Consider the following 72,089-nt stretch of genomic DNA (forward strand, 5'->3'; position numbering starts at 1 on the left):
GAAATGAAGGAGAGATATTTCTAGAGATGTGCCCTCAAGATCTCTCCAGATCACTCCTAAAACTCCCTCTGTTGATGTTCAACCTAGCAAGAGCCCTTTGACCATTACTCATTTCAAAGAAACTTTAAAGGCTAAATCGGAAATTGGATCTGTAAAATGTTTAGAACAGACAGTAAAGAAGCTAGCCTGATTAAACTCTCTCTTGACACTAAATCCACTGATACATGTTCTGATACACCAAATTCTAAGCCTGGTAAAGCTGTTGACAGCAATCACGCAGTTTATAAAGAACCCTGCTCAATCCCTTATTTTGAAACTAGCAGCATAACTTGAAAGACTCCAAAAAAAGGGGCAAGAGATCCAAACAGTCCGGGACAGATTTCTGACCCTGATGGGGTTATCACAGCAAAAGCACCCTCAGCAGTTGGGAGGCAAGAAGGAGGAGCATGAGTCTCCAAAAAGAAAAAAGCCTGAAGAATCCAAATAACCAACATCTTGATGTTGAGGATTGCAAAACAGAACATTAGAGGCCTAGATGAGCTCTTAAAAAAAAAGAAGTAAAGAGTCTTATCGAGGTCCATTCCTTATATGGTCTCGTTAATAATAATAATCTGGATAGCTTAGTGCATATATATAAATATATATTAATTTATATTTATATATATGCACAAAGCTATCAAGATTATTATTATTATTATTATTATTATTATTAACACACGGGAGGTTTTCAGGAATGAGTTTCTTGTTCCTTGCAGGCTGTACTTGCATCATTTTATAGTGTGCCTTTTAAGATGATCCAGGGAAAAATGTGCTTTATGAAATTGACAATAGCTGTTTATACAAACTATTTCACTTGCAGGCTAAGTTTCCATCATTTGTTTACTTGATCATACCTTCAAATTAAATGATTTTTTTCCCTGCTAAGTTCTACGAGAATTTATAATAGACTTGGCTAATTGACTTAATTAACCACGTATGATCTTATAGTAGTGATTACGGTTACCGCAATCTGGATAAGGAAGTCCATGGTGAAATTTTAATCTTTGAAACCAAACATGACACTCGCTTGTCTTGGATTGGTGAGGCGGGGTTCAGTAACATTCATGACCCAACATCTATGAGAAGCAACTCTTCCATCGGGAAAAGGAGAGATGGAGGAGGAGCCACTATGGCAATCTTAATTGGAAGTTTAAGAGTTCTTTTTGATTCACGTTTATATCTGAATATCTGTTATTTGAACAGAATCGACATATACTTTGTTAGACTCATGAGCATTTGATTTCAATATACTGCAGGTCTACACAATTTGAATAACATACTTAGAAAAAATTAAGAAAAAATGAAATAAGCATGATTTAAACTAAGTGCACATGAAGACTTGGGTAAATTAAGCGAGGGTATTTATTTGATAAGTAGATGAACGAGGGAAATTCAAGCAAGCAAGAGGTGGGAATGAACTGATCAGCCAGGATCAAATTAGTAATAATAAAATACACAGAGACATATCAGGAATGAATTAAGCTGACTAGGGCTTACAACTCGAAATTAATCATACAGACATACACCTGAAATTGAGGTAGGGCTTATATAAAACTCGATACAAGAGGAATTACCAACGTATCAGCGAGCGAGAAGATGGGAGTGGGCAGAGCCCCTTGTTGAAAGCAAGCAGTAATTAAAGCCAGTAGGGGATGGAGAATTAGATGAGATCGAAGTTAAAAATGAATCGCTAATAATGAATTCCTTAAAAATAAAAAATGTTTTAACAATGTTCAAAATAATGACTACTGGACAGTAATTTTTTTCATATTTTATTTTACTTCCCTATTAATTATTTTCTAAATTTTGTACGGGACCTAAGAGACATCAATTTCTTTTCCCTTAAACTAACTTCAATCTTTTCAAATAATCAATTATTATTTTTGCTCCACTTTTTTTTTTCCGCTTTTACAATTCCTTTTTGCTTTGATTCAGTTGAATTACTTTGGAAGTCTTTGAATTGGGCACAGTTCAAATAGGAGGGAATTTCAGTTGCTTTGAATGGTAAAAAAAAATTAATATAACAGTCATATACTATAAATATATACTAATTATACTTAATTAAATAGAAAAATCTTTATATATTTTATTGAGTAGCAAATATTTAAATATTGACATGTTCTATTTGTTATCCCTATCTTTAACACAAAGAGAGCCGATGATCCATCACTTTACCATACTGTTTCTTTTGATGAAGTTAAGATTTTAATTTTCGCATTTCTGGCATTTCGTATTTTGTGTTTATTCCTTTATTATCCTCTCTCTTTCTCTCTGCTTTTGTTCCACCATTTTCTCTATAAATTCTAACGCCATTTTTATTTTGCTGATATGAGTGTTTCAATTTTCTTTTGTTAAAGGTTAATCGTTTTTTTTTTTTTAAATTACTGAGAAAATTGGAATAATGAAGTGTAGAGAATAAAATGTTGATCATGAGGATAACTAAAAGATTAGGATATGCCTCCATTAATTTGGATTGTTAAAGGATTGGGATCATGACTGCCTCCATTATTTTGTCCCTCCATGTGTCAACTAATATATTACTCATTAGTCATTACTATAATTAATTTGGTTCCTTGGGAGCAGTCAGGTTATGGGATGACCGTCTATATGACTTATAGGATGGACAGCTTGCTTGGCTAACCAGGTAAGGAAACCACCTATATGGCTTATAGGATGAACAACTTGGCTAACCAGGTAAAGACTCTGAACTTTAAAGAAGATGAGACATACGAGAATGATAAATTGAAACAAACTTCAAAGAAAATAGTGTACAATGGTAGCAATAAGAACAATATTGTTGCTATGGAAAAAGGACATCTTGGGTTTGTTAAGGTTAACATGGATGGATTGTCAATAGAGAGGAAAGTGGATCTAAATGCTTCTTCTATATATGCAACTTTAGCCCAAGCACAGGAGGACATGTTCGCTAATCCAACCACGGGCATCACTTCCATTCGTGAGTATAATCTTTCTTTTTTATATTTTTTATCAGTAATGTATAATTTACTTATTTTCTATAAATTCAATCTTAAATATTTTGATGTGAAACTATTGTTAAATCATTGTTACACCTCAATCTAATGACTAAATTTTAGAACCAAGTGGTTTAAGATGACATAAACATTTTGATAATCAAGGTCAAATTAGTAGGACTAGGACAGTAATGAGTTGCATAGATAATTCCTTTCTAATTTTAAAATGTAATTATGTTTGTATAACTAGGTTCGAGTGGAGAGAGTGAGCAATCAAGAAAGGTCACCAAGCTTTTAAATGGATCATCCGAATTTGTGCTCACTTATGAAGATAAGGAGGGGGACTTGATGTTCATACGAGATGTTCCTTGAGAGTATGCACCTTTCATTTCGTTTTAAATGATTATACTAGTGCAATATATTTATACTTTATGTATATATATATTATTGTGAATGAGTCTTTGTGTGTATATATGCACATATTTATTACTGATGTTTGTATATGCACTACTAAGCCCTAAATGGCATCCCATCAAATGACAAGACAAGCCTTGTGGAAGAGTAGTTGGTCTATTTCGAGCAACATTTTAAGGTGTAGGAGCAGTAGCTCCACTACTAGTAACGTAATATTAAACATTTTGGACCATGCTTTTAAGGCCTGTTTCATTCAAGTTCCTAGGTACTTTGGACAGGCGGAGGCCTATGTCGTTGGAAAAGACAATATTGTATTTGAAAATTTAGATGGTAAATGTTTGTTGGTTTGTGTATAGGATGTTTCTCAACACAGTGAAGAGACTTAGAATCATGAAGACATCGGAAGCTAATGGACTTGGTACCTAAGATTATTAATTATGAAGACATCAAAGTTTGGAAATGCCTAGATGATACGAAATTATATTTTAACTAATTTACTTAACACAGATATAAAAATCAAGAAAATATCAAACAAATAGAGGAAAACACTTTAATACCTATAAACAAAAATAAAGAATATATTTACAATTGTACTAATTACTCTGCAATTACGTTTATGACTCATGGAATGGAACTGCGGTAAAAACTAGCATTAAGGTTAGAAGCTAAGGTTTCAAAAAATCAATTTAGTTTTATACTTAGGAGCTCTATTACAAAAGTAATATATCTTCTAAGAAGATTGAGCATATAAAAATTCAATTCACCAGTTTCGTACACATTCAACCTATCAAAATACTAAAAAATTTTCGACAAAGTCCTCTTAAAAAATTAAGCATATCCATCCATGCACCTGTGCAAAGAAAATATTCTTCAAATACAATTGATACCAATATGTTCACAATGTTACATTCACAAGTTTCATATACATTCAACCTATCAAAATACCATAATAATTTCGGCAGAGTCCTGTTTACAGATTGAGCATATCCATCCACGCACCCGTGCAAAGAAAACATTCTTTAAATACAATTAATACCAGTATGTTCACAACGTTACATTCACAAGTTTTGTATACATTCAACCTATCAAAATACTATAATAATTTCGACAGAATCCTGTTTACAAATTGAGCATATCCATCCACACACCTGTGCAAAGAAAACATTCTTTAAATACAATTGATACTAGTATGTCCACAACGTTACATTCACAAGTTTCGTATACATTCAACCTATCAAAATACTATAATAATTTCGGTAGAGTCCTGTTTACAAATTGAGCATATCCATCCACGCACCTGTGCAAAGAAAACATTCTTCAAATGAACAAATTAACATGCTTGGCACTTTACATATGAGTCCTCTATACTTTTAGAATCAAGAACAAATACATTATGTACAAATGAAGTAATGAACAAATACATGATGTACAAATGAAGTAATGAATAAATACATTATGTACAAATGAAGTAATAAACAAATACATTATGTACAAATGAAGTTCTGAACATATATATGATGTACAAATGAACATATACATGATATACAAATCAAAGAATGAACATATACATGCTGTAGAAGTGAAATAATACGACGATCATCGCCTACTTGGTGCCGCAGGGAGGTTGTCTCTAGTGTCGGGGTGGCTGTCGTCTGCGTCTGCCATTACCTGGCTGCTCGTCCGCATTTGGCGTCCGGTCACGTCGATACGCTACATGTCCGTCGTCTCCGCCCATAGGTACTAGATAATCTATCTCCACGTGAAGCAGATAGGGAGCTATGTCATATGTAGTCTTTGGACGAGTCTGAGGTGGCAACGTGGGTGCGTCCACCTCCTCCGCTTCAAGAGGGTCGTCTAGTAGGTACGACATCGACGGGGTTGCGGCAGAGTCAGTTCGATAATCCATCGGTTTACTAGAGGGGCCCGCAATATCAGCGGTTGTCGATCGGGCATACGGTGCAGACGACCCGAATACGTACTCCACATGTACAACAAGCGGCGAGAAGGTCGGACTCGACAGACGACTGGAGGTAGCTGCTCGACCTCCTCGTGGTGTCGGGGCCCGGTGTGGGGTAGGGATCCGTCGCCCATCCTCGTAGACTATGTCCAAACCTGCTCTCGCTAAATCGCTCATAGCGGGGTCTAATGATAGTACGTCGACCTGGTATAATACATTAGCCTGCAGCATACGAAAAGTAGTGGTTACGACATTGAGCTGTTAATGTAAATGGTAACAAATTAGGTATGCGTTCGAGTATTCGTACGAGGCTCATGTAAACCTCCACAGTCCTATTTACGAAGCGACGTATGATCGACCTGTACCACGTGTAATACGGATACTCCAGACTCATCGGGTTGTCCGCCTCCACTCCCTGTACAATGTAGTCCCGCCTATGTCCCCACATACTCACATACATCGCGTGCTTGGCAACCCAATCCGTGTTCCCCCAACCACGACCATCAATCTCGTGTAGGTCGTCCCCACGTACATCGACCCCCGAAGTAAATAAGCGATCTGGGATGCCCTGTCGAAAGCCAAACTGACGCATCACTCGGTCTAGGAGATGCCACTCGATAATATGAAAACATATGAGTGACACTCATGCAACCCAGAGGTCGAACCCAACTACATAATCAGTCGGTAGGTCGGCTAAAATGTCATCCGTGTATGGCACCTATACAAAATGCGCATAAACATATGGTAAATGTAAGAGGTGGGTAGGGATATCTGTAAAGTATGCAAAATATGGTCAATACACATGATCGAGACTACCTCATGCTCCCAGTGCATGTCCAGCTCGAATCTGTACCAGGGCAACGTATGTTGCGGTACATTAGGCTCCAACAATTGATCCCTCGACCTGTACAAAATAAAACATAAGTAAAAAAGGTGTAACGTCTAGTATGTACTACGACTCAGTATTTGTAGCACTCATACAAGGAATGAATTGTAAGTGGAGTTACTAACCTCCATGCGAGTGGAGCTGGGTCAATCGGGCGTTTGTCCTAGTCCCTCTGAATAAGACGCCAGAGACCACGGCGCATAGGAGCTAACGACGTGAATCTCTCCCACACCCAAACATGTAATAAGCAGAGTGCTCCTCCGATCTGGGAGTGGGAAACGTCAGCAACGCGGCACATATCCCGGTATCGCCACGCTAATGTCGCAGAGTCCCAACTGTACTATCGTATCTCTACTCGATTCGTGAGGAGTGGAAGGAACATCAAGCGCCCGTAACTCCCCGAGAGGTCGCAGAACAGCGTCCCACATATTAATCATAGCATGTGGGCATGTGCGTGGCACGCTACTATGTGATCATTGAAAGCTGCCGGAAGCTGGCGAAACATCTTGCCCTTGAGAAACTGGATGCGAATGCGGGCACCAACAAGCTCACCATCTGAAGGCACCACTTCTAACAATCTCTCGCACATGCGGCGGAGTGCTCCCCCCTGACCGGCGCCTCCCTCCTGTACTGGTCCAGCAGTACGACCAGTAACGGGCATCCCATCAATCGGCAGCCCAAACAATACCGCCACATCCTGTAGGGTGATAGTCGCTTCCTCATGCAGTAAGTGGAACATGTGTGTCTCTGGCCTCTATCCCTCCACCAAGGCGGTCACGAGATGCCAATCCAATTGGATATGGCCAATCTGATATATCCCATAAAAGCTCGTGTCTTGTATCCAATCAACAATGTGGGGGTCCGCACCTATCCTCTCGTGTACGCTCTGAGTGCCCCCTTGGCAATATAGCACGTCAGCATTCGAATCGGTCCACGCCCGACTGGACCAGTGATGATCGGCTATAGTCAGTACACTGGGATTGAACAGCCCTGGCTCGATCCTATAAACAAAACAGCATAGTTAAAGCGTCAACATAAAAATAATCAGACTTGAGTATCTGTCACAGTTGTTTTCTAGAGTGGAACTGAACGAAAATCTCAGGTTTCATCCTAGATGTGTACAACTAAAAATATCCCACCTAGCTTTTTCTCTCAAGATGCACTATTCCCTTTTGATGAAGAGAGTGACTGAATTGTTCCAAGGCAATCGATAGCATGGAAGGAGATGTGTTCACCGAAAAAGGAAGGCAACCTGGGGATCTTAGATTTCGAATCTAGGAATAAAGCTCTCCTTACCCAAGCCCAATATCCGAAATCTTGGCCTAAATGGATGCAGCTGACTTATTTTAAAGACTCACCGTTTTGGGATGTATAGGCTAAGCATGATGCTTCCCAACTATGGAAAAAAAAAATGGTTGATCTTAAAAATCACCTTGTTTAGAAGGAGGAAGTAGTATGACAGCTGAAAACTTGTTGAAATTATGGGGCTACGAATAGACAAATTTCTTCATTCATTACATATGGAATGTGTGTGAAACAAAGAGATAGAAGTAGTATGGCACAAAGATGTTTGGAAATGTGGTAGTATCCCTTAGCATGCTTTTATCTTATGGTTGACATGTGGCAGCACCCATAATCATTGTTTCGTCCCTCTTATGGAAATTAAATGTGTAGGACACGTCATTTAACCTATAAGTCATAGGTCAGTGCGAAGGTCCAGCTGCATCCCCAGGTTGTGTCGTTCTCGGACATCTCGTGCGCTTATGTCCTTCTTGACGACATATGCTACACGTGATATTTTTCCTACCTTCCCGGGCGTCCATCTCATTGTGTATACGTGAGCTCCTAGGCCGATCTTTATGTAGAGCCTATGCAGGATTTTCCTACAAATTCGGCAACGAGGAAGCTGGCCAATATGCCTAATGCATAATTAGATGAAAATATGCAGTATATGTCGCATAGTGCTCGACGGTGCTCCAATATGGCCCAACATACTGGCTTGCATTTAGCCGTGTCTTGGCAGAGATGTCGAGAAGGTGGGAGCAGGGATAGTGTAAAGATTACCACTTCTCGCAGGAGCATTCGCACCTCTGGATGCTCAAAACTTAGACATTGTTTCCTTTATGGGGTCCCAACTGCGCGGTCGTGATGCTAAAAGTACCTCTAGGCCAATTAAACGTCGTGACTCAATGTTCAGTCGCCTTCAGCTTCCTTCTTTCCATTGCTAGCAATATATGCGGAGTCAACGTATTTCCTCCAGATATTGCGTTACGAGCAGCCTCTCGTCGGCTATTGAAATAATGTGCAACGCGATAAAATGTTAGTTGCACAAGGGCCATTATGGAAAGGCTACGACATCCTTTTAGGATGGTGTTGAAACATTCAACTAGGTTAGTGTTCATGTTCCCATACCTCTTTCCACCATCGTGGCACTAAGTCCACATATGAGGAGGGATCTGATTAAAGAATGACTTGACTGGCTCTCCACCCTCATCGAATATCCTCTCCATCCATATGTCAAATTTTCTCACTTGATGCTCCCTTCCCGCTCGCTCAGCCATTCGCTTCAGATTGACACTCTACACTGTCATATTAAAGTTGCTCACCACATGTCAAAGGCAGAATCGGTGGTTTGCACGTGGTGATTGCCAATCAGGATTGTGCTGCACTGCGGCGATAATCCCTGGATTCCGATCTGATATGAGGCAAATGTCGCCTCTGTCGGTAATGGAACGCTGACAACACAGAAACCAATTCCATGTGTTGAGGCTTTCCTCTTACACAATAGTGAATACAAGGGGAAATGTTTGCCTATTTGCATCTGGGCATGTCGCAATAAGGAGTTTGCCCTTGTACTTACTGTACAAGTGTGTCCTGTCCACACATATAACGGGAGGGCAGTGACGAAAACCCTAAATAGATGCTGCGAATGACCAAAATACAGATACAAAGGTTGCACTGTTCTCGCTACCTGGAACAGGAGTCCACCTCCACCTGACTATAGTCCCAGGATTGTACGCGCACATCGCTTCCATCCACTTTTGTAACGTTTCATAGGATTTCTCCCAATCGCCGAATATTTGGGCAATTGCCTTCTGTTTGCCCAACCAAACCTTCTTAGAAGAGATTGAATAGCCGAATCGACGATCTATGAACTCTTTCAATGTAGCGATCGACGTCGATGCATCTCCCCTTATCATATGCACTATCTCCCCAGCAATGAGGGACGACGTGGTTTGGTTATGGTCCTGTGACATAAGTTCATTCAGACATGTGTACGGACCAGCATATTGGGTGATTTTGAATAAACAGTGTGTCATCCAATACATGGCACACAATCATGGTCCTTACACCTAACAACCCATAAATCTGGGGTAGATCACACGACGTGGAAGTTATGGTGGGTGCGAGTGTGATATATTCGCATTGCGGCGATCAGCTGATCCTTCGATCCAAAGAGCATTCCCTTACTCAACTAAGAGGATTCATCCCAAGGAGTCACGCGTATAGGAAGCTCATCCACCGCAATTAAATCTGCAGCATCTAGGTCAATATGACCGTACATCGGAAGCTGGACAATGAATTGGGCGTCAAACGTTGCGTCATCCGTGTCACGGTGGGGTAAGTTCACATCATCGGGGACATCATTTAACCCTTCAGCCATTTCCTACTCGTGCATGTCTTCATCTTCAAGATGAACATCGTTCATAATGTTCATGCCCTCGTCCAATGCGTCGTTCGCAATGGCGAACAACGATGCTGGTCCCGCACTTGGGACCTCTTTGCAACCTCCTTGCGGAAACATGTCAGGAACATGTGCTTCGTACGTTGATGACTCGATTGACGATCCCAAATATTCGTTAAAATTGACAGTAGACGTACCAAGAACCTCCACACTAACATCGAGATGATATGTTTGTTCGATGTCTTGACCGGATTCATCCAAATGCTCTGCAGGCGCGTCTGACTGCCTAACCACGATTACACCCATTTGAGGAATGGTCTCAACATACAATTGCACCGTTAAATATGTCTCACCGATGCAGTGTGGTCCAACACAATGCGTAGCCCATAATCATCATATATGGGAACAGCCTCGTAGAAGGCTATATTATTTAACCCTCGCAAAAGATATCTTGCGGTCACCCGCAATCCATATTGATCTAGATCAATATGCAAATATTTATATATTTTCGTATATAATTTATTTAATTTACACCTATGGCCAATTCGAGTAGGTCAAACTGGCGGACTACTATACCTAACACCATCTAATCTGGTTATGATGTCCCCCCTATATATAATAATACTGTCACCGGAGCACTGCTTGAGCTTCCTGCAATTTAGATCAGTGATCGGGAAATAAAAAAAACCTACACAAAACAAAATTGTATGTATAAGTGATATGTATTACTTATAGCTTAATGAAATAAATACTTTATGTTTATTTCACCTTTCAAACTGATTATAACAATACTCAAATGATTAATCACCTATTCACTTTTATCGATATTATTAAAATATCCAAACCAATTTAACAATAAATGACAAGGAACATATAAACATAACAAGTCATTCACATGTTTTTGCGTGTTTGTATTCTCTTAGTTTGACACGTGGTATGCCCTTTCTAAAATAAGTTCACCACTTTGTTGATTAAGTTTTCCTGCTTCATAAGACTCTAATATGAGCTTTGTTAAGAAGAGTAACACCTAAAATAAGATTAATTTTATGTAGATGTCTTTTAAAGGAGACAACCTAGTAAATCGTTCGGCTTAACATCTTGAAATTGTGTTAAGAGATCTTTCAACCTATTATGAACTATTAAGATAAATCCCCTTTTTTTAGCTATTAACGAGTACATAATAGCTGTCGCGAAGTCCCGGGAGCGCGTGTGCCCCGGGCGGCGAAATTAAAATAATTTTTATACTTTCATGGAAAAACATGGAATGTCGGAGTCGCCACTAACCTTTAGTATGGTTAGAACACGTGATGACTACCCCGTTATGGGTAAAATAGGTCTATATTACCAGAGTTAGGCTCGGAAGTTCGGTTACGCGAGGGGAAGGTACGAGCACCCTCTACGCGCCCATTCTTACGAATGGTACCTAATTAATTTAAAAGTATCCCTAAGTTAATCTAATAATTCTTTAAATTACTCTTTTTTTATGAATTTATAAATGCATGTGAAAAATAAATAAATAAATAAAGATAATATATATATATATATATATATATATATATATATATTCCCTCAGAGCTTAGGGTACGTGATGCCTGAAGGCTCATACCCCCGCAATAAAATCATAAGGATAAAAAAAAATAAAATAAAATAAAATAAAATAAAAATAAAAAATTGAAAATATTTAATAATAGAAAAACAATATAATAATACTAAAATAATAACAATAAGTACCATAACACGTAATAATAAATACACACTGTAGTAAGTTTATACTATATATATATATTAAAATACTAAAAATTCTCAATAAGTTATACATACTAATATACTAAAGATATCATAATAAAGAGAAACTAATGAAATAGTAACATAATATAATAAAGATAAACTAATAATAAACTAAAGCAATATAACACCATAATAATAAACTAATAATACTAACAATAATAATAATAACAATAACCAGGATGATAACCTAATATTAGTACCAAAACACCATAATAAAGATAAACTAATAATGAACTAAAATAACATGGTAATAAACTAATAATTACAAACTAAGATATACATACCATCATAAGAATAATATAAACATAAAGCCAAACTTAATGAACTATACATAGAGAAACACATAATAATATGTAAACATAATAATACCTATAAATACCACAATATATATTAGATGAACATAGAAACAATATAAACATGATAACGAGTAGCATACCAAAACATCACACACTAATGAAAATATTACAATAAAAGACAACCATATTCATTATTTAACATACATCAATATAAACAATAAAAATTTAAACCTAAATTAATACTATGACAAAAACAAAACCTGCAAAATAATAAATAAAAAAAATGAAATAAATCGACGTCAAATATATATATACTTATATGAAACCTGAATTAAAATTACTGCAAAAGGTAGAAAAAAAAAATCCTGCAGAAAAATAGATTAATGTTAGTTATACACATATATAAAACACCAATTAAATGTACAATAAAAAAAAATTTTAAACTTTATATGTCAAAACCCCAAACGAATCCAAAAAAAAAATGTATACAGGCATGTGTGTGATAGTGTTAGTGCGTTGCTGTGTGTGTGTGTGCTGTATAGGATATACACACAGATGCAGCAGTAAAATAATAAAAAGAAAATAAAAAATAAAAAAAACTTAAACTTTATGGAATAAAACACAAGCTGAATCAATATATGTATATATTTGTATGTGCGTGTATGTATATACAGCAGAGGGGCAGGGAGGTACTTACAGTGGGGACTCACCGGGGAGATATTGCCGTCGAGAATCGTGGCTCACGAACAGCAACAGGGGGCTCTGGGGGGTGGCTCCGTGGGGAAGGAAGTCTGGTGTCTGTGGCCGAGGGTGGTGGTGGAGCTGGAATGGATGGAGGCTGTGGATGGTCTGGAGCAGCAGCGGGAGGGGCCACCGATGTTGGTCGGTGCAGCAGGGAGGATCTGGAGCGGGAGGAAGTCACGGCTGCAAGAAACTTCCAACTGGTATGGCAGTTCTGATAGTGCAGAGGACGGTGGCTGGAGCTCTCGTTCGTGGTGGTCGGAGACTTCTGGCTTGCTGGATGTAGGAGCTCTGGCTCGGGTATGGTGAAGAGAGGAGCAAAGGGAGGATTGAGGCGGCAGTGGCTAGGAGGCGCTGTGGGTGGCCGGAAGAAGAAGAAGAAGAAGAATACGGCAGACTTTTTTTTTTTTTTTTTCTTTGGCTTTTCTGTGTCTGCACGCCCGGCTCCCTTAGAAGAGAAGAAAATGGTCCTTTTATAAAAAAAATTAGAAACCCTAACTCTCTCTTTTCCTTTTTGGTTTATGGTATTTTAATTATATTTTTTTTCTTTTGGAAATAATATATATGAGTATAATTGCTAATATGGTAATAAGGAAATAATAAAAATGATAATAAGGTAATAATAATAAAGTGAATATAGAATAAAAATAATAAATAATAGCAAGAGTAATAAAAATTAATGATAATAGCCAAATAATAATGTTAATAAAAATACTAATAATAATAATAATATAGTGGTAAGAATAACAAATAAAAACAAAAATAAAAATAAAAATAATAGTGATTATAATAAGCCACCTATAACACTATAGGAAAATAACAATAATATAATAATAGTAATAATAATAAATTACTTATGTCAATATAGGAAAATAAATAATAATAATATAATAATAGTAATAATAATAAATTACTTATATCAATATAGGAAAATAATAATAATAAAATAATAGTAAAAAATAAAAATAAAAATAAAAATAATAATAGTGTAAATAACAACAATAGAAATCATAATAATAATAATAATAATAATAATAATAATAAATTACTTATATCAATATGGAAAAATAATTAATAATAATAATAATAGTGAAAAATAAAAATAAAAATAATAATAGTGTAAATAACAACAATAGAAATAATAATAATAATAATAATAATAATAAATTACTTATATCAATATAGGAAAATGATTAATAATGATTATAATAGTGAAAATAAAAATAATAAAAATATTGGGACTGGGTAAAAATGGGGTGTCTACAATTGCACTTCCTTTAAAGAAGTTAGACAAAGTTGAAATGTTATTGCCTTCTTTCTTTGGTATTTGAAAACTGCCACCTCCTTGGTAAAAGTAAAATTTTCACTCTATGTATTTTTAAGGTGCAAGTATTCCCATAACTATCATGAATTACATGCCTACCATATGATCAAGGTCTTCCCATAAGTATGTCACACATGATAACTTCACCATCTCTTAAGAATCAATACTCCCATGACTCCCACCATCCATGACAAGTATGCAAACTTTCGTAAACAAGCCTCTCAACTAGCTAGAAAAAATAATAATAATTATTCCGAATTCTCTTAATTTATTTTATCCATAAAGCATACCACAAGCCTATAAGTTTTATTAATTTAATACTTTTCAAAAGGTTTAATTTATTGGAATATCGATTTTATCATATTTTATTTCATGATAGAATAATAGAAACTTTTACAATATTACTTGTTCTATAATTGCAATATTTTATTTTTCAAAATACATACATTTTTATACTATTCCGCAGCCCAGTTAATACAATCTAAGTGAATTATTATGTGCAAGGTATTTTTGCAATTTTAAATATTTCACTTTTGAATACAAGGCACAAAAAGTATTATTATTATTATTATTATTATTATTAGAAAAAAGTCTATCTACATCCATTTTGATTAAGACTTTTATTGAATCGGTTAGAATTTGCAGATCAAATTTTTTTTTTTTTTAAATTAAATCAAAAATTTAACTTAACAAAAATGATCATAAACATCGTAAATAACATAAATAAATTGAAAGTATCTTCTCAAGATTTAAGGGATGACTAAGAATCTGCTGGGGGGACTGGCTATTACGTCTGAATAACTGATCGAGTCAGGCTTAACAGACAACCCTTGAGCAATCTTTGAGAATAAAACAATTGAATAATTAAAACAATTTTTCTGATGCACAAGATCAAACAGAGTCGCAAGTGCAGAGCATACTTATTTGATAATTCTATAATTCTGAACTTCTAAAAACTTGTATTAAATATTGATAAAGCTTACAAAGCAGAATGAACTTATAGAAGTTAAGAGGGATGGGAGAAGAGAAGAGTTGAGTGAAGCTCAAAGACTCAGACTTTCTCTAAGAGAAATTAAACCCTCAACTTGGTGCGAGAAACAAATGAAGCTAAGCTTCTTATTTATAGGCAGACTGGCTCGGACTTGAAATAATTTGGAGTTCGGGAAAATAAGTACGGGTGCTCTTTGGGCCCCATCGTCCACTTAGAAGACACAGATTCCTTGTAGGACATGCGAGCCGACGCAACAAAACAAAATACTTTAAATAAAGGTGACAGCATATGGACGGCTGCATTTGTGTGGGAACCCACCACCTTTAAATAAAATACTGACTCTTGAAAAAAAAAATACAACCCTGGCCCCAAGTGGTGGATAGGTGTAAAACACTTATAATTTACAATAAAGCTGGGCCAAATGGCTGACAGCTGTAAAAATCTTGATAAGATTTTGAGAAGCCGACAGGATAACCTGTCAAACTTGAGTAAGAAGGCATCTTCAAGCCTCTTTCGAGGAAATTTCCTCGAGGTCATGGATGAATTTGTACCAGGAGTCAATGTCGGATCCTAGTAAACTAAACTTTGAAGCAGTTGGTGAGTTGGGTTCGGATCCTGAATCATCCGAATTAAGTTGGGCAATCATCTTGAGTAATTTTGAGTTTGTTGAAGATCTTGACTTTCTTCACGAAACTGTAGACATGGCGTCGTCTTCTTCAGGAAAAATTTTCTTTTCTTTTTGAACAATAGCTATCTCTGGACAATGAGATTTTGAGAGCCAAGCTCGAACTTTGCCTTTTGGCATAATGAATTTATCCCGCCAACGGATTTTGAAGATTCTTCGTAAAGTTTTTGAGTGACCAAAAGAACTGTCTGCTGGAGAAACCAGAACATAATCCCAACAGAATATCCAGGTGATCATAAAAAATGAACAAAAGAAAAGGAGGCTAGCAGTCTCTTCAAGATGTCCTTTTGAATAATCAAGAGGAAGCTTAAAATTTTTTCTAAATAATTCAAAATCATTTTGAATTTCTTTTGGGAAAATACCTGCTTCTGCACCGAAGTAAGAAAACCAGGTGAGAAACCATTTTGAAAAATTTTTTATAATTTTTTGATCAAAATGAACGAACCAGGAGTAAGTAAAATTTCTTACATAAAAAACATAGTATCAGGCTTTCTAGTAATCTTGATAATCATAAGTTTGAGGAATAAAAACTCCTTTAAATTCTTTTGAAGTTCGAGGATGTTGTCCCCAAGCGGAAGGAGAAATAACTTTAATAATTTTTAATTTTGAAAAATTTATTTTCTAAGGTTCTTGAAGATCATATGTATGATCAATGATAACTGAATTTGTTTCAATAAGGATTAATTCGTAAAACCTTCTGTCTTTGATAATGTCAGGAGTGTCAAAATGACATCCTCTAAAAAAGCATTTTTTGATAACTTCGAATGGTTGAGAGGCATCCCATTCGACTTCAACAGGAAATACGTCTTCATAAGTGTTTTTAGTAAAGTAGCCTTTTGTAGAATCTTTTGATGGGGAAGGTCAAGGGGAAGACACCTTTCCTTCCATAATATCTTTGAAACAGGGGGCTTGAGGTTTTGAAGGTCTCTCAAGTGGAGAAAATCTATTTGTCAAAGGGATTCTTTCTGGGGCTTTTGAAGAAGAGGCTTTAGAGTAAAAGTTACTTGCAGTTTGTCTTCTGGCCATGACTTCCCTGTAGGAATTCTCTTGTTAAGAAATCTGGAATTGAGTTTGAAGTCCCTTGGATAAATTCAATTTAAAAATCAAAAACTGAAAGAATTGCTTGCCATTTTGCCAAAATTTGTTTTGAAACAAGGTTTTTAACATCTTTTTCAATAATATTTTTTGCACTAGCGCAATCAATTCGAAGTAAAAATTCTTTGTTAATTAAATCATCTTGAAATTTTTGAATACACAAAACGATTGAAAGCATTTCTTTTTTAATGGTGGACTAATTAACTTGAGGACCTGACTAAGCTCCTGAGTGAAATCTGACTAAAGTTTTTTTTGAGTCAATTTTTTGTTTAAGGATACCTCCGAATCCATCATTAGAGGCATCGGTTTCAACAATCATAAAGGTTTCAGGGTCAGGAAGACTAAGGCATGGTAAGGATTTAACCAAAGTTTTTACTTTGACAATAATTTGAGTACACTCTTCATCCCAAATTGGAGGATTTTTCTTAAGTCTTTTAAATAGTGGTTTGATTAAGACTCTAATATTTGGAATAAAATCTGCAATGTAATTTAGACATCCTAAGAACCTTTGTAATTGATTTTTATTAGTAATTTCATTCGGGAATTTGTCAGCAAATTCTAAGGATTTTTGGATTGGGGTGATTTTATTTTGATAAATTTTATGTCCAAGAAATCTAATGTTAGTTTGGAATAACTTAATTTTTGGTTTAGAAACAACTAAACCATTTTTCGTAACAATATTGTAAAAAATGTTAAAATGCTTAAAATGTTGACTTATTGACTCAGAGTAAACAAGGACATCGTCGATGTATACAATAGTGAAATTTGTATAATTATTAAAAATTTCATTCATAATATTTTGGAAGTCTGAAGGGGCATTTTTAAGTCCAAAAGGCATTACATTCCATTCATAATGTCCAAATGATACTGTAAATGCTGTTTTGTACTTATCCTCTTCAGCAATCTGTATTTGCCAAAATCCTGACTTCATATCAAATTTTGAATATATTGAGGCAGTATTAAATCTGTTGAGTAAATCTCTTTTGTTAGGTATTGGGTACCTAATCCATTGTAAAGCTTTATTTAAAGGTTTATAATTAATAACAAGTCTTGGGGCTCCTCTTTCTATTTCAGCTTGATTCTGAACGTAGAAAGCTGCACAGCTCCAAGGAGATTTCCTTTTTCTAATTAGTTTATTATTGAGTAATTTTTTAATTTCTTTTTTACAATACTCAAGTAATTCTTTATTCATTTGTATTGGCCTTGCTTTTGTAGGTATTTTTTCTTCATCAAAATTTTTAACATAAGGTAATCTGATAGAATGTTTCTTTCTATCCCAAAAGGCATTTGGGAGATCTGAACATACTTCCTTTTCAAGTTTTTCTTTGAATAAACTAATTTGTTCTTTGATTTCTGAGTTTTGAATTTGTTCTTCTATCTTTTTATGATAAATTTCTCTTGATAAAGATTTAATATACTTTTGTTTATTTTAAATAAGATTTATTTTACTTATTCCTAAATCCTTGAGTGTATTAATTTCTTTTTCATGCATTTTGTCAATAAATTCAATCATAATTTCTTGATTACTGATTGAAGTAAAAATTCCTCTTTCATTTACTGTGAAAGGGTATATCATCGTAAAGAAGGGTGTTCCAAGAATAATTTCTTGTTGCATATTTTTGACAAGTACAAAAGTAGTCTTGAGACAAATGTTATCTTTACAAATATGAGCATTAGAAATTTTGTATTGTATTTTGAGTGTAAAGTTTGTTGCACTAAATAATTGTACTTTTATTTTTTCGTAATTACAGGTAGGTATAAGTCCTTCTTGGATACAGTTTAAGTATGCTCTTGTATCTAACAGGGCACAACCTTTAAGAATAAAGTCTTTATTAATAACATTTTTAATTTCTGAGTACCATTTATGAATATTGACCTTTGATAAATAATGAAGAAATCCTTGATTAATTTGAAAATCATCTTCATCTTACGAATTGATTTTTTCTTTACCTTTGTGATAAACTTTGTCAATTTTTGAATTTAAATGAAGTATTTCTTGTTTGAAATCTTCACCTTGTTCCATTAACTTCTTAATTTCTTCTTTAGTTTGGTTAACTTATCTTTGTAAATCTTGTATGGTTAAATCTTCTTTTGGTAAGATTTCTTTATTTTTAAATCTATTGAATATTTCTTCAAGGTTGTAACTTTCATTAATTTTGGGAAGTTTATCTTTTTCTAAATTTCTTTTTAACTTTTGTAAATATTTGTTTTTAATTTCTGGTTTTTGAATATGTTCAATCATTTCAAGAATAATTTCATTTGTTTTTGAAATAACATTGACAGATTTTGAGCATTTATTGCAGGAACAAAATCCTAAGTCTTCTTGACAGGGTTCTTCCGAAGAAGTGTTTTGATTAGAAGATTCAGAACTTGAAATAATTTCATTAATAAATTCTTTATCAGAAGATGAGTTAGAATAAGAGGTTTCTGATTCTTCTGAATCACTATTGATAATTAAATTAAGCATTTGTCTTTTTAATTTTTTTCCAATGTTAAGTTCTTTTATTTCTTGCTTAACTCTACAGTCTCTTGTATAATGTCCCTTTTTACTACATTTAAAACATGTTTTCTGATTCTTAAATTTTTAAGGTTTTGAGGTTCCTTCAGATTTTTTCTTCTTCTTCTTGTAATATTTTTTATCATAATTTTTGTAATATTTTTTGGATGGTTTATATTTTTTATGAACTTTCTTAAGATATTTTCTTGAAGGTGCTTGAATCTTTTCATACCCATACTGGGCACAGAAATCTCCAAGTTCGCCTTTGTTTCTTTTGAACTCAGATTTCATCTAAGATTGTATCTTAAGTTCATTACATAATTTAAGACCTTCGTGATTAATTGTGCAAACAATTTGGCCATAAGTGATTGATTCATAATTTGTCCCTAAAGTTTCTTTAACATGCTCTCTCACTCTTTGAGCAAAGATTTTTGGTAATCCACTAATGAAATTTTCTTTCCAGAATCCAGATCTTCCATCTGGTCTGCTCATAACTTTGGCAATAAAAATATCTTTATACCATTGAAAGTCTAATAATTTTGGATGAGTAAGATTAAGAAGAATAACACTATTTTTTTTCATGTTGACTACTTTGTTCACCAATGAATTGCCTAAAGATTGACCAAATAAGTACTGCAACCGCATCACTTTCTTGTGTGAGGATTCCATTTTCTTCTTTTACTTTCTTTGATTCGTAAATCTGTCTTTTTTCAAAGGTAGTGAGATAATGATCCCACCATTCTTTAAGAGTTCCAGTAAATCCATGAGTAAGGAGAGAAACAATTTGTTCCTCATTGACTTTGTTTGAATGTAGCTTATAGGCAGTTGCTGCCATGGCCATTTGATGTAAAAAGGAATGGAGTTTATGCTCTATCAAACCATCAATTCTTCATTCATGAATTTCATTACCTTGAAAATTCCTTTTAGGAAGAAGATCATTTGATTCTTCTGATAATAAACTTGGAGGTGTTAGTTTCTTGTAATAAGTTCTTTGACTTTGACTTTTTCAGTCATTGATTTTGTTTAGGTCAAAACTTTCTTTCGTAAAATTTGATTCAAGGGCATTAATTGCTTCTTCTTTGGTTATTGTGTTAATCTTTAGATTTGTAGTTTGACTTACTAATTCATCAATACTTTTGGTAAGTAATTCATTTTGCTTGTCAAAGTTAAAATTCTTAAGATTATGGTCAATTATGTCAAATTTAATTGTTCTTCTAGTCTTTCTTTTGATTTACTTGATTCACCTTTTTCGTAAGTACTGTTAATTTTTATTTCAGTAAGGTTTTCAAGTTGTTCTTCAATCCTTGTCGATTGAGTGGCTATTGATCTTAACATTTGATTTGTGTAGTTATTTTGACTAATTAGTTGGTCAATTTCTGTTTTTCCTTTTGATTGTTTAAAAAGATTTTGGTTCCTTTATAATTAAACAAAGGAATATTTTCTTTTAATTGTTTCATCTTTTTAAACCATTCTGTCTTTATTTGTTCTCTTTCTTTACGATTGTATTTTTTGAGAAATAGTTTTTTATTTTTCTCGTTAAGTTCATGATAATAATCTTTTTCAATTATTTCCATATTTGGTTCAAATTCTTTATTAATAACCATAATATTTCTCCTTTGATTTTTTTCGTAAAGGTTTTCTCTTTGTTCTTCTATTAAAATTTGTGATTCTGTTGGAGAACTTGATTCAAGGATTTCTTGATAATACCCTTGAGGTATTTCAGGACCAAAATCAACTCCTTTTAACTTAAGATTTGTTTGATTTTGTTCAACACAAGTGTAGAGGCTTGAAATACTTTTTATTCCTAAGTCGATTGATTGCTTAGAAGTCTGTCATAAACTGTGACTTCTTATAAGTAAGGGTTGAAAGTTGATTTTAACATTTCCTTCTTGATCTTGAATAATTTTTGTACCAATTGTCTTTTGTACTTTAGGAATAATTTGATTATCTGTTTCATTTAAGTTTGTGAATTCTTACTCTCCCCCGGCCTGAATCTCATTCCATAGAAGTTTCTTGGGACGAGAGGCAAAGGATTTTCTGTTAAAACTGGCTTGTAACACAAGAGTTTCTCCTTTTTCACTTGTTTGAATTGAATTTAGTAATATTGTTGAAGTTGTTGCTTTATAATAAATTTGATAAATAAGTTCAAGATTTGAACTTTTTGAATCCATATCATAACCTTTGGTTTGAATGTCTAATGTTAATAGTTTAATCAATAATCCCATGACTCCCACCATCCATGACAAGAATGCACACTTTCGTAAACAAGCCTCTCAACTAGCTAGAAAAAAAAAAAATAATTATTCCGAATTCTCTTAATTTATTTTATCCATAAAGCATACCACAAGCCTATAAGTTTTATTAATTTAATACTTTTCAAAAGGTTTAATTTATTGGAATATCGATTTTATCATATTTTATTTCATGATAGAATAATAGAAACTTTTACAATATTACTTGTTCTATAATTGCAATATTTTATTTTTCAAAATACATAGATTTTTATACTATTCCGCAGCCTAGTTAATGCAATCTAAGTGAATTATTATGTGCAAGATATTTTTGCAATTTTAAATATTTCACTTTTGAATACAAGGCACAAAAAGTATTATTATTATTATTATTATTATTAGAAAAAAGTCTATCTACATCCATTTTGATTAAGACTTTTATTGAATCAGTTAGAATTTGCAGATCAAAATTTATTTTTTTTAAATTAAGTAAAAAATTTAAATTAACAAAATAGTCAATATTAAATCAAAATTAAAAACTATGCAATTGTACATGTAATAAAATAATTATAATAAAAAAAAGTAACAATTGTTGAAGGGGCCAAGCTTATTGTTGCCCAAAGAAAAGTCTAGGTGATGGACAACTTCGCCAATATATTTTCAACTCTTTTGGGCCATATTTAATTTTCCATTGTTATTATTCCGATTTTCCAATTGGATGATAATATATTAATATATTCTACCCAAACAAAGTGAAAATGAAGATGAAACCAAAATAAATACATGAATTAAAAATCTTCACCATCAAGCTGTAATGAAAATAATTGGGAAGGTATTTCGATTAAAATTGGAAAAAAACAATATAGAGTAACTCCTACAAGTTTGAAGCATAGATTAATACTAAAAACTTTTAAAAAGAAGATATGCGAATAATAAAATTTGAGATCATAGATAATGGAGGGGAGGACAATAATTGAAAAGGAGGGATACAAGGCACAAGATACTCAATAAAAGTCTTAATCAAAATGCTATGCTAATACAAGGCACAAGATACTAAATATTTCTATAGTTTAATAATCTTAACATTATGCTCAAATTCATAAAATCATTCACAAAGATATTTCAATACGCTCAATTTTTTTCAATCGCAAGATATTCAATCAATCTTAATAGCAAGTTCAATTTCCATAAGCTCAATAAACTCACCAAACCATTGAATATGCTTAACAAAACGTCATATATCCAATATGCTCAATCAAAATATGATATTGATTCTTATGCACAAGAGGCATATTCATATACCAACATGTTTATATCTAATATTTATATATTTAGTATTATTGTGTATATTATTTAACATTAGGTAAGTAATATGTATATATATGTATAGGTATGCATATTAGCATATATATATATATATATATATATATATTATATGTATGCATTTATATGTACTTATGTAAATGTTTATATATATGCATATATATTATATGTAAACAGTAATATGTATAAGTGTTTGTTATATATATATATATATACATTATCATCCTACATTTTTATTATATAAATATATATACAATATATATGATAATATTATTATTTTTTATTTTTCTTGATGATAATATTATTACTTTTATTTTTCTTGATTCATATTATGTTATAAGAGAGCATCAAAATCCAATGATTAATGAAAACATGCATTCAAAAAAATTGTTACTATATCAATATAAATACATACAAAAAAATTTCAGCACTCTAAACAAAAAAAATTTCATGTTTAGGGCAGTATCATAAAAAAGAAAATTCAAATACAAAAATACAAATACTAACCTTAAAGAAAAGCGCTTCCGAACGAAGCTTTCAACACTCTAAACTCAATCAACTTCGATTATCAGACAAGTTTTCGATCAAACAAAATTAATTTCAAAATTTATGAACAATGAAACAATGATAACGTGTCTTACCCAATCTCGAGTTTATATACGCACGCCCTCAACGGTTTGAACCCCACTCGTCGCAACGGTCACCTGCGCAAACGTCCGACATGTCCTTCAACGGTAACCTGCAACTCTGCTCCTCCCGTCTTTCTGCAAACAAGTACCACTCTCTGTTTGCACATGGAAGGAGGAAGAACGACTGAGTTTAGGCTGAAGCAAATCTTGTTGGTTCATCCAACGAGATTTGCCACGCGTCGATAGTTGGGTGGATGGGCATTTCAAATTCGAAGCAAATCTCGCTACTTCAAGTAGCGAGATTTTCCACGCGTCAAACAGCAGGTGGCCCAACATTTAAGTATCCGAAGCAAATCGACACAAGCTCCTTCTCTCAAAAGTAAATCTCGCTACTCCAAATAGCGAGATTTGTTTAAATCCTGCTACTTGGAGTAGCGAGATCACGTCAGAGTCATTTTAGAAAATATTTCCCAGAAAAGGGGTATTATTTAATATATTTTTTAAAAAAAGTTAATTCGGGAAAAAACTCAGAAGGGAGGCGTGGGTTAGTTTTGACGTCCTCCGCACGCACGCACGCGTGGAGAAGCCAAATATTAATTGTGTGGCTAAGGATTAAATTAAGGTGAGTTTGTTAAACCCCACGGAGGTGAGCTATGATTATGAATGCTGTCTTTTTCCTTTTCACATAGTTTTAGTTATTGCCTATTGGTGTATGTGGTGCAAACTGCTAAGCCCTCCCTCTTCCCCCTTCTTTAATTATTGCTTCTTCGTCTAGTTTTGTTTCATCATTCCCTATGGTTTGCTTTTCTCCTCTCTTTTTTTTCCCGGTTAGTTTCGAGATATACAATAAGATCACGTATTAATCTTGTAAAGATAAATTAAGTTTATATCATGCGAAACATTTTTCATTGATAAAATAATGATACTTAAATGGTTGACTAGTTAAGGATTATTCTGGGAATTACATTAACAAAGCCTTTTGTTTTCTTCATTTTTGAATATTGAAAATGAATCTTTTTTTGATTTCAAGTTACAAACCTTCTCATTCCTATAATTTTATCATATTCCTTTTTCTTACTATGATAATCATTTTCATTAAGAAAAAATATTTTGTTACTTGTCAAATTTTGATAGATATAATATAAGATTGTATGTGGAAGTATCGATTTCAAGTTGTAACTTTAGATTTGCTTTGATTTGAACAAATTAATAAAATTTGTATTGCATTCAACCCAAATCAACACATTTAAATTCAATGTTCAAACTCCAAAGTCTCAAACATGAATATCATCTTAAAAAAATTATAATAAAAAAATAGCAAAACCCACAAATATGCATGGCCACATTAAATTTGGTCATCTTCATGGCCACATACACTTTAATTCTTTTGCTATAATATTGGCATAGTCAATATTTAACGCTATCCCACATACAAAAACAATTGAATTTATGTAGTAATTAACTAAGTTCTAATTTTATCAGTAGCTGAATCTTATTTCACATCTTGTGAGCAGTCTTGTCACACTAGCTAAGGTGGTCTAACTTAACTAGTCACCAATGGATTCTCGCAGTTTACCACATAAACACATTCATAAAAGATAATGAAAGGTAAGTGAAAGCAATAAGCAATTCATGAAAGTAAATAGAAAGTAAGTGGTAAACATTGAAGTGACGTAATTTTTTCATCTTTATAAGTACAATTTATTAGCGAGGGAAGTAAGCAAACTAAGCATGTTTAATAAATGCTAGTGAGTTTTATAATACTAATGAACATTCATTCTCCCCTAAAGAATTTTATATGCTATTTAAGTTTTAACACTAAAAGACATCAAGTTGTTTAACTATTCATAGTTCCACTTTATATAGAGGCTTACACACTCAAAGCATAAAAATCTACACAACTATTGTAATAACCCCAGAAAGGGTTATACAAGATTAGTGGAGTGATTGCAAAAAAAAAAAATTATTATTAATTAATTAATTAATTAATCAGAGTTAAAAAAAGAAAAGAAAAAAATAATTAAAATTTATTTTTATTTTTATTAATAAAATATATTATTATTATTATTATTATTATTATTATTATTATTATTATCCTGAAGCTGAGAAGCTTCAGGATGTTTCTTCTTCTTCTTCTTCTTCTTCTTTTCTTTTCTTTTCTTCTGCTCTCTCTCTCTCTCTCTCTCTCTCTCTCTCTCTCTCTCTCTCTCTCTCTCCTCGATTTCGTGACGGATTTTCACCTAATTGAAAATTGAAAGATACCGTTGGACTCCATTCTCCGCTGCTATCATTTCTACCAGAGCGGATCGGTGGTAGGAGCGGCGTAAACATATCTCCTGGGATAAGCCAATTTCCCTTTTTTCTTTAATTTCTTATAAATTATAAGTGTCGCGACGTCCCGGACCCGGCCCAGAGAACCAATCTCTGGTTTTAAAAATGGGTTCGGCTTGCGAACTAGGAAAAATGAATGTGTATTTTGAAAATGTGAATTTTGTGGAAAACGATGTGTGGTAAAGTCGCCACTAACCTTTTGAAGTGTGGTTAGAACACTTCATTGCTACCCCGTTAGGGGTAGAATCGGTCTGCATCACCAAAGTCGGGCTCGGGAGTATGGTTACGCAAGGGGAAGGTATTAGCACCCCCTACACGCCCGTTCTTATGAACGGTACCAGATTAATAAAGAGTTTTCCCTAAATAAATGTAATAAGCCTTTAAAGATTACTCCCTTTCAAAAGTCAAAAAAAAAAAAATGAAAATACTATATAGGTATTCCCTCAGAACCGGGGCAATCTAGTACTCCGAAGAGTCAATGTTCTCGTTGGCAATCATCGGGAAGGAAAATCGAAGATAGGATGCAAAATACGCTCCCAGGGGTTTTGAAATCTATAGATTTTTTTTAGTATCAAAAGTAATATTCCGAGAGGTTTTTGAAATTTGTTCGAGATTGGAATAATTTTTGTGCCTAAAAAGATATTTTTGTGATTTTTCCTAAGTGTGAAAATGATTTTTGTGATTTTTCCCGAACTTTCCAAATAACACAAATAAAATCAGTTGAAATCAAAATGTGAAAATATTTTGGGAATTTCTGAAAATTTTGTGATTTTTGTAAATTTTTTTTGGATATAATAATAGTATATAAGCGAAATGGAGAAAACCGGGGTGAACCGGTCAAACGTTGACCAGTTTGGGCGAAAAACCAGTTTAAGGTCTTGGTCGAGACCAATGATTTTTCGGGATTTTCCAATGTCCTTCCGAATACAACAAAATTTTAGACAACAATCACGAAAATCATGGTTTTAAAGATATGCCTTTAGAATGTATTTTTGAAAATCTTGAATGTATGGAAACAAATCTAACATTTGCCAAACATGTTGGAAACTTTCTTGGATTTTTTTCAAAAAATTTTCAAATGTAAATAAGTTTCAAAGCTTTAAAAATTTTGGAATTTTCTTTGAAATTTTTTTGAATTTTTGTGTCTTTTATGAATTTTTTTTTGTTTTTGTTTTTATGGGTTAAAAGGAAGCTATTTAAAGTAAAAAAAAAAAAGTGAAATAAAGTCAAATAAACCAACAGAGGCCGATTAGGGAAAGGGGGGCGGAAATGTAACATAAAAGGAGAAAGTTCATTGGTTTTACCTATCGTCTTTTTCTCCTTCGGTCTTCCTCTCATGTCTGTGAATCCGCAAGGGTTAATCTACAGCGCCTTCCCGAGGTTCGTTCTTGAGCTCCGACTCGAGGCACTAACGAGTATCTTCTTCGAATGGAGTGACCCGGCACCGGCAGGAAATGGGATCAATCGACCGCTTGATCTTCTTTCGCTTTCCTTTGCTCCAATCTTCTTTTCTTGTTGGTGAATCTACTAGGACCGCTCTACAACGTCTTCCCGAGAGTTGTTCTTGAGCTCTGATTCGAGGCACTAAGGGGTGCCTTCCCCAAATGGTGTGACTCAGCTCCGATAGGAAACAGGATTAGTCGACCTCTTGATCTTCACTAAAAAAAAACTAACTTCACGAACTTATAATAGAAAACTTCAATATTTTAAATCCTCTCCTTACCACCACTAGGAGTTCCCTCCTTTGTGCTTGGAATGAGAGGGCTATTTATAGGCTTAGCTTGGGGCAAGCATAGGAAAGAAGACATAGGGGAATCATGATAGGGGGAACCAAGTATGGGGGGAAGAATGATGAAGGGAAATTAGCATGGGAAGAATGATAAAAGGAAGAAACATGACATGTGGTGAGTGATGATGGAGGGAACAAAGTATGGGATGAAGAATTATGAAGGGAAATTAGCATGGGAAGAATGATAAAAGGAATAAACATGACATGTGGTGAGTGATGATGGAGGGAACAAAGTATGGGATGAAGAGTTATGAAGGGAACATAGTATGGGAAGAATGATAAAGGGAAGAAACATGACATATGGTGGGTGATGATGGAGGGAACAAAGTATGAGATGAAGAATTATGAAGGGAATATAGTATGAGAAGAATGATAAAGGGAAGAAACATGACATGTGGTGAGTGATGATGGAGGGAACAAAGTATGGGATGAAAAATTATGAATGAAATATAGTATGGGAAGAATGATAAAGAGAAGAAACATGACATATGGTGGGTGATGATGGAGGGAATAAAGTATGGGATGAAGAATTATGACGGGAATATAGTTTGGGAAGAATGATAAAGGGAAGAAACATGACATATGGTGGGTGATGATGGAGGGAACAAAGTATGGGATGAAGAATTATAAATGGAATATAGTGTGGGAAGAATGATAAAGGGAAGAAACATTGCATATGGTGAGTGATGATGGAGGGAACAAAGTATGGGATGAAGAATTATGAAGGGAATATAGTATGGGAAGAATGATAAAGGGAAGAAACATGACATATGGTGAGTGATGATGGAGGGAACAAAGTATGCATACATTTGACTAATTAAAATAAATAATAATAATAATAATAATAATAATAATAATAATAATAATAATAATAATAATAATAGGGTTCTAGAAGCTGTGCGGAGCCCATCGGAGATGTGTGGGGCCCACGCACCATGTGGGGTCCACAAGCCGTTTGAGGGTTACAGGAACCCGAGCTAGCAAGGCACCGGATATGTGGATCCGAGTTAGCACATCAGAGGGGGTAACGTGCACCGGATGTAGGAATCCGAGCTAGCGTACCAGGAAAAGTGGGGCCCACAAACTGTGTGGGGCCCAATTGAGATATGTGGGGCCCACAAGCAATGTGGGGTCCACGAGCCATTTAAGGGTTATAGGAACCCAAGGCAATAGGCGTAAGCATGCCAAAGGAGGTAACGTGCATCGGATGTAGGAATCCGAGCTAGCGTACTAGGGAAGTAACGTGCATCGGATGTAGGAATCTGAGCTAGCGTACCAGAGGGAGTAACGTGCACCGGATGTAGGAATCCGAGCTAGCGTACCAGAGGGTAACGTGCATCGGATGTAGGAATTCGAGCTAGTGTACCAGGATATGTGGGGCCCACAAACCATATGTGGCCCAATTGAGATATGTGGGGCCCACAAGCAATGTGGGGTCCACGAGCCATTTAAGGGTTATAGGAACCCAAGCCAACAGACGCAAGCATGCCAAAGGAGGTAACGTGCATCGGATGTAGGAATCCGAGCTAGCGTACCAGGGGGGTAACGTGCATCGGATGTAGGAATCCGAGCTAGCGTACCAGGGGGGGTAACGTGCATCGGATGTAAGAATCCGAGCTAGCGTACCAGAGGGGGTAACGTGCATCGGATGTAAGAATCCGAGTTAACGTACCAGAGGGTAACGTGCATCGGATGTAGGAATCCGAGCTAGCGTACCAAGAGAGGTGGGGCCCACCAAACATGTGGGGCCCAATGAATATATGTGGGGCCCACAAGCCACGTGGGGTCCACGAGCCATTTAAGGGTTATAGGAACCCGAGCCAGCAGGCACAGGCATGTCAAAAGAGGTAACATGCATTGGATGTAGGAATCCGAGCTAGCGTACTTGAGGGGGTAACGTGCATCGGATGTAGGAATCCGAGCTAGCGTACCAGAGGGGGTGACGTGCATCGGATGTAAGAATCCGAGCTAGCGTACCAGAGGGGGTAACGTGCATCGGATGTAAGAATCCGAGCTAGCGTACCAGAGGGTAACGTGCATCGGATGTAGGAATCCGAGCTAGCGTACCAAGAGAGGTGGGGCCCACCAAACATGTGGGGCCCAATGAAGATATGTGGGGCCCACAAGCCATGTGGGGTTACAAAGATGTGTGGGGTCCACAAGCAGTGTGAGACCTACAAGAATGTGTGGGGTCCACAACCAGCGTGGGACCTACAAGGATGTGTGGGGTCCACAACCAATGTGGGACCCACAAGAATGTGTGGGGTCCACAGCAGTATGGGACCTACGAGGATGTGTGGGGTCCACAACCAATGTGGGACCTACAAAAATGTGTGGGGTCCATAGGCAGTGTGGGACCTACAAGGGTGTGTGGGGCCCACAGCCAGTGTGGGAAGGTTTTGACATCAGGTCTCCTCGGAAAAGCCTGGTTAAAATTGGGGTGTCGACAGCTGCCCCTCTTTATAGGTCTTGTTGCTTTGGGGTAACAGTAGGAACTCTCCTACGTTATTTATAGCAACAGGCCTATAAAGATGAAAGACACCTATTTTAGCCAGGCCATACAACTAATCACGTGTCGTCTTTCGAGTAAGGTTATGTGCCGATCAGAACGAAGGAAGATGGAGGGTGACCCGGATTGAAAACGTGGCATGATCTGGTCCGTTCAAGGAAAACATAGATTGTGCGGTTAAGGAGAGGTGCCACGTGTCAGAGATTGGGTGGCTGGTGTATGTGAGTGTGGATTGATGACGTGGCTCAATCCAAGTGGTCCTTGGAAAACACAGATCGTGCGGTTGAGGAGGGGTGTCACGTGTCAGTGACTGAGTGGCTGGGGTACGTGGATGTGGATCAATGACGTGGCTCAATCCAAAGCCGTCCTTGGAAAACACAGATCGTGTGGTTTAGGAGGGGTGTCACGTGTCAGTGACTGAGTGGCTGGTGTATGTGGACGTGGATCGATGACGTGGCTCGATCCAAGCCATCCTTGGAAAACACAAATTGTGCGGTGATCAGGGCGGCCACGCGTCAGTGACTGAGTGGCTGGGGTACGTGGATGTGGATCAATGACGTGGCTCAATCCAAGACGTCCTTGGAAAACACAGATCGTGTGGTTGAGGAGGGGTGTCACGTGTCAGTGACTGAGTGGCTGGTGTATGTGGACGTGGATCGATGATGTGGCTCGATCCAAGCCATCCATGGAAAACACAAATTGTGCGGTGATCAGGGTGGCCACGCAGACTTTTTTCTTGTGTGGGGGAGAATGAGCCACGTGTTGGCGACTGAGTGGCTGGTCAAATGTGACCGGGATCAAGGCATGTCACAATCCTAACCGTCCTTGGAAAACACAGATCGTGCGGTGATCAGAGTGGCCACGTAGACTTTTTGTGCATGATGGAGAATGAGCCACGTGTTGGTGACCGAGTGGCTGGTCAAATATGACCGGGATCAAGGCATGGCACAATCCTGACCGTCCTTGGAAAACACAGATCGTGCGGTGATCAGGGTGGCCACGTAGACTTTTTCTTGTGTGGGGGAGAATGAGCCACGTGGTCCTCCAAATAACATGAAAAACTTTTGTCATAAAATGCCTAACTTATACAAAGGTTTTTAAATGGTTTTAAAGTTAAAAGAAGGCAAAAACTAAAATTTTCAAAGGGGTAGGTCAACCGGCTAGTCGACCAAATGTTAGAAATGAACAATTTTCTTACTCAATTGGATGTCACATCAAATCATGTTCAAAATGAAAATTGTGGCATTTTACCATAGCTTGAGTTTGATATCAAGAACGTCCAAATTGGAGTTACATAGAAAAAGTTATGGCCAAAACACTGAAACGTGTCCGTAAGAGAAAAACTCCTTTCATGTTTCTTCCGTCTCATTGATGGACATTTTTCTGAGTCCAAAAGTCATTATCTTAAAATGTGTTCAACATGAAAGTTGTTGAATTTTCTCTTACCTTTCTATTGGTATCAAGAAAATCCAATTTGGAGTTGTATAGCAAAAGTTATGGTCAAAACACTGAATAGTGTCTGTGCAGAAAAGTAGGGGGCCGGTCGACCGAGCCCTTTCAGTTCATCTGACCCCGGTCGACCGAACCACGTGGGAGTCAACTTTTTGACCTCCCGGTCGACCGAGCCTTCACCACGGTCAACCGAAACTCGCCCTGGTCGACCGAAACATGTAGTTCAAGAAGCCCTGGTCGACCGAAACCTCCCTGGGTCAAATTTTGACCACTTGGTCGACCGAAACTTATAGTTCAAAATGCCTTGGTCGACCGAAACCTTCCTGAGTCAACATTTGACCATTCGGTCGACCGAGAGCTTTTATACTACAACTACCTGGTCGACCGGAAGGTCCTCGGGTGAATTTTTAGCGGTCTGGTCGACCGAACCAGGTAGTTCAAAATGCCCTGGTCGACCGAAACTCGGAAAATTGGCAAATCGCCCTCTCCGGTCGACCGAGCCTTTCAGTTCAAAAGTCCCCTGGTCGACCGAGCCAATTGAGTCCTGGTCGACCGAAACATTTTTGGTCGACCGGACCTCTCGGGTTGCCCTGATTTTTTACCACACTTAATATTTTTTAAACAGGGTTAATTATTTTAAAATGATTTAAAACTTTCCTAATAATGCCCAATAGGTCCCCAACGGTCAAAAATACCTCCTTGCCTATATATACCCATTCATTTATCATTATTAGCAAGGATTAGCAAACTTGATTAGGGCAAAACTCTCTCAACTTTTAAAACCCTATATTAGCCAAAAACTTCTTGCAAACACTCACATACTCTTCAATCTTTATTTCTCTAAGCATTGTGAGTATTTCTATAAGGCTGTTGTGCGTAATCTTTCTAGCTAATACTCTCTTTTGGTATAAAGGTTGATTGATTTTATTTGAGAGTATAGCCTAAAGTTCTTCCACGGATTTCATTTGATAAATCTTGTGTGGGAAGACTTTGAGGGTTGTGGTTCTTGCATTGTTGTTGCGAGATACCTAAACCTAGATTTTGTGTGCAAAATCCTTTTGTGAAAAGCTAATCTTTCAAACAACTCCATTGTTCTTTAGAAATTGAAATATCATATTGAGTTTGTTTGATCTATCTTGCTTAGCATATTTGAAACCCTAATATGATTTTGTGATATTCGAATATTGAGTTTCAAATCTTGCTTAGATACACACTCTAGATCTTGATTGATTATCATATTTGATTGAGTGTTTAGCACACATTAGAGCACTGAGCATATCTACATATCATTCGTGCTTGCTTTATTGATTGAGCTGTATTGGTGCACACATCTGCTTTTCTAGAAGCATATTTCCGTGTACAAATTTTATACACTTTGGTTGTATTTCCAGGCACGGGCCTGAAGAGGGAGACTAGCCCTGGAATAGTCCCGGATTGGCTTAGACCCGGTTAGGAAAGCTAGGTGCGTCGTCCTGTTAAGGCGTGTAGGTTGAGGTCAGCCCCGCTAATTGACCTGGTTAAGGTTGAGGTCAGCCCTGTGTTAATTTGACCTGGTTGTAAACGGTGCCGCTCCACCCTTAAGTGAGCTGTTAGTGGAATCCTCTTACTTGCGAGCTAGAGGCGGGGACGTAGGCACAGTTGGCCGAACCCCGATAACATATCGTGCGTGTTCTTTACATTTCCGCAATTTACTTACTGCACGTGTATGTTATATTGTAAATGATTAGATTTACATTTGCATAGACAGACCCTAGGTTAAGTAATACTGCTTATCTGGTTTAACCTAGGTGATAATTTTTAAATACCCAATTCACCCCCCCTCTTGGGATTGCACCAAAGCTAACATGGTTGAATCTCGTGGCTCCGAGGCATTGGATATTTAAACCAAATTTTTAGTTCTGTTCATTTTCCTGCATTTCATTCTCTCGAACGCCCTCTCTTTCTCTCCTCTCTTCTCTCCTCTTTCACCCTCTCTGTTCTCCCCTTTCAATCTCTGTTCTCTACTCTTATTTGCTGCAAACTCAAAACCCTAGCCCCTCTGTGATTTCTTTTCTACTCTTGCCTATCTCCAAGCTCTCTCTCTCTCTCTCTCTCTCTATATATATATATATATATATATATATATATATATATACCGTTCTTCAGAGACCTTAGATCTTGACAAACTTAAGATCCCAAACACTTTTAGAGGTGATCCAGCTCCGATTGGCCTCCTATTCTGTTCTCACGGTCAGATCTGGAGAGATCTGGTGAAGCCCAGACAAATGATGATCACCGGGAGTGGCCCGGCAAGGAAGATCCGCATAGATGCAAGGGGAGTTCTTTTGACCTCCCAAAGGAGATAAGTTCTTTCTTTCTTCCCTTTATATATATATATATCTCAATGTTGTGTATGTTTTATTACTGATTTGTGTGGAAATTTAGGGCTTGAGATATTTCTGGTTAGGAAGTTAGGTTTAGGGTTTCATTAGGGTTTCAGTTGGGGCGGTGAAGTCGAGGATGAGTCAACTTATCTTCGAGTTGAGTGAGTTGAGTGAACTCGGGGGATCACGGGCTAGCCACATGGGCTCTATCACGTGTTCAGGTCACGTGTGGTCTTTGGGACGGAATTGGACCCGAGTTTGCTTTCAAAAAATGGGCTTTGATTTTTAAAATGGGCCGGCCCAATTCAGAAAGAAACAGGTCCCAAGTCATTTTTTTAAAAACAGGCCGGCCCATTTTTCCTTTTAAAAAATAAGGCCCGTGTCTATTAAAGCGGTTGGACTTTGATGGAGTTTTAAAACTAGGCCGGCCCAATTCAGAAAAAAACAGAGCCCAGGTCATTTAAAACAGGCCGGCCCAATTCAGAAAGAAACAGAGCCCTGGTTATGTAAAACAGGCCAGCCCACTTTCCCTTTTCAAAAACAAAGCCCGGGTTTATTTAAATAGTTGGGCTTTGTGCAAAATAAACCGGCTTCGAGTTCTTTTTAAAAAAAAAAAAAAACAGGCCCCAAGAATAAATGCCCCCCCCCCTTTTCTTTTTCTCTTTCTTTTTCCTCGAGTTTAGGTATTATGACTGCTCCACATCTTTCAAAATCCGCCTCGGGATTATTTTTCGCCGCCTTGTGAACAGAATCCTCCACTGAGGGGACTGCACAACTCCCATAGCTTACCTTGCTCACAAACTTTGGGGGCTTCTCGATGCACGTCGCCTCTCTCGTCTTTCTGTCAGACACACACTTAGCATAGCAATCCTTTTTATCCTATTTAAACGGACTTCCTCTTACACTTAAACACCACAAGCAAACTCCACGCGTGATTGTAACCCATTTTTGGCCATCCTTTGTTACGAGAAACCGTACCTCGACCATCCCAAATCTCTCAACACTCCTAATCGTTTCTCATGGCTGGGGCTTCATCTTCCAAGCGGGTTCCTGATTTGAATGTTACACCAGAGATGCCATTCTGTTCTAATGATCTCAGCTCATTCCAACTCTCTCCTCAGTTCCAAAAAGAGATGCTGAGGAATGAGACAGTACTGGCCTCGATGTCTGATCCTGGCATAGCCAACCAGGCACTCTATCACAGTGCTCAGGCGATGTCCTCAACATCTCACCTAGCCCGTCATCTGTAGAGACAGAACGAAACTGTGACCCTCCTTGGGAATGAAACCTACATCTTACGGACGAAATACCAAGAGGAACAGCAGAAAACGAGGGAGTTAAGGCAAGAAAATAATATGTTAAAACGGGAGGTCGATGATTTGAGAAAAATGGTAGCAATTTACTCCAACGACCTTGGGCCTAGAATAGCTGAATTAGAGAAAAGCCAGGAGGACATCCAGCGGAAGCAAAAACGGCTCAAAATCATGGCATATGGAAAAGGTCCGACTTCTCATTCTTCCGCCTGAAATGAAAATCCGTCCGTACGTGACCTGAAAAAAGATCGAATTTTTTTTGTTTTTTTGTTTTTTGTTTTTTTGTTTTTTTTGTTTTTTTTTGTTTTTTTGTTTTTGGTTTTGGGAGAGTTTTGGTTGTAATCTCCCAGGACCATGACTGTAACCACAGTATTCTTCCGCCATAAGTGAGGGAAATTAATAAAATTTGGGTGTTTTCTCTTCTCCCCCCCCCTTTTTTTATTTATTGAGGACAATAGTATTACTGGTACACTGAACCGAGTTATAATATCCTCTGAATGGCTTGTTATGGATGTAAAAATTCGGGCCAGGGGGGTACAATGACCAAACTCCTACGATGGTTGGCTATGGATGCAACAGAATTAATCAAAAATTTATTCAATCAGGAAAATATGAATGAATGGTGCTTTACTGCTATATGTATGCATGTTACTAAATAGCGATGCTTGAATGCAGGGGCATGTTGTTATATATACATGATGCCTGTTACATGATATGTCTGTATGCTGCTTCCTATAATGGGAATGCCTTTCACTAAATGCATGAGGATGCATAAAGTGCATGCATGAAATGTATGAGGATGCATGACCCTTCTTCTCGGTCCTGGATCTTGGCCACACTTTTAAGTTCTAGTATGGCATGGTGGTATTCGGCTTCACCTTAAATGGATCTCAACAACTGCCCTGGTTTCATCCTTACGCTATTAGTCTTTACCGCGTTTCAGATTCCAAAAGGGTTTCGAAATCTGGCCCAGCGCTTTTCTCGTCACAACTCTGACCATTTTCAAATTTCTACAGGCACTCAAAACCTGCCCCAGTGTCTGACTGTCAGTACTTTTCCCGAAGATACTCAACATTTGTTCTGTCAGCGCTTTTCTCAAAATCCAAAGATGCTCAATTTTTGCCCCAGCGTCTGGCTGTCGGCACTTCAGATTCCAAAAGATACTCAAAATCTGCCCCAGTGTCTGGCTGTCAATACTTTCCATGATCTTCCAAACTTAGGGATTGTTCAAGATCTAACTTGGCAGTTAATCACTAACACTTCCAGAGATTCCCAAAACTCAAAGGAGTACGCCGAATCTGACCCAACATTCCTTCATTACCGATGTTTGACATGCTTCAGGCTCCCCATTGGTGCCTGAACACCCTCCTGGTGTATTGGGTTCCTGATTTTTTACCTTAATAAATGGGGGATCCCTAATAATGATAATAATCATGCATTTATGTCATTAATGTGCTGAATCAGGATGTCAATCTGTGCGAAATAGTTGTTCTGTTACATTCAAAATTTATTCAGGAAAAAGATAAGTTTTACAACAGCATCCCTTGTTTTAAAAGGTATCGACATTAATTTGTGAAAACTAAAACCTCTTGTTCTCGCGAAAACTGCCCCTGTTTCAACTAGAAGGAGACTGGCTCTTTTGGTTATGTAAGGTTGAATAATGCCTTTAGGTCCATAGTTTGCTCAAGGTTTATTTTGGTGCTTTGCTTCACATTTCGATCTCTAGATGGTCTTTAAGACTCGGGACGAAACGTAGGCTTGGGGATTTAGGTTTTCAGAAGAATAAGGAAACTAAGGCTCAAAAACCCATCCCATGGCAACAAATCCTCCCCTAGTTTGGGGTGAGACATTTTTGCGAGAGTTTGACCGAACTCGTCTTTTGAACAAGCTGCCTACGTACCATTTCAGGATCAGGTCATTACGTAGTTCAGACTCAAAATTGAGTCTGACAAATCATTTGAGGCAACAACATATGCCAATGTGGTCAGGTCTTTTCATTCAGGTTGTAATGTAGGTTGCGGGTATTGGTTAAAGAAGAAAGGGTGCATGAGGCTCGAACTTATGAATTTTACCAAAGGGTGAATTGGTCAAAGATCACAAACAACGCATATCTCCTACCCTTCTTGTGCTTCGATTTTCCCCTTATTCTTTAGCATCATTTTCCCTTTTTTTTACGGGGAATCGTGCCTCCATTTATTTATTTAGGCTTCGTTTGAGATCAATCTTTCCAAAACTGCCCCAGTGTGGGGTGTGATCTTTGGGCGGGTTTAAACGAAAGATTAAACATTTTTAGGCACAATAGGGGGTATCAATGAGTGTTTTCTTTCTCTAACTTTTGGGTAGTAGAAAAATGGCCTGTCGTCATTTTGGAACTACATTATTGCCTCGCATGATTTGTCTGACCTTTGAAAATCCCAACCCGGTTTAAATTTTTGGAAATGACTTTTTCGAAGAAGATGGTTTCGATTTTAAACCTCAAAAAGGTTTATCAAGTGATTAAAAACATTGGGTTCTTTAAGGGAACTGGTGGTCCAAAAATGGCCATCCATCATCTAATCGAAACAATAAGCAAATAGGGAACATATGAAATAACAGTGTGATCCTTTCATTAATTTCTTTTGGAGATGTATACAACCATTAGGCATAATATTTCTTTACAGCATCAGAGTTAACAGGGTGCAGTAGGTCGGTCCCGTCCATATTTGCTAACAGTAGGGCGCCTCCTGAGAATGCCTTCTTTACCACGTAAGGCCCTTCATAGTTTGGTGTCCACTTGCCATGAGGGTCCGTATGAATCGGTAAAATCTTTTTTAGCACTAGGTCCCCCTCTTAAAACTGTCAGGGCCGCCCTCTTCTGTTGAACGCTCTTATCATCCTTTTTTGGTACAATTGTCCATGGGCTATGGCAGTCATCCTTTTCTCCTTGATCAAGTTTAACTGGTTCTTTTCCTCTTCCTTTAGTAGTGCCCCGATTTTCATCTGCTTTGGTTCTTCCTCAATTCCCAGTTTAATCATAATGGTGGGATCGCTACTAGTCAAGGTTGGTTTTTCATCGGATTTTATCATTCTTTCCATTTTAGGGGACAAGTTTAGTTCTTGATCTTCAACTTCGGTTTCATGGATTAGATTTTCAAAGTTAATGTCAATTACTTGGCGAGGGATTCTGGTGTTGTTATTTTCTTTATTCCTGCATGAAATTAACAAACAAATTTTGACAGTTGATTTCCAAAGTGCACATAAATGACAAGGAATGCATGATTCATTTTCATTGAGGAGCTTCCCTGATTTTTCAGTGGCCAGGGGAATACAAAAGAAAAACAGAATTAAACAAATCCTGAAAAAAAAGAAGGTCATTACATGATGATATCTGGTAAATCAAAAGAACTCCAGCTCTAAAGTTGTACTCCTAGTTGGAGATGACGGATCCACTTTGTAGAATTGTTTAAGGGGATTTCAGCATCCAAAGCCAAACAATCTAGGTTGGCTTCTTGTGGCTTTCTGAGTTCTACCCCGACCATACCAATCTGGTCTCCCTCATGATTGGGTAAAGGGTTTCCCTGAATGCCCATCGGCTTGTCATCAAAGGCTAGCCACCCTGCCTCCTTCAATGACTGAACTTTATATTTGAAAGCCCAGCACTGGTCAATGGAGTGGCCCGGAGAGTTTGCATGGTATGCACAGTGGGCATTGGGATCAAACCATCGTGGTGGGGGATCGGTGACGGGAATGGCTGGTATGGTCGTCACCATTCCTTTCTCACACAGTTGAGGAAACAAGTCGGCATAGGGCATTGGGATTGGGTCAATCCTTCTAGCATTCCTCAATGCATCCCTTTCTCGAACTTGATTGTTTGTTGGTGCTGGTCTTAGTTGGGGGGTTGCAAACTGGGGCCTCGGGCCCATATGTAGTGTTTGGTTCACTTCCGGTTCCATGTAGAAATTTCCCCTAGGTTGTTGACTTCGGTTTCTCTGCCTTAGGCTCCTGATAGACCCCTGTATCATTTGGGTCTCTTCTTCCTTTTTACTTTTGACCCACTTCTTACTTGGGCTGTTATCGATAGTGCCAGTCTTTATCCGTCCAGCTTTGACGTCGGCTTCCACTCTGGCCCCTGCCGCCACAATGTCTATGAAGTTATGAGGGGTGGACCCTACCAGATGTGAACGGTAGGGATCTTTTAATGTCCCTACGAATATCGATATTGCCTCACGGTCGTTGACCGGAGGGTCCACTTGAGTGGCTGCGTCTCTCCAACGGTGTGCATACTCCCTGAAAGTTTCTATTGGCTTCTTCTCCATTTCAGAAAGAGAGATCCTCTCCGAAGCCATTTCCAAGATATGACGATATTGCGCTTCGAAGGCATCAGCCAAGTCACCCCACGTACGGATCTGGGCCTTATTCTGCTGGACATACCATCTAGCCGCTGTCCCGGTAAGACTGCTTCGGAAGCAATGCATCATCAACTTCTCATTATCGGTATAGGCGGCCATCGACTGACAATACATCCGGAGGTGGGTTTGAGGGCATGTGGTCCCATCAAACTTCTCGAATTTTGGCATCTTAAACTTTGGAGGAAGGACTACATTAGGTACTAGGCAGTAATCTGAGGGTCTGGTGGTACTGGCGGTTCGAGTCCCCTCTATGGCCCTTAGCCGTTCTTCCAGCTCGTCACAACGGTATTCCGTCATGGTCTTGCTTGTCCCTGCACCCACAACTGCTGATGAGGGCATCCCCATTCCTGTCACTGTCGGGATAAAAGGTGGCGTGCCATGCGGCGATTTCTCCGAGGTGAATGGGGGCGGACCAGAAGATTGCCCATGAATTGGCATAAAATCGGGCGGGTGGATAGGGTCATTTCCTTCTTCAAGATCCTGATCTTGGACTGTCTTCCCTTTGTTCAGTAGTAGGTCCAATATCTTCTTCAGCTGATTGCTCAGTTCTTCCTGCCCCTGCTCGATCCCTAGAACACGGCTTTCCAACTGTTCTGCCATAGATTTTGCTTTTCTGCGGGTGTTGTAAGGGTGTGTAGTAGTGGGCTCAATGTTGGGATTCTGGATTTAACTTTGCCTGGCCGAAAGTCAGAGAGTGATTACTGGCCCCTTAGAGAAGAACATGTATGCATGTATGCATGGAATGCAACCTAACTAATCATTCGGCCAAGGTTCTAGAAAAAAAGCTCAATGATCTCAAGGATGATCCATTTTCCCCTAGGTAGGGTACTTTAAGATATAAAGTTTGACTTTTAAATGAATCAGGCTTTTTTCGAAACATTGGCCAAGTGATATGGATGTCTGACATGAAGGCAAGATGTACAAGACACAAGGCATTTCATATATACAACAGACATGGATTACAACATGTGGAGAAGGATGTGACTTTTGTCCCGACCCCGAGGAAGGTATGTACATAGGATCCTCTGAGGCTCTAACCTAGGCTAGGGATTATGGACAATCATGTGTGGTTAAGCTCTAGCCCTATTGAAAAAGGTCCCCAGATCGAAATTTCATCCTCCCTCACAGAGGTCCGGAAAAAGCTCGCACTGAGCGGAGTGGTTCGCGGGTCCCCATAGGCCATGCCACATGGGAACTGGCACTATTACACTCCTTTCTAATCCTAGCTGGGAAAGCCCGGGTATAGAGCTGTGAGAGTGTGTGAGTTTAACCATTTCAACCTACACCCCCTACCCCTCATCCGTCCATTATTCAGAACACATACTTAATAACATAGCAAGGGAAACAAAACATCATGCTTATTCAAGGTACTACTAATCACATGTTTAGCAGGAAAAAAACAAAACCAAACACATGCTTATTCACGAATCAAAGCAAGCAAGGCATTCACAATTATTCATGTATATGCAACCAAATTTGTACAAAAATGAAAGGGAGTAATCAAAAAGGCTTATTTAGATTTGAGATCGGGATAATTCTTAATTAATCACTGGCTCAACTCTCAATGTCCCCAGTGGAGTCGCCAAGCTGTCGCGACGTCCCGGACCCGGCCCAGAGAACCAATCTCTGGTTTTAAAAATGGGTTCAGCTTGCGAACTGGGAAAAATGAATGTGTATTTTGAAAATGTGAATTTTGTGGAAAACGATGTGTGGTGGAATCGCCACTAACCTTTTGAAGTGTGGTTAGAACACTTCATTGCTACCCCGTTAGGGGTAGAATCGGTCTGCATCACCAAAGTCGGGCTCGGGAGTATGATTACGCAAGGGGAAGGTATTAGCACCCCCTACACGCCCGTTCTTATGAACGGTACCAGATTAATAAAGAGTTTTCCCTAAATAAATGTAATAAGCCTTTAAAGATTACTCCCTTTCAAAAGTCAAAAAAAAAAAAAAAATGAAAATACTATATAGGTATTCCCTCAGAACCGGGGCAATCTAGTACTCCAAAGAGTCAATGTTCTCGTTGGCAATCATCGGGAAGGAAAATCGAAGATAGGATGCAAAATACGCTCCTAGGGGTTTTGAAATCTATAGATTTTTTTTAGTATCAAAAGTAATATTCCGAGAGGTTTTTGAAATTTGTTCGGGATTGGAATAATTTTTGTGCCTAAAAAGATATTTTTGTGATTTTTCCTAAGTGTGAAAATGATTTTTGTGATTTTTCCCGAACTTTCCAAATAACACAAATAAAATCAGTTGAAATCAAAATGTGAAAATATTTTTGGAATTTCTGAAAATTTTGTGATTTTTGTAAATTTTTTTTGGATATAATAATAGTATATAAGCGAAATGGAGAAAACCGGGGTGAACCGGTACGGGAATGGTGAACCGGTCAAATGTTGACCAGTTTGGGGGAAAAACCAGTTTAAGGTCTTGGTCGAGACCAATGATTTTTCGGGATTTTCCAATGTCCTTCCGAATATAACATAATTTTAGACAACAATCACGAAAATCATGGTTTTAAAGATATGCCTTTAGAATGTATTTTTGAAAATCTTGAATGTAGGGAAACAAATCTAACCTTTGCCAAACATGTTGGAAACTTTCTTGGATTTTTTTCAAAAAATTTTCAAATGTAAATAAGTTTCAAAGCTTTAAAAATTTTGGAATTTTCTTTGAAATTTTTTTGAATTTTTATGTCTTTTATGAATTTTTTTTTTGTTTTTGTTTTTATGGGTTAAAAGGAAGCTGTTTAAAGTAAAAAAAAAAGTGAAATAAAGTCAAATAAACCAACAGAGGCCGATTAGGGAAAGGGGGGGCGGAAATGTAACATAAAAGGAGAAAGTTCATTGGTTTTACCTATCGTCTTTTTCTCCTTCGGTCTTCCTCTCCTGTCTGTGAATCCGCAAGGGTTAGTCTACAGCGCCTTCCCGAGGTTCATTCTTGAGCTCCGACTCGAGGCACTAAGGAGTATCTTCTTCGAATGGAGTGACCCAGCACCGGCAGGAAACGGGATCAATCGATCGCTTGATCTTCTTTCGCTTTCCTTTGCTCCAGTCTTCTTTTCTTGTTGGTGAATCTACTAGGACCGCTCTACAACGTCTTCCCGAGAGTTGTTCTTGAGCTCTGATTCGAGGCACTAAGGGGTGCCTTCCCCAAATGGTGTGACTCAGCTCCGATAGGAAATGGGATTAGTCGACCTCTTGATCTTCACTAAAAAAAAAACTAACTTCACGAACTTATAATAGAAAACTTCAATATTTTAAATCCTCTCCGTACCACCACTAGGAGCTCCCTCCTTTGTGCTTGGAATGAGAGGGCTATTTATAGGCTTAGCTTGGGGCAAGCATAGGAAAGAAGACATAGGGGAATTATGATGGGGGGAACCAAGTATGGGGGGAAGAATGATGAAAGGAAATTAGCATGGGAAGAATGATAAAAAGAAGAAACATGACATGTGGTGAGTGATGATGGAGGGAACAAAGTATGGGATGAAAATTATGAAGGGAATATAGTATGGGAAGAATGATAAAGGGAAGAAACATGGCATGTGGTGAGTGATGATGGAGGAAACAAAGTATGGGATGAAAAATTATGAATGAAATATAGTATGGGAAGAATGATAAAGGGAAGAAACATGACATATGGTGGGTGATGATGGAGGGAACAAAGTATGGGATGAAGAATTATGAATGGAATATAGTGTGGGAAGAATGATAAAGGGAAGAAACATTGCATATGGTGAGTGATGATGGAGGGAACAAAGTATGGGATGAAGAATTATGAAGGGAATATAGTATGGGAAGAATGATAAAGGGAAGAAACATGACATATGGTGAGTGATGATGGAGGGAACAAAGTATGCATACATTTGACTAATTAAAATAAATAATAATAATAATAATAATAATAATAATAATAATAATAATAATAATAATAGGGTTCTAGAAGCTGTGCGGAGCCCATCGGAGATGTGTGGGGCCCATGCACCATGTAGGGTCCAGAAGCCGTTTGAGGGTTACAGGAACCCGAGCTAGCAAGGCACCGGATATGTGGATCCGAGTTAGCACATCAGAGGGGGTAACGTGCACCGGATGTAGGAATCCAAGCTAGCGTACCAGGAGAAGTGGGGCCCACAAACTGTGTGGGGCCCACAAACTGTGTGGGGCCCACAAGCAATATGGGGTCCACGAGCCATTTAAGGGTTATAGGAACCCAAGGCAACAGGCGTAAGCATGCCAAAGGAGGTAACGTGCATCGGATGTAGGAATCCGAGCTAGCGTACCAGGATATGTGGGGCCCACAAACCATATGTGGCCCAATTGAGATATGTGGGGCCCACAAGCAATGTGGGGTCCACGAGCCATTTAAGGGTTATAGGAACCCAAGCCAACAGACGCAAGCATGCCAAAGGAGGTAACGTGCATCGGATGTAGGAATCCGAACTAGCGTACCAGGGGGGTAACGTGCATCGGATGTAGGAATCCGAGCTAGCGTACCAGGGGGGGTAACGTGCATCGGATGTAAGAATCCGAGCTAGCGTACCAGAGGGGGTAACGTGCATCGGATGTAAGAATCCGAGTTAACGTACTAGAGGGTAACGTGCATCGGATGTAGGAATCCGAGCTAGCGTACCAAGAGAGGTGGGGCCCACCAAACATGTGGGGCCCAATGAATATATGTGGGGCCCACAAGCCACGTGGGGTCCATGAGCCATTTAAGGGTTATAGGAACCCGAGCCAGCAGGCACAAGCATGCCAAAAGAGGTAACATGCATTGGATATAGGAATCCGAGCTAGCGTACTAGAGGGGGTAACGTGCATCGGATGTAGGAATCCGAGCTATCGTACTAGAGGGGGTAACGTGCATCGGATGTAAGAATCCGAGCTAGCGTACCAGAGGGTAACGTGCATCGGATGTAGGAATCCGAGCTAGCGTACCAAGAGAGGTGGGGCCCACCAAACATGTGGGGCCCACAAGCCACGTGGGGTTACAAAGATGTGTGGGGTCCACAAGCACTGTGAGACCTACAAGAATGTGTGGGGTCCACAACCAGCGTGGGACCTACAAGAATGTATGGGGTCCACAAGCAGTGTGGGACCTACAAGGATGTGTGGGGTCCACAAGCAGTGTGGGACCTACAAGGGTGTGTGGGGTCCACAACCAATGTGGGACCCACAAGAATGTGTGGGGTCCACAGCAGTGTGGGACCTACGAGGATGTGTGGGGTCCACAACCAATGTGGGACCTACAAAAATGTATGGGGTCTATAAGCAGTGTGGGACCTACAAGGGTGTCTGGGGCCCACAGCCAGTGTGGGAAGGTTTTGACATGAGGTCTCCTCGGAAAGGCCTGGTTAAAATTGGGGTGTTGACAATAAGCTCAATCGATGAACGGACACCACCACGAGAATCTAGGGATGATTCTCTACAAGTCTAGTAGGACAGAATTCTCTTGGGGTCGTTGTGGGCAAAACCCCAAATTTGGGATACGGGTTATTGAGGGACTTATTTTTAATTAATTAGTATAAATTTAGAAATGCTAAAATATTGAGCATGTGGGGTTAAAGTAGGATTTCTGAAATTTAGGGCCTGGGTGAGCGCCTCAGGTGTATTTTTGGACCCGTAGGCAAAATTCAGAAAATTAAGTGGGGGTGTTAAATAATAGTTTAAATGATAATTTGGGGTAGATGGAGCCTAAGGAAGGTTACAAGGGTATTATTTTGGCGAAACAGATTTATTAATCTAGGAAAAATATAAATTGCAGGAGTTGAATTTCAGGCGCCAAGGGCGTAGGAGTTGTTGGGGTGTTAACGAAACTCTCAGTAAGCCAAGTAAGGGAGATAAATTATAGTAGTGTGTTTAGAATTACTATTTGAATTAATACGTAAAAATGAGCATATAATATTTTTGTCTGAAAATTATTATGATATAAATATCAGATAAATTGTGTGGCATTTGAGTAATTTTAAATTGTGATATTTTGGAATGTGAAATTAATATTTTATGAATAATAGATGAAAACTGTGTCGGATACGATGTGTGTTGAAAACTGTGAAATATAATAATGTGTATTTTATGAGAAAATAGTGAAATGAGAATGATTGATGTGATATTTATACGTGAGTAGAACTTATTTGCATAAAAAATGAGTTTGTACAAATTACTGATATGAGTATTTTTGGAAAATGTGGGAATACATGAAATATGATATATATTATTATGAGATGATAAAATGTGCATAGAAAATGATGAGAATATTTATATTAAATAGAATTGAGATATACTGAAATATGAATGATGATATGCCTGTCGCGGCGTCCCGGGATCGCGTGTGCCCCGGGCGGCAAAATTAAAAATCAATTTTAATTTTCAGGAAAAATATGGAATGTCGGAGTCGCCGCTAACCTTTTAGTGTGGTTAGAACACGTGATTACTACCCCGTTAGGGGTAGAATGGGTCTATGTTACCAGAGTTAGGTTTGGGAGTTCGGTTACGCGAGGGGAAGGTACAAGCACCCCCTACGCGCCCGTTCTTAAGAACGGTACCTAATTAATTTGAAATTATCCCTAAGTTAATCTAATAAATCTTTAAATTACTCCTTTTTATGAATTTATAAATACATAATAAAAATAAATAAATAAACAAATAAATATAATATATATATATATATATTCCCTCCGAACTTAAGGTACGTGATACCCGAAGGCTCATACCCCCGCATATAAATCATAGGGATTTAAAAATCAAGAAAATATTTTATCAAAATATATACCATAGTACGTATAAGATCGAATAAAGAAAATACTAAAAATAGTGATAATATTATTAATAATGATAAGAATGATAACGTTAATAAATAATACTAATACTAATAACAATACTAATATTAATAGTAGTAATAGATATGATAATAATACTAATAATAACAAATGACAATAATGGTGACAATAATAATATTAACAGTAACAATACTAAACATCATTAACTAACAATATACATATTTAAATAATATGATATTTATCTTAATCTTAACACGTTGTCAAAGATATGTACAAGACATACATATGCTAACAATTAATTAAGGAAAACAAATCGAATTTAAAATATGTAAACTACTAAAACGGGCAAGAAAATAATTGAATTTATGGAACAAATTAATTCTAAAATTAATAATTACCTATTTAATATGGCAACCAAAATTAACACGCAACCTTAACTATACAAATATTAAATACAAAGTGAGTACAATAATGACCAAAAACCCTAAGTATATAATTTATATGGAAGCAATTTCAACCCTAAAAGTACATCAAGATACAATAAATCAAAATACGAGAATACAATGTTAAGAATATATAGTAGTAAGGCAGCAATTTTAAATGTACCCTAATATACAATAATAACATAATCTCAAAATACTAAGGTTACCAAGATAAATGATATTGTGTACATTAAAATACTACAAATATGATAGTAATAAATATATAATATGTAATATCCATTATAATATTGAACATACCTTAAAACTAACATGCTAAATACACTAAAATACTAAACACAATATTACTAGATATATCAACATGCCAACTGTAACCAAAATATAAAATATGCAAATCAACTATATAAACCTAAACATAATAATGAAACAATCTACATAATAAACCCAATAATAGCATATAACAATAATAAAACAATCCACATAATAATAACACCAACCATATGCAAACAATAGAATATTTATACTAATAAAATCAATATAATAATTAATATAATAATAACATCCAAACTATGCCGTAATTTTACTAATAGTAATATACAAACCAGTAACATAAGAATAACGCGATCATGTAATTAATAATAATATACAAACTTACGTAATACTAATACTAATATAATTAATATAATAACAATGCTAATATTAATAAACCAACTGAGTAATAATATTACTAATAATGATATATAAATCATATAATACTAATAATAACAATACACCTATGATGTGATAACAATATTAGAAACATATACTAATATTATTAATGGTAATATACAAACAATCTAACAATATTATTAATAATGATATACAAAACAACATAATAATATAATATATAAATAATAATAATATTACTATCAATAAGATACGAATAACAATACTAATATGGTTAATATAGTATATACATATAGATGCAAATATATAAAACAGTTAAACTTTACATATTAAAACCGCAAACAAAACCCATATATACGTGTGTGTGTGTGTGTATATATATACTAACACTAATAAATATATAAACATATATATGCATTATGTGCGTGAGAAACAGCGCGCATGGGTTCTGTGTGTGTGTGGACTTACAGGGGGGTTTACAGCGGATGGTGGTAGTGGTGCTGGAGTTGCAGAGCTGCTCGGCTGGTCTGAGACGGAGTTGAGCTTCTCCGGCGTCTGCTGGAGTGGTTGAGGATGAGTGCTGGTGGTGATGGCCCCTGCTGGTGTGCTTCAAGTTGTTGAGGACTGCTGGTGGCCGTGAATGGAGAGATGAGGTTGGCTGGAAGGTGGAGCGGGAGGAGGGGTTGCAGCTGTGCAGAGGTTTGCTTGGCCTTGCTGGAGAGACTTCGAGACTGCTGTGGGAGATTGGCGGGGTTGATTGCAGCAGAAGGGAGTCACAGGTCTGCTGGGCTTCTCGACTGCTATTGCTGGTAGCTAGGGGCTGTGTTGGGGCGTTGAGGGTGGATGACTGTAGGTATCTCCAAGAAGAAGAAGAAGAAGAAGAAGAGCAGCGGCTGAAGTTGCCGCTGCTGCTGCGTGTGTGAACCAGGGAAGCAGAAACAGAGTTTTTTTTTTTCTTTCTTGGCTGTGCTCTGCCCCCCGACTGTGTGCTGTGCGCAGCCTCCGTCCTTTACCCCGTGAACATGCCTTTAAATAGGCATTCCCCCGAAAACCCTAGTGAACTTTCCTTTTTCTTTTCTTTTCTTTTTCTTTTTCTTTTTTTTTATTCTTTTATTCTTATGGTAATAATGAAAAAGGAAATAATATTAATAATAATAATCATAATAATATAAATATCAATAAGGGAATAATAATAATAATACTACCATATAGTAAATAGTAATAAATAATTATAGTAAAAATAGAAATAATAAAGATAAAATAATAATAATAATAATAATAATGATAATAATAAGTAAATAATAGTGATAATAATAAATTACTTATAATAATATAGAAAAATAAAATAATAATAATATATCAAAAATAATAACAATAAAATAAATGGAAAACAAAAATAATTATAGTAAAGTAAAAATAAAATAAAGATAATAAAAGTACTAGTAATAATAATAACAATGAAAAATAATAATAATAATGATAATAAAAATACTAGCAAAATAATAGTAAAGTACTAATAATATAGGAAAATAATAATAATAATAATAATAATAATAATAATAATAATAATAATAATAATAACAATAATAATGAAAATAAGAGGGAACCCCTTGTTTTATTTGGTTAGGGCAAAAATAGGGTGTCTACAATGCCAATATCGCATAATAATTGCGGGTGGGTGGTATTTATTTCCTACTGATGCCGTTGGGGAGGCATGCTCAATATGGAGATTGTGTGTGTGTGAAGTTCCTACTAATGCCGTTGGGGAGGTATGCTCAGTAGGGAGATTGTGTGTATAAAATTCCTACTGATGTCATTGGGGAGGTATGCTCAGTATAGAGACTGTGTGTGTGTGCGAAGTTCCTACTGATGTCGTTGGGGAGGTATGCTCAGTATAGAGACTGTGTGTGTGTGTGTGAAGTTCCTACTGATGCCGTTTTGAAGGTACACTCATTACGGAGACTGTGTGTGTGTGTGAAGTTCCAACTGATGCCGTTGGGGAGGTACGCTCATTATGGAGACTGTGTGTGTGTGTGAAGTTCCTACTGATGCCCTTGGAAAGGTATGCTCAGTATGGAGACTGTGTGTGTGTACGAAGTTCCTACTGATGCCGTTGAGGAGGTATGCTCAGTATGGAAACTATGTGTGTGTGTCCGCGAAGTTCCTACTGATGCCGTTGGGAAGGTATGCTCAGTATGGAGACTCTGTGCATGTGCGAAGTTCCTACTGATGTCGTTGGGGAGGTATGCTCAGTATGGAGACTGTGTGTGTGCGTGCGAAGTTCTTACTGATGCCGTTGGGGAGGTATGCTTAGTATAGAGACTATGCGTGTGTGTGTGAAGTTCCTACTGATGCCGTTGGGGAGGTATGCTCAGTATGGAGACTGTGTGTATGTGTGTGTGCGCGCGCGAAGTTCCTACTGATGTCGTTGGGGAGGTATGCTCAATATGGAGACTCTGTGTGTGTGTGCGAAGTTCCTACTGATGCCGTTGGGGAGGTATGCTCAGTATGGAGACTGTACGTGTGTGTGAAGTTCCTACTGATGTCGTTGGGGAGGTATGCTCAATATGGAAATTGTGTGTGAAGTTCTTACTGATTCTGCTGGGGAGGTATGCTCAGTATGGAGACTGTGTATGTGTATGTGAGATTCCTACTGATGCCATTGGGGAGTTATGCTCAGTATGGAAATCGTGAATGTGTTGAGAATTGAAACTATGTGTTCTAATGTATTATGTAAAGTACATAAATGTGAATTTATGTATACATAGATATGTAATGAGTTAAAATGGGAAATGATTATGAAAAATAAAAAAGTGTGTGTTTTATAAAATAAATAATTGAGGCGAAGTGAAACTCTCCACCTAAGGGCTTACTGAGTAAGGTGAGTGCCCCGATAGGTATCAGATGTGGCAATTCTTGGCAGCATAACGTGTTAAGGCAGAGGGAAGCTACCTGTATGGGCAGGCAGTCTTCCCTATTCTCAGGAATTTCGTGGGTAATTATGTGTGTTGGAAATGAATAAACTTGAGAAATGATTTTAAAGCTTATAAAAGTTTGTGTTGTATATTTATATAATTATGAGAATGTGAATATTAGTGTATTTTCTCAGATGAAATGTTGTTTTGAAAAAAAGTAAAACATGTTATAACTGAACTCATATGGCCACACACTATAAATAATTTATTCCTTCTTGCTGAAATGTGTTTCACCCAAATTATCTAAATTTTTCAAGGAACAGGGATAGGCCAAGTGAGAGAGCTCTGTGATCATAGGGAGCTGGGACCCTGACACCTAGGGTGAGTTTCTAGACTAGGGGAGGTGTAATTCCCCTAGAGTTGAGTTGTTTTTGAGTCTGTTATGGTGATGTATATAGATGTATATTGATGCTCTGGGTATGGTATTCTGACTAATATGTATATACTGTCTTCCACTGTTAGGTTGTATAATGAAATAATTTTTAACCCGGTGCCCAATGCGGGTCGAGTTGTATGAATGGTAGTAGGATGGTTGACGTGGCCAATTTATGGATGTTGTTGATGACAAGTGATTACTTATTTATTATTGAGAAAAAAAATTTGAACGAAAATCAGGGCGTCACAACTATTTACATGATGGCAATTTATTTCATATTAATTATCATTGGTGCAATAATTTATATTAGTGCACATGAAGTTCAACATATAGGCACTTGCACATGCTTCTTGACTTCTTGTAGTCATGACAAGTAATAAAATGTGTGGTGTGCATGTTTTGGCATGAATAAAACTTACATTTTTTAAATTACTCATTTTGTGAAAATTTTATTTTCAAAAAAAAATTAAAAATAAAAAGTACATATTTAAAACATAATAAATAAAAAGACACAAACAGAAAATTGTCACATCTACCTTCAATCAATAAAGAAATATCACTGAATTTGGTTTTTTGAAATTTGGAAATAACCCACGAAATATAAATTTTGTAATTTAAAATTTTTCTTGTGCCGATTTTATTGGTATTTGAACAAATTATTTTAAAACCCTTAATTTGTTTTGTATAATATCCATTTGTTGGCCTACAATATGGTTATATGATTTGAAATTCACATGGTGGACATATATGTCTTGGTTTAATGGGCATGTTGGTCTGACTAGGAGATGAGTGAAGCTTGACCGGGCTCTTGTGAATTGAATGTGTCATTCATTAATCATTTTCAAACTGCTAGGCTGGGATACTTGGCGAGGAAGACGTCGAATCACAAACGTATGTTGATACACTTCTCAAATCACTCGACAAGTTATGGGCCACCTCCTTTCAAGTATCATAATATGTAAAGTTCCCATGAAAAATTTTTCCCTTTTATACGTTAGATTTGGATGGAACCAGTTCAGGTTTTGGGTATGTGTAAGCTGGTTGCAAAGCTCAAAAAGGCCAAAGTTGCTTTAAAAAGGTGGAATGTAGAGCTCTTTGGTTGTGTGGTCCTTAATATCAAGGATTTAGAAGATTGAGTAATAGACCTGGAGTAGTTAGAAATGGGATATAATCAGGAAGTGGAGATAGACTTCCTAGTTACAAAATGTGAACTAGATTATTGGGAAAAGGGAGAGGAAACTTGTGTTGCCCAGCTTGCGAAGAAGCGATGGTTGTTAGATAGTGATCAAAATTCCAAGTTTTTTCATGCGGTTATTAATCAAAAAAGGAATTCTTTGATGATTAATTCTATGGTCTTAGAGCATGATACGGTTCTGGCATCCCATAAGGAGATTTATGAAGGTGCGGTTAAACATTTTCAAAATTTTCTCTCGGAATAGTGTACTAGAGCCAACTTATCTCTAGGGAGATATTGGGTGAAGAAAATGAGTATTTGGTTAAAGATCCTTCAGAAATGGAGTTGAAAAAAATTCTAAATTCTATCCCAAAAGATAGTAGTCCAGGACCCAATGGTTTTTTATCAGGATTTTACAAATCTTGTTTGGACTTTGTTAAAGAGGATTTGCTGGAAGTTGCCAAGGAATTTTTCAGTAGAGCGCCTCTACCCAGATTTTTCATGTCTTCGCATTTTGTTCTTATCCCTAAGGCGAATGATCCAACAAGCTTTGAAAAGTTTAGAAAAATTAGCCTATGTTCTGTCGCATACAATTTTTTTTCAAAAATTATTGTAGGTCGATTGATGCATTGCCTAAATAGAATTATCTCTCCGGAGCAAGGTGCTTTTCTCCTTGGTTGAAGTATTTTTGAAAATATTACTCTGACGCAGGAAATGGTTCACTCAATCAATAGAAAGAGTAAATAGGGAAATATAGTTTTAAAAGTGGATATGGCAAAGGCTTATGATCGGGTTGACTGGAGATTTTTTTGTTTGGGTCTTGGAGGGTTTTAGCTTCTCTAGTCATGTTTGTAACTTAATTACAAAATGTGTTAAGACCTCATGGTTTTCGATCATGATGAATGATACGTATAAGAATTTTTTCAAGTCTCAATGGGACCTTAGGCAAGGTGATCCTCTATTTCCATATTTATTTATTTTGATTCTTTTTAGATTATTAAAAACAAATTTGAGGGAGGTAGGATTGGAAATTTTTATTTTCCAAGGGGAGCTCTTTTAATATCTTATTTATTATATGTGGATGACTTGCTTATTTTTGCTAACGGAGAAAGGAGATCCTTGAAGATGCTATTGAAGACGTTGGATTTGTATGAAAGTTGGTCTCGCCAATTAATCAACAAGAAGAAATCAACTCTCTTTTTGTCCAACAAGATCAACATTTCCAAAAGAAGGGGGCTATTACAATTGATGGGTTTTGTGGAAGGAAATTTTCCAATGATGTACCTTGGGGTCCCTTTGATTTCTAGTCGCCTTACTGCTAAAATGCTTGATCCGTTGGTCTCAAAAATTCAAAATAAGATGACGAGTTAGAAGATGAGGTTGTTGTCTCAGGGAGGTCGTCTCATCCTTATTTGACATGTTTTATCATGCATGGCAACACATATCCTCATGATTCTCCTAGTTCCTTTGGTGGTGATAAAAAATATTAATTCCATTCTCTCTTCTTTTCTCTAGGGAGAGAGTAAAGGTAGGGAGAAAATGAAATAGTGTGCTTGCTCAAAGGTTTGTAAACCCCTAGATGAAGGGGGTGTTGGCATAAGGACCTTAATGATGTTCAAAGATCTTTTCACATGAAGTTTGCTTAGAGATTGATGACGTTAGATAATCTTTGGACCCATTTCTTTAAGGCTAAATACGTTAAATCAGGTCAAATGGCTTCAATCAATTATACTCCTGCGGGCTCTCAGATTTTGAAGACAATCTTAAAGGGCTTTTCAGAGGTCTATGAGAATGTTTATGTGAAGGTTAGAGAAGGAAGAGCTTCTTTTTGGTTTAATAAATGGTTGAGCAGTGGTCCCCTTGTGGAGTGTTCTTATACGTTCTAGCATCCTGAGCTTGAGATTCAAAACTACTGGGAGTCGAAGAATTGAGATACTGATATGTTGAAAGATTTGGTAGGGGTTCCCAAAATGGATGAGATTTTGTTGTCGTTTATAAAGCATAAATCAGGGTCTGATTTGTTTATTTGGAAGCCTTCCATATATAGAAAATTTTAAACTACCTTGACTTAAGAGGTGATAAGAATTAAAGAGGAGTTGTACCTGTGGATGGAGTGGGCTTGACATAAACTACTACCTAAGAAAGTATCAATGTGTATGTGGAAATTCATGTTCCAATGTCTCCCTATAGATGAGTGAGTGCAGAAACTTGGAGTTGATATGGTCTCATGCTACAACTGCTGCATGGATAAAAAAGAGAAATTTCTCAATCTTGTTATGAGTACGGGATCAATCACAAGTATGGTTTGGAATAGAGCAGTGCCTGTCTTGGGAATTTTAAATTTTGTTGATGAACCTTGGAGGGTGAATATTAGTAGATGATTCATATGTGACAAAAAATCAATCCAAAATGGTACAACCATTCGTTCCTTACCTACTATAATTTCTTGGAGACTATGACTCAGATGGTGTAAAGCTTGATAGAAGATAAGTACGAGTTGGGGAATGCAGTTTGGTTATCGAAGAGGTTTTGGCTCACAAAAATTGCAGAAGGAGTGAAGGGTTCTCTGCCTTTGATTGATAAGAATTTATTGGAAGAGTTCCAAGTGAAAACGATAACACCGAATGTTAGAACTCCTCAAAAAGTAGTATGAGAAAAGGCTCCTATAGGTTGGTTTAAACCAAATATAGATGACTCTCGTAAAGGAAATCCGAGTTCTTGTGGTGGCAGTGGTGGTATCATCCACGACTCATCAAGTACTATTAAGGCCGCTTTCTCTGAAAAATTTGAGTCAGGTACTACTAATGGAGTGGAGTTGTACGCTCTTACTAGTGGTGTTCAGTTTTGTAAAGAGTTGGGATATCAGAATATTTTTATTGAAAGTGACTTGGAATTGATGGTGGGATGGATCACATCTGAAATGGTACCTATGGGACTTTTGGGAATTGTTAGAGGAAGAGTTACAAGGCCTTTAGTTCTCTATAAATTACCAATTTAGAGACGGAGGCAACACGAGATATTTCGTAGGTGATGTGCAGTCAAGTAAAATGAGAGGTCTAATTTGTATGAATAAGATGAATATTTTAAGCTTTCGTTTTTAATTGTCATCATTTGGTTCTCCTATGTTTTCCTTAGTCTTTTGTTTTTTAGGTAATTTGTTTTTGTTTGTGTTTTTTTGTTTGATTATATATAGGCATGTTTAGTTTGTTTTAGTTGGTTAATGGTATGTGTTTTATTAGGCTTGTTTTGGTTTTGATGTTTGGGCTGGTTTTGATAGTCTATTTGTGAATCCCTTGTGACATGTTTGCAACCACAGTATTCCTCTGCCATAAGTGGGGGCTATCAACAAATTTGGGGTTTTCGTAAAAAAAAAAAAAGATTTGAAATTCACATATAATCAACATTTTTATGTTTAATGCGGCTAACTTAAAGGAGAGTCAAGTGCACTAGTATAAATTTTGAACCAAAAGAAGGCAATTTGAAAACAATCTAACCCAAATCACAAATGGGCAAAATGTATTTAAGCCTCAAATGTATCTCGCACACCTATTAACCATCTAGTGCATTATTTTACTACACATTGCTCAAGGACTAAGGCTACGAACAAACCAAGCCACTCATGAGCGACTCGAGAACTTGACTCAGTAAATACTCGTCCAGACTCGTTTACTATATAAATAAAAGCAACTCAAGTTCAAATTTAAGCTCTTTTACAAAACAAATCAAGCCTAAACACAGGTTGACCTGACTTGTATTAGCTTATAAGCAACTCGATTACAAACTCGACTAGGCTCATTTACGAAGTTTGTTAAGGGACTTGATAATGAGGTTGTTAACAAGTTTAATCCAAGCTCACTAAGTGGTTCAATTCTTTTTTCTTTGTACTATAATAGTAGTAATTTCTCTTTCAAAAAGAGTATTGAAAAAGGCTTAAGGCATATTATAGGATTAACCCAGTCCCAAAAGGTCATTTATAGAATTTGAGTTTGAGCTTGAGTTCGAATGGAAGCCAATAATTTTAATTTCAAGGCGAGTTTGAGCCCAGAACGAAATCCACTCTACCAAGCCCAACCCAAACATCAAACTCGCATCCACAGTTTAACTTACATATGAGTGTTAGTTGGTTTGGTTAAAAATTTGAGTTCAACCAAATCCAACCCAACCAACGAATAGGCTTCCTAAACATCAAGAGAGCAAATTCAATTCAGAACTTGTGAGTAAACGCAACATAAACATTAAAAACATATGTATTTTTATAAAAAAAAAAAAAAAAAAACTTAGTAAGTTAATTAGAAACTTTATATTAATCCTCAATATTTAATGGAACAAATAACACAAATACAAAAATATTTTCAAATTTTAATCACAAAACCTTATATTAATGTAACGACCTGCTTAATAAACTGTTGTTTTTATTTTATTTTATACTATGATAATTTAGATGCTCTGATACCAAACTGTAACGACCTACTTAATTAACTGATTTTTTTTTATACTATGATAATCTACCCATACTGAGATAACCCAATCATACACCTAAGCAGCGAGAAGCATAAATCACATAGATATTATCATTTGAGCATATATATACAGTACCACACAATACCAGAGTACTACATGTTTTTCCCCAAAACATACACATAACACTATTTTCCCAAAATTCCCTCAGCTAGCTAGGGTATACAAAAATCTTCCACTATACTCACTTTGCTGTTAGGGCACTACAAACGCCCCTCTACTTGTGAGCTTGATCTGCTTGCCTACCTGGATCACCTGAAAAATATTTTAACAGGGATGAGTCATCGCTCAGTAAGACGATATATACTATTACTAGTGTGTGGCAATTGAGTTATCATATCATAAAAATCTGTTTCCATATAATCATGTATATCTGGATCTATAAATACAGTGCAAATCATAATATCCATTACCATTTTCAAGTCATTTAACACATTTGTATTTTAAGTTACTAATTAGAATACTTCTAGCATACATAAGTAAATTCTCTGTCTTTGTAAAATCAGTATATACATAATAATAGCTGTAAACTTTCCCTTGTGGATAACTGTATGTCATGATTTAACTCCTCATGACAGGATTGTGCAGCCCGTAGGCGGGATCTACACTGGCTGGCCGACCAGGTAAATCACTATACTCCCTCAGTCTGATCTGCCCACCTCCACCCATATCTGATGGAGAGCCTGTCCACGTCAAGGGCACTATACGATCGACCTACAACCTATTATCTGAATAGGCGATTGCACTCTGTAAAGTGTAAACTATATGTAGTTACGGTATTGTACTCTGTAAACTGTATGGTCCAACAGGGTCTGATACTATATACATATTCATATATACTTTTTCACTGTTTTCATCATGTTTTCAAAATTACCATAACGCTATCTTTTTGTACTGTAAATACTGTAATTGTAGCATCTCGATGCTATCTTTGTATAACTGTCTATATATTCTATAAATGCTCTGTCTGTATACTCTGTATATTATGATAATAGAAAACGCGGCATACTATAAACTCTGTAAATCATAAAACTGGAATTGCATAATCATAATACCGTAACCATAATTCATATAACCATATTACTAAAATCCGTAAAATCATGGTACTAAAATTCACATAATCATAGCACTGAAATGCATAAAATCATGAAACTACAAGTCATAAAACATACTCCCGTACTACATACATATTCTCAAGTCATACCATACTTTAATACATAATTTTCATAAATAAATAAACTGTATAGTGTTCTCAAACTTCCTAGCATAGCATATATCTCTTACCTTATCTCTGAAAAGTCCCTACTGTACTCTAACCCGATACCTGCAGGGCCTCCTGCAAAACACCCTGAAACCAACATATGCCAGAACATAATATCAGTATTTTTCTGTTTATATCATTTCCTATAACTGTCGTGAGGCCAAAAAGAGACTAAAAGACCTTACCTTGAATTTGAGATGAAATCCAACTTTATTTTCCCGACGATCTGCTCCGGCAAATTTGCAGAGAACTCCGTTATGAGCATCGTGGTAGCTTCGGATCATCAATCCGGCAACTGGTGGGGCTGAAATCGAAGAGAGAAGGAGAGGTTTTGTAGAGAGAGAGAGAGAGCAGAGAGAGAGCGGCGCGAGAAATGACAAAATATCCCGGTTTCCCTCCTTTTATACTGCCAGATTCGTCAATGAGACACGTCACCTCATCGGCGAGTCTTTCAGTAAATTCGTCGACGAGTCCGTATATTCATCGACGAAATTTAGAGTAGCCCGAACCGTCTTTTGGTATTTTCTCGTCGACGAAACCCTGTGTTTGTCGATGAAATTCTTAAACCTTCGTCGACAAAATCCTGTGTTCGTCGACGAAGTTGGGTAGTTTTCTGAAATTATTTTATTCTCTAAAATACAATGTCGTCGACGTCTACGGCCTTCTTCTGTTTCTGTATCTATTTTCTCTCCCTCTTTATCATTAGAATGCTATTATTCTTTGGATCACTACAATTAAAGTCTTCAATTATTTTCATATTATTATTTTCTGAAAAAAGAATTTATAAAAATTTGCAAGTGCTTCAACATTATGATATTTAAATGATATAAATGGACTTTAAGAGCATGATTGTGCTCATAATAAATAGATTTATAAGTTAGTAACTATCTGAACAGATTGAGATATTGCCATATTTGTTAATTTGCTCACAACAAACAAAATTATGTCATCATAAGATAATGATGCAAAAATGTGTATAAGTCCTCAACATAAAATAAAGAATAAAGTATTATTCTCAAATTCGACCATTGGAATATCCGCTTTACAACGTTTACAATAATATTTGTCTTATAATACAATCTAAGTGAATTATTATTTGCTAGGTATTTTTGCAATTTAAATATTTCACTTTAGAATACAAGGCACAAAAAGTTTTATTCAAAATATTCATCTACTATTAAAATATATGTATACATAATGGTAATTGCTTGTGGACATGACATTAAATTTTTTTTTTTAACTTTTGTTTCCACATATTTTGGAAAACATACCATCTTTATTTTAGCCTAAAATAAATCAAAATTTCTAAATATTAGATAAGCTTTAGTACGTCTTGAATTTGGTCAATTTTGACTATTTACCAAACATTATCATCTTACATTTTAAAAATGTAAATATGTCGTAATTTTTTGATTGACTATTAGTGATCACTATCAAAATAAAATTAATTGTTAATTATGAATAATAATTGATTTATACGCTCAGTTTGAACGTATAATTAATTTTGAAATTACAATAAGTAGTTAAAGCCAAATACATCAACCCATATATATATATATATAGACACACACATCACATACACACTTTTAACCTGATTAAGTGGGAGGTATGGATCAAAGGGGACAACTGAAACCTCTTATGTACAATTCTTTTGAATTAAATTTATTTTTTTTAATTTTATGATTGAATTTTCTTCTGTGTTAAATCTTATAAAATTAAAATTTGATTGAACAGTGTGTTTTGAATTTCATTGTTAATTTTAGAAAATTAATTTTGAAATAAATGAAAAGCATAAAAAATTTAATCAAAAGAGGAAAAAGATAAATAATTAACTAAAAAATTATTATTTTTTCAAATGCTACACATGACATAAATGATAATTGGATGAAAATTAAAATATCATAAATTAATGATGATATTTTGTACTTTCTAGTGATTTTTTTTTTACCGCTATAATTCTCTCTTTATGTGTGCATGTGCATATATGCATATGTGTGCGTCTCCCTTAATGAATTAAAAAAAATATGGAAAAGCATATAAATTTGTTTTCTAATCTATAAACAATATAATGAATATTTCTAGACACTTGCAATATATAATTAATTACTAATAAAAATTTAAAGAAAATTTGTATACATTTTTTTTATAAAAAAAAACATCAAACTTATTCTAATAATAACTATTACTAATATTTGTCAAATAAAAAATTAAAAGAAGAGAGAAAATTTTGAATCAACTTAATTAAATTGTTGTGTCCAAATGATAAAGAACATACAAGAAATAACTATTACTTATATCCAAAATTTTCACTATATTTCATCTTATTCCAAAATTTAGCTATTCCACAAAACAAACCAATTGAGGATTGGATTGATCCCTTGTTAGTTGGTAATTCTATATATTGTATATTTATAAAAATTAAACTAAAAAAATAAGCAAATAAAATAAAAATGCAACTAGAAAGGAATAGTACTTCTTGCATATTTGGTTCGTAGTAATTGAATATAACCAATAGGAATAGAATTGAATTTCTCACTTGATTTCATCACGTCCCCATTCAAATTTTTATTTCATTTTTTCCAATCCCAATCTCCCTTTTACTTGTCTTGTAACCTCGGTATTCATCCGCAAAAAGTGAGGGTATTTTAATAAATAAAATGAGGTGACACCCACTTTTAGTAAAAAATAAAATAAAAATAAGAGAGCATATAATACTCGAAAGATGAGAAAAAAAAGTATATAGTTAGATAGATCAATTAGATCCTTCGTTGAATGAGTTACTGATTAAAAAGAGATGTGATGGAGATGGAGATTGGATTCAGGAGAAGCAAGATTGTTTATTTAATTGATTGATTTCAATGGAAAAATGAATGCAATTGCAAGGCTAAAATTAAACGAACCACAAAAGCATGTTCTAAAATGGGTGAAGCTACTTTCTAGGAAGACAAAGAGAAAATAAATTTTTTTTTTTTTTTACTTTTCCTTTCTTTTCCTATCAAGGAATCAGTGGAAATTATGCAAGTCATTTCGATAACAAATTAACATTGCAGGAGTGCACTTTCCAGGGAGGTGAAAGAGCCAGCGTTACACTTTTTATTTTCTTTTTAAAAAGATTATTTTGTGCTTTTGAAGGGTCTTTTCCAGTTTCTTATTCATTGGTTCCATTAACACGCCTTTTGATTTCTTCATTTTTGTGTTTTTCTACAAATTAAACCGTTATTTATTTATTTTTTCCCAAGATCTTTTTGATTTCTTCATTTTTGTGATTTTTTTTTTTTTTTCTCATTAAGAACATTTCTTGGTTTATGAACAACCTTTAGTCACATAACATGGCCATCATGCCACAGACAAATCTACTGTAACCAAGCCAAAATTAAAATACCAACATCTGATGAAATGAAATGCCTCGTCCAAAAAGCAAAACAAAAATGAATGTTCACATAGTAACCAGCACAGGAGGCGCAACATCTTAGACTCTTAGTAGTTCTCAGGCATTTCTCTTACGTATATTGAGGAAGGGTTGCAGGGCAGGTTTAGCAGCGGGATGGTCCCAGACCAACGATTCCCACCATTCATTGTCTCTAGTAAAGATTCCCCGGAGAGCAGGGGGAGGAGATGGTTGTCCATTCACGGGATGCAGGGGAAGGTAGAGAGGTAGCCTCTTTAGCTTCGGACACGCCTCTATTTGAACAGTGCCCAGAGTATCACAGACCATCTTTCTCCTACAGATGCTTTTCAATTCTGGTAGCTCCCACAACACTAAATCCGTCAATTTTGGAAGATGGATTGTTTTTATGCCGATTTTGTCAGCAGTTGCCCGGTCGTCATTTTCTTCTGCTTCTCCTACTATCTCCTCAATGTTGTCACACACGACAACACAAAGACGTTCCAGGTTTTGGAGATGCCGAACCAACCTATCAGGAAACAGTTTCTTGATTTTTGGGCACCCAGCTACAAACAGTTTCTTTATATGCAACACTTTGAGACTTGAAAATGTGCCATTGACTTCTCTTTCTTCTTCACCAGCTACTATCTCCTCCATTTGCTTGCAATGCGAGACTCTGATTGTTTCCAGGCTAGGAAGATATTGCTGCGACGACAACCCACGTGTGAACAACTTCTTGATTTTTGGGCACCCCTCTATTTCCAACTCTTTGAGACTTGAAAATGTGCCATTGACTTCTCTTTCTTCTTCACCAGCTACTATCTCCTCCATTTGCTCGCAGCAAAAGACTTTGATTGTTTCCAGGCTAGGAAGATATTGATGCGACAACCCCCGTGTGAACAGCTTCTTGATTTTTGGGCACCTAACTACATGCAACACTTTGAGACTTGAAAATGTGCCGCATGGAAGTGCCCTTAAATCATGACACCTATTAAAACTTATGCAGTCAATGTTAGGAAATAAATGGACAAGGATCTCTGTATTCACACTACACCCCTCAAGCGTTACTGCTTTAGAACCCCGCTCCATTGATGGAAAATCATAAAAAAATCCGGATCCAACCATTATACAGTAGGCATTCAGCCTACTAATTTTTTGAGCAATCTCAGAGAGCAAACTCAGGACGCGTCTTCTCACATTCCCGATTCGGCCAACAAATTTTTCCAGATCCCTCATTTGAGGCAGTATCTCTTCTCCTACAACTACATTCTCCTTTAGACAATCCATATACAACACTTTCAGGTTGACCAAATTCACCATACCTTCAGGTGCTTTTTCTATACCAGTCTCTCCAAGGTCCAACTCCTTTAATGCCTGAAGCTTTGCTAGTGAAGGCACATATTTTAGCCTCCTACAATATCTGAGCAATAATGCAGTAAGATTCTCCAAGTCTGATATGGTATTTGGTAGCCTCTGTAGAACCTTATTTCTAGATAAATCAAGAACTTTTAGGGCACACATCTGCAAAAAGAAAGAGCCTGGAATTTTCTTCAAACGATTTTCCTGTAGCATCAAGGTTAAGAGTTTAGGACATCTTGGTGATATCCCTGCCTTAATTTCTGTTATATCATTACGCATTAAGGAAACTCTCTCCAGATCCTCAGCCCAGTCCTCCGGTATTTCTCTCAACTTAAGTCCAGCTTTTACCAAGAAACGAGGACCAGCTGTACTACTGCTCTCTCCACCTATTTGTAGCGCCATGTCTCTTACCAAATCATGCATCTTCACCTTCATTGAGTTTTCACTCCAATAGCTCCTTGTTGCATTTTCTAGCAAGCAAGAGTTTTCCAGTTCATTTAATATGGTGTGACCCTTGTCAAACTCGGCCTGCCTACTGTCCATTCCGTCTATCAGTCCCTCTGCAATAAAGTACCTTATCAATTCCTCTCTTTCCATTTCACTGTCTTCAGGATACAATGCGCAATATAAGAAACACTGCTGCACTTTTGGATCCTTCAGGCGACCATAGCTGATTCTCAATATAGAGAAGACCTCCTCTTCCATATCAGGTCTCCCTGAGTTTGATTCTCTCAATCCCTTCACAGCAGTCCTCCATTCACGAATGTCATTGACTCCTCGCATGCTTCTTGCCATTGTGATAATCCCAAGTGGCAAACCCCTACATTCTCTAGCTATGGACATAGCAGCAATTTTCACATCCATAGAAAGTGTGTCATAAGGCTTGAGTTTTTCCATGAATAACTCCCAAGCTTCGTCATTTGAAAGAGGCTCCACTTTGATTATTTCTTGGGAACCCATCTGGCGACACACTGATAATGATCGAGTGGTTAGAATCAACTTAGGCCCATCTGGCCCAATAGGTATCCCAACTTTTTCCAGGGTAAAATGCTCCCACATATCATCTAAAATTAGCACTGTTTTCTTCCTGTTTGCCAATCCTCTGAACAAAGTGGCAGCCCTTTTCCCCTCGTTCTCCTCCGAAGGAAGATTTTCTAGGCCAAGTTCTTTGGCAATGTCACCCTGCAATTTGTAAATACTGAATTGTTGAGAAACAGTGATCCAATAAACATGATCATAACTTCGAGGATTCTTTAAGAGTTCATTGTGGATATGCATTGCAAGTGTGGTTTTCCCAACACCCCCCATTCCATAGATGCCAAGGCTGAATATCCTATCATCCATTATGCACGCCAAGACTTTTTTCATGCTCTCTTCTGCTTTTTGGCCCACTAATTTCACTGTCAATAGTTCTAAGGGTTCGTGCACATCTACTGTGAACCCTTCAGCAAATTTACCTTGTTCTAAAAGTTCTTCCACCTCCTGAGTCGTTTTCTCAATTTGATTCCCAAGATGTATGCGTGAAAGAAATATGCTCCCGTGGACTTCTTGTTCTAGACTTCGTACCTCATCTTTTTTGCTTTGTACATTTCTCAACCAATTTTCAACTTCCCTCTTTCGTTTCCTTCCCGTTTGAAACTCCAAATTTTGAACTTCTATGCTTTTGTCAGCCTCACGAACTTCCAATAATTCCAACTTCCGTTTCAAATTCTGCATTTTTTCATCAAGGTTAACGTACTTGCCTAACCCTTTTGTGCAACTCCATAAGATATCCATTGCTATCTGACACCAAAAGGGCGAGAGATTGTCATGTTTCACAAAATAAACAGAAAAAAAAGGATAATAATAATAATAAGAATAATAATAATAATAATTCTTTTGTTAATAAACAAAGAAATTTATTATAGAGAGGAAAAAAGAGGATAAGATATCCACTAGAAACAAAATAAAAAGGAGCAAAATAAAAGCTCCAGAAAACAAAGATTACATATCAGCTCTACTCAAGCAAAGCCACCCAGTCCCGCTCTACATCTGCCAGCGGAAGATAATGAAAGAAGCCATTCACCGAAACCCACAGCAACACTAAAAACACCACTCTAATCCAAAGCAAGTTAAGAGGGGTGTCCAAGTTATTAAAAATTCTGGCATTTCACTCTAGCCAAATACACCAAAGAGGAAACCATAACTAAGAACTGCTACAAAGCCTTTCTCTCCATACCGTTCCCAAACCCCCTAAAAGTCAAAGAGCAAGAGTGAGGGCAAATCCAGTTCTCTCCAAAATTTCCAAACATTCTGTTCCAAAGGGACCAAGTGAAGTGAAAATGAAAGAACAAGCGAGAGCAAGTCTCTCCACCCTGTTAGCAAAGGACACACACATCAGGAAATAGAGCTTTGTAAGGTCTACACTTTAGGAGCAAGATTATTGGTATTTATTTTTTCCAAGATCGTTGTCCCCAAAAAGGCCTTAACCTTGGAGGGAACTTCAACTTTCCAATGAGGGCGTAAGGGGCAAAAGGAGAAGCATTAGGGGCAAGATTCAAACAAGAAAAGAAAGAATTACAAGAAAAAACCCCAAAAGAATCTAAACCCCAAACTCTTTTGCCACTCCCAAACTGGAATTGAAAAGAATGAGGAACATATATCAAAAGGGAAAGCTTATTCATCTCTCTCGTAACGTTTCCTTGCAAAATGAAAATCCTAAGGAAATCCACTCTCTTGCAAGAAGAAGAAAGCACAGATAGGAGAGTCATTAAGAGAAGATAATTGAAAGAGACAAGGGAACATAAAAGCCAAAGGAGCCACCCCAATCCAATGATCCTCCCAAAATTGGATTATCTGCCTATTACCATCACAGAACCGAACATGACGGAAAAACGAAAGGTGAATTTCATACTTGCATTTCCAAAGACTAGAATAGGTGAAATTAACCCCAATCTTATCATCCCAGTCCCATCCATTTTGAATTAATTCATAACTTAAGAGATTCCTGCAATACTTGGGATAAAAATGCGTATTAAAATAAAATATAAAATTAAGCATAATTTCGAAGAAAAAATTATATATATTAATGGCAAATATTTAATGAAAACTGCAAAGGCAAAAAAATATTTTAAAATATTAAATGATAAAGAAGCTGCATCAAAGCATTCATTTTTATTAGTACTATTTTCTCAAGATATTTTAGGATGTTAAAAAATATAGAAAGAATTGACACTGCAGATTAGTTGCCTTAGTTATAAAATGTTTATTTGTTAGTCTGAATCAACTATTAATGATGCATTAGTTATGGAATTCATACATAATCACACACACACCGGCCAATATTTGTGTAAGGGTGTTTTAGGAAACAAAAAGTGAATACCAACTTGGAAAAATCTCCTCCATACATGTACTAGCGATAAGAGACACACGAACCATGTGTAATACATTTTTCATTTTTTATATTTAATTATTTTTTATTTTTTATTTTTATACCTTATTTAAATTTATTTTCTATGCTTGGAAAATTGACTTGCTATCACAATATAATGGTTCGATAAAATATGGCCTATTAAAATTTTTTTGATTAAAATTTATAATTTACTGAAATATTTTAGAATATTGGAAAATCAAAGAAATAATTCTAATCATGAGTAGCTATGAGTTAGTTCTAATCCCTTATGTGTTACTTAATATCTTTTTTTAATATTACATTTATTTAAGAGTACTTAAGAAGTGAAAAGTGGATACCAAATTCTCAATGTATACATAAAGGATATAGACAAGGATAAAGGCTACATATCTAAACATATTATACAATAAATGAAAGTAGACATCAAAGTAGAAGTATCTCTTATATAAAATCTAGATAAAAAATTTTAAAATAAGGAATGAAACAAACAAATAGTACTTTCCAAGCATGATAACTTAAAACTCTTTTGATATTATTTTTGTCTTCTGTTTTCTAGTGAAGACATGAAAGCGCATTTATTTATGATGCTAGTTTTTTGTTTCTATTGTGAGTTTTAACTACTATAGAAAAAAATTAAAAAACAAATTTTATAGTTTTCAATTATTTTGACATGTTGCTAGAATACTTTTTATATCCATTCCAAAATAATTTTTATGGATTAAATCATTCATTTAATAAATAATTTATAATTAAAAAATTAGAATAAATGACCATGAATTTAAAATATTATTAAAATCAAAAGATTCACAAAATATCTAAAAATATAAAATCCATTTAAAAATATTTTACTATTTTATATTTAATGTACAAAAAGATTGTTTTGTAAAATATAATAATTACGTAAAATAAATTATAATATTCTTAATTTATATGTTTATTATTTTAATCAATAAGGTTGTTTTGTAAGATATAATAATTAAGGAAAACAAACTATAATATTCTTAATTTCTATTTCAAATATTTTAATTGTTATTTGATTTAAGGACCAAAAAAATGAATATTTATTTAATCAAACTTTTTAAAAATATTTTTGACCAAATATGCCGCAGGTTTTCAATTTTTAGTTTTATTTTCAGTCTTTAATTTCTACTTCTAATTTTCGTTTTCACTGAGATGCAGCAGCCCCTCAACTAAATGTAAATGCTCATGAAGACTGAAGCAAGGATTTGGTGAGCAGATCGAGAAGGGAAATTCAAGCAAGCAGGCAGACAGGCGGTAAGTTCGTAGGACAGCAAATTAAATATTAATTAGCAAAAGAATCAAATTGATAACGTATATAAATAAGCATACCTGGAACAAAGCAACGTAGCTAGGGCTTATAATACTCGAAAGAAGAGGAGAAATTACGCGGAATCAACGAGCGAGCAAGATGGTAGAGCTCCGTTGTTGAGAGTAGGTATTAAAGCGAGAGGAAGATGGCGACTGAATGAAATCAGCATTCGATTCGACCCAGGTCAACCAAATCTGTCTGTTCAATTGAATTCAAAACCGAATGCAAAAGTAAAATTAATTCCTCTTCTTCTTTTTTCCTGTGCGGGTGGAAAATGGAAATGCGCGACTTCAATACGCCACTGTGCGCCACAGTCGTCATCTTCCCGAGTATTAATGGTTTTCTTTTTCCTTCAATTGGACCGCATTTGTTGAATGCCCAACAAGAATCATGGCTCCAAGCTCTTATTCAAAATTTCGTAAGTCAAACATCACCTTGCATGTTGACAGAAAAGAATTGATGAAATTGGTTGATCTAATGGAAAATCTTTTTCTTGTTATTATGTTAGCCATTGAATCCTTCAAATATTGCATACAAATACGCGTTTTTATCTTGCATCAGTTGTGCAAGAAACACTAGGTGGTTTATAAATTTATACAATAACTTAATAATTTTAAATTATTTTGACTACAAAATTCTAGTGACAGATTAGTGTTCCATTTAGTTATATAGTCATTTTGATTCGTGAAATAATAAATCTTTGAAATAAAGATAAAATATAGTAAAATTTGAAAATATACAGTTTATAGTTGTTCGATACATGTTCATCATTACTTTATTTAACATCTAATAAAAAAAATGAAAATTCTAATTGTAAAAGTTAGGAATAATATTTTTTTTTATCTATTGCTTATTATGAAATAAAAAAAATCACATTGTTTAAATCAACATAATTTTTTTAATCTATTTTTTAGAAATTGATATGACAAGAAAAAAATTTTAAATGCATAGAAAAGAAAATGATGCAGTCCAATGGTCATATCCCGTACTCTTAGTGAGGAATATATGAATTTATAAGGTGTTTGATCCGTGTAACTGGCCTACCTCGACCGAAATATTTTAAGGGCTCAAAAATGTTTAAAAACAAATAAAGAAACAAGACAAAGCAAGACCTCATAACTTTGAAAATGTTTGACTATGCAAATAATTTTAAATTACTCACAAGACAAAAGCAACATAATCGGAGCCAGAAAGCCCCAAGCACAAGTAATGCTCAAAATGAAAACTCACACACCCATCCATGCATGTAATGATGCATTATTTCACTACACATTGCTCAACCATGGGAATTGTAGTGTGCAGCAGGTCGAGTTGATCCCATATCAAATGCTTCTGATTATATTCCAGAAATTCAAACAAAATGAATGATTCTGACCATCTCATGTATCTACTGCTTTTGATTGCATTTGCCATCAAATACAAAAGGTTGTTTGGTACAATAAGATTGGAGAGAAGAATGAGAAAGAGGATTCCATAAATTCAAACAGAATGAATGATTCTGACCATCCCATGTATCTACTGCTTTTGATTACACTTATTATCAAAGACAAAGAGACACTAAGACAGCGGGGAAGAAAGAGGATTGTGTACATAAGACAATACGATGCCCTACACATCTGCATAAAATAGAAACGCCTTCCACAAGCAGCGAAGTGATGTGCAAGTGCCTTAGCCATGAAGATAGGTCTGGTGTTTCAGGATTTTTTTGGGAAGGGGGGGGGGGGGGTGTACGATTTGATTATTTGAATGCAGCAACTGACACTACCATGCTTCTCCTAAGTCCTAACTAATGGGGTGAGCTGGAAAAAATATGACACTGTTAAAGTGGTTGGCAGATATTTAGTTAGTTGTTCTTAATAGAGTTGAGACTAACAATGTGTTGCAGCGTAGGAGGCCATTTAAGGCTTTATCTCTGAATGTTTGTTCTCTTTATTTTGATAATTGAGGATTGGGCATGTCTGGAGTCGGTGGAGGATCTATTGACTATCTCATTTTCAGGTTTTGGGAGTAGTTGATTCATCATTGAGGAGGTGCAAGTTTTTTGCTGTTTTGTGGGGGATTTGATTGAAGAAAAATGCATGTATATTCATTGAAAAGATGTCTTCATGTATGCTTTAAGATAGGATTCAACATTTGGCCTCAATTTGGGCTTTAGCAGTTGTTTATTTGGCGGATTGTCTTTTTGAGACTTGCAGCATGGTTGGCAGGCAGGGCAATTTTTATATTTTTCTTCTTCTTCTATTTTTTTTTTTTTTTGTTCCTATAAATTCTGAGGATATTTTTACGCTCCTTGTACTTTCTCCTCCCTGAATAAAATTTCTACTTTTTTTGTCCAGGGAAAGAAAAAATGAACACCCCCTAAGCATCACTGCCTATGATGGTTTGCATTAGCGACTACTATGTTCCAGTAACACAAGTCGTGAGGATTGGACATCCCCAGAAGTCATATTAAAAATCCATAAATATGTCAATATCTAACATCTATTGATAATTTAAGATAAATAATAGTGTTTTAAAAGGCTCAATCGAAGCTCGCCTCAAGGCAAATGTTTAGGCTTAAAACGCCTTGAGGCTCAATCTAAAATACCAAATTTCAAAAAAACTAATGCATTACATGTTTAGGCTTATGCATTTTTACAAAAGCATGGTTTTTGCGCCTTTTTAGTTGAGGCTTACGCATTTTGGGTGTGTGATTCTCAAGTTAGAATTGGTAAGAAAATTTTAACTATATGTTTGTATAAAAGATATGTCATAATATTAGTTTGTTTCCACTCTTGAACCTCAACCTTTCCAAAATAAGTAAGAGTTGTCTCTTGCATCATGAAAATAGTTTGAACTTTACAATGGTACAACTATCTCTTGTCATGATTTATGTCATGTATTCAAGTTAGTAATTTTTTAATGGTCAAAAAGTATTTTGCAGAGTACATCTAATTTTTCTTTTCTATATTACATTTGTGATTTTCTAAATTTTTATTTCATTTTAAATATATATAATCTATTTAACAAATTTTTATCTTAAAAATAAATTTTCAAAAGGCTTACCCCCAATGCATTAAGGCTTGTGCCTCTACTTTTGAGGGTTAAAACGTCTCGCCTTACGCCTTCGCCTTTTAAAACATTGATAAATACTAATAACTTGTCGCAAATTAGGAGATCTCTCTCTTCCGATGTATGTGTGCTCTGTTACAAAAACTCTGAGACAGCTTCTCTTCTTCTTTTGTAATATGAATTTGCTTGGAGGATATGGAATATGATTTTCAGCATTCTGGGAGAGAGCTGGATATGTCCTCCTGTGGTGGCAGATCTGTAGATTATGTCTTTCGTAGGCTTTGGTCGAAGGAAGGATAGGGCAGCTTTATGGAAGTCTAAATTTTTCGCGATTTTTTGGGGAATATGGATGGAACGTAATACTCGGATATTTTCTGGGAAAAAATTAAATTGGATGTTGATTTGGGCAAAAAAATTAAGAACTTGGCCTCACTGTGGTGTGTTGGTTACGGATTTTTAAGAGAGTTGAGCTTTCAGGAGTTTCAAAGAGATTGGAGGAACTCACTAACTTGATTATCTCCTCTCTCTTGGTTATTTTTATTTGTCTATTTCTGGATTGTCCCAGTTTATCTCAGGACATATCTCATTCTCTCTCTCGTAAATTCTTTATCTACTACCGAAATCTTCTTTTGTTATCGAAAAATAAGAAAATCTATCACCCAATTCCTTAAATTTTTGCAAGTATTGATGTATATTTCAATATGGGCAAATCAGAAATCTCAATATTATAAAACAATTCACCATTTCTTCTGAAATATCCAACAGAATTAAAATATTTTCTTAGCATGTATGTATATAAGTGCAAGAGATGACTTTCAATTCAATGGTCAAGATCATTTTTTTGTAGCCTCCTGTGAGACATACAGGAAAGGGGTCGCCATTTACATATATGTATGGTATCAATCTCAGTTAGATAGGAGAAAGCAACTACATAAATAATGTAACAAGAATCATAATCAAATTGATAGGCTTTCTTGCATCTCTTTGGGCCTTTTTGTCTGGCTTGCTTCAAGGGAAATCATTTTAAGTACTTTGATTGCTCGCTTCATTGGCTCAATGTTTCCTGCTTTCTGTTTTTCATTTAGTCTCTCTTTCTTTCTTTCTTTCTTTCATTTTTTTTTTAATTTGGCCTCTTCTAGAAGGATACCTTACCCTCCTCATGTATCTCTTTTTCTTTCAAATAAATTTTCTTTTTCTATCAGGGAAAAACACACATGGCAGCAAAAGTAGGTGACAAGCGAATTAAACCTCAACTTAGTTTGCTCAGTCACAGTCAGGACAAATGAATGCAGTATTAAGGAGTTTTATTCTAGGATCCTTGCAAGAAATCAAGCAATAACACAGGTTAAAATAGGCACTAAATGCCTGATGACTTGTGACTAATAAAAATGCACTTGATTGAATGGAAAAAGCAGAACGAGTATCATGTAGCTAATTTCAAAATGCTCGGATAGGATTTTACTGAGTCAACAATTTGAACATTGGAAAAATATAAGACAATGGAAATGGCATGATTGAATTAACTGAATTCTTCAACAAAAAGAAAAAACACATTAAATAATGAAATTAAAGGTGAAATATCAAAATAGAGTTGGTAAGAAAAGATTCAATTTTTTATTTCAATAACAAAGAAATAACGCTTCCTGCTTTCATTATGGCATTATTCTTGACAGTCATTGCTGTC

At 36.2% G+C, this 72,089-nt stretch overlaps 3 protein-coding genes across 5 annotated transcripts; 1 reads left to right on the forward strand and 2 right to left on the reverse strand.

Annotated features, from left to right (window-relative positions):
- Nucleotides 1–2,700: 2,700 nt before the first annotated feature.
- Nucleotides 2,701–3,383, forward strand: LOC131149279 (auxin-responsive protein IAA13-like). The gene is made up of 2 exons (XM_058099595.1): nucleotides 2,701–2,995; nucleotides 3,262–3,383. The coding sequence occupies exons 1-2, from the start codon at nucleotides 2,701–2,703 to the stop codon at nucleotides 3,381–3,383; spliced, it is 417 nt and encodes a 138-aa protein (XP_057955578.1).
- Nucleotides 3,384–38,702: 35,319 nt separating this feature from the next.
- On the reverse strand, nucleotides 38,703–40,298 carry LOC131149285 (uncharacterized). The gene has a single exon (XM_058099608.1). It carries the CDS (start codon nucleotides 40,296–40,298, stop codon nucleotides 38,703–38,705), a length of 1,596 nt encoding a protein of 531 aa, XP_057955591.1.
- Nucleotides 40,299–61,246: 20,948 nt separating this feature from the next.
- Nucleotides 61,247–67,823, reverse strand: LOC131144218 (probable disease resistance protein At4g27220). Of its 3 annotated transcripts, none has more exons than XM_058092714.1 (2): nucleotides 67,375–67,823; nucleotides 61,247–64,415 (listed from the first exon to the last, which is right to left on the reverse strand). In XM_058092714.1, the coding sequence occupies exon 2, from the start codon at nucleotides 64,407–64,409 to the stop codon at nucleotides 61,377–61,379; it is 3,033 nt and encodes a 1,010-aa protein (XP_057948697.1). In that variant the 5' UTR covers nucleotides 64,410–64,415; nucleotides 67,375–67,823; the 3' UTR covers nucleotides 61,247–61,376. The 3 variants fall into 3 exon arrangements, with proteins under 3 accessions (XP_057948697.1, XP_057948707.1, XP_057948717.1); XM_058092724.1 differs by lacking the exon at nucleotides 67,375–67,823 and adding an exon at nucleotides 64,621–65,389; XM_058092734.1 differs by lacking the exon at nucleotides 67,375–67,823 and adding an exon at nucleotides 64,621–65,118 and having other exon boundaries at nucleotides 61,247–64,411.
- Nucleotides 67,824–72,089: the final 4,266 nt, after the last annotated feature.

Source organism: Malania oleifera, chromosome 1 (genome assembly GCF_029873635.1).
Source record: "Malania oleifera isolate guangnan ecotype guangnan chromosome 1, ASM2987363v1, whole genome shotgun sequence".
Taxonomy (NCBI): domain Eukaryota; kingdom Viridiplantae; phylum Streptophyta; class Magnoliopsida; order Santalales; family Ximeniaceae; genus Malania; species Malania oleifera.

Excerpts from the sequence above, each read along its gene's own strand:
- LOC131149279 (XM_058099595.1), top strand. The coding sequence starts at position 2,701 with ATGGCTTATAGGATGAACAACTTGGCTAACCAGGTAAAGACTCTGAAC. Across the intron at positions 2,996-3,261 it reads CACGGGCATCACTTCCATTC|GTTCGAGTGGAGAGAGTGAG; the intron begins GTGAGTATAATC and ends TTGTATAACTAG.
- LOC131149285 (XM_058099608.1), bottom strand. The coding sequence starts at position 40,298 with ATGGCAGAACAGTTGGAAAGCCGTGTTCTAGGGATCGAGCAGGGGCAG.
- LOC131144218 (XM_058092714.1), bottom strand. The coding sequence starts at position 64,409 with ATGGATATCTTATGGAGTTGCACAAAAGGGTTAGGCAAGTACGTTAAC.